A 71,733-nucleotide genomic window follows, 5' to 3' on the forward strand; every position below is an offset into this window, starting at 1 on the left:
TAGGGGATATGACTAAATACTACAAAAATAACCAGTAAGGAAAATACGGAATAGCACACTTACTTAATGGGGTACTAATATTCAGATCCGCAATTGCTGGGGAACCCTGGATGCAGCGAGAATTTAGAGTGCCCTTCCTCGCAAACCGGAAATCCTACGCGATGCGTCCATCCGTAGGTGAGGCATCCAACATCGCTGCAAGCAGGTCCAGCCTCCAAATCAACAGGCCAAAATAACTGGCAATTTTCTTTGAGCGGAAACATCTGATTTCATCCTCCTGTTGGGTTCCACCCAGAGCCTGGCCACCACTCAAGGGGGAAAACCAAGGGAGTTTCTAATAAGGTTAAACACTTGAGGTCTTACTTCTTAATATTGCTAAACAAAGAAAGTTGAATACACACATTCTTATAGCATTTCATCCTTATTAATAACTACATTTTGTCTAAGCTACATCTTTCACTAGTGACTAGTAAGCCTATATATTTCATCAAGGAGTTGCAATTACTGTTAGCATTTTCTCTTAAAAGAGTTGGCAACTGTAGTGTGATTAAGGACCGAGATAGTGTATTTTGTCCTATTGCAGCAGCAAGCATTACCCATCCATTCTGCTTAAATGATCAGTTGAAGAGATGGCGAACTGTTGGCTGTTACGGAGGCTTCCAAATAAGCAACCCACCACCAATTTAAAAAAATAAATAGATTTATTTTTTCCATAAAACCACCAGTCAGCTCTCTGTAGATTACAGATCCGGATGTCCACAAGAGGAGAACAGAATAACTTTCTGGGGTTTGACAGTAACCCGAAATACTTTACAAAGCCCCACTCCCCGGGGGTTTAACGACAACCCCAAATGAAAACTTCACTTCCTAGGGTTTAACGGGAACCCGAAACGTAAAACAAAGCCTCACACCCCAGGGGTTTAACGACAACCCCAAACGAAAACTTCACTTCGTGGGTTTAACGAGAACCCAAAACGAAAAACAAAGCTTCACAGCCTAGGGTTTAACGAGAACCCAAAACGCTCTATCACTCACTTAGAAAGTGAGGGCTCTCAACCTCGAGGACCTGCTCAGGGCAGCGTCCCGACCCAAAGTACCTCGAGGAGTTTCCTTGGGCAGCGTCCTGACCCAAGGGGAGAGTCCTCTGACCGCAGCGTGCAGCTCCAGGGGACGAGCTCAAAATGGCTCCCCCAGGGGAGTCCATTTATACCCAGGCCGAATCTGACCTGTAGTCAATAGCGGCTCCCATTGGTCAAAGGTCTCAGCTACCGCGAGACCCTGAAAACAAAGACAGCCAAAAGCTGCCACGTTTCAACAGCCAGGAAGCTCTGTTTTCACTGGGTGGATGCACCTGCCACATTGGCACAGGGGCACCCACAGCACCCACAGCTGGCTCCTGAGTGTCCACCAAAAGCTGCCTCTCACACCTCGGGTGTGATTGCACACAGCTTGCTGGTATCCACCGGGACTGTAACCTGTGAAAACACAAGCATAACCTCTTCCCCAGGTTATTAAAGGATATGGTCCTTCCCAGTTAGCACTTTCCAGGACTTGAGCCTTGCCCTGGACTTCTTGTTGATCTGGTGATGCAATATTGACGGCACCTATTTTAACGTTCCAAATGCAGCAAAGCGAGTGACGTCAGATTGCCATAATTCTGAGGAGGTGAGTCCCCGAGGGTTGACACCACTAGCTGTTGAAGAGAGGGAGTCCTCTGGTATTCAGGGCAAGTCGCAATGATGTCTTCAGCCTGACGCCTTGATAAAGAAAACTGGTTTTGTATTGCCCTGGCATTTTGGTGGAAAAATGGCATGTTAAAGCCGCACTTGCTGTGTTTCTGAGATGGCATTAGTTGCACGGTGGAGATCTTGTTGCGCTTTCTCTGTAAGTACTCTGGGTGATGTGAGTGAAGGATCTCTTTGCAAAATATAAAGCAAGCTATGCAGATCATCATTAGTTAGGCCCAACAACAGCTGTATCGAATTTATAGTTCGTAACAGTTTCTGTAAATCATTTAAAGTCTTAACATCAGTTTTAAGTTTAACCTGTTGTGGGACAATGGTCTGTTCACAAATTCTCCACCCCAGGTACTGCCACGGTGATGATCGCTGTACCTTTTCAGGTGCTATTTGTCACCCCATTTGAGATACTGAGTCTTTGGGTAAAGCAAGAGGCTTTTCCATGATCTCCTGTGTTTCTGCTGCTATAAGGATGTCATCCATATAATGATAGATAACAGCCTGGGGGACCTGCATTGTGGGAGTATTCTTTATGCCTTATGGTAAAACAACCCAGTGGTACCGTGTTGCAGGTTCACTAACATTAATACTGGGAACAAAAAAGGGAAATTTAGATGCATCATCCAGATGCAAGGGAATGGAGAAAAAGTCAATCTTTCAGATCAATTATTACAAGATGCAGGTTAGGGGAATCAATGTGTTGGAGATCATGTAAAAGTCACCATTTACCATTTTTCTTTAAAATAACAAGGACTGGTGGTAGGTACCATATGTCCTGCAGTTAACTGTTCATGTATTAAATCCTTAAGGTGGCACAACTTTTCCATTGGCAAGGGCCACTGACCCACCCACACAGGTGATTCTGTTTTCCAGGTTAGTTTCAGGGTGGGTTTAGGGGTGGGCTGTGCTGCAGTGGTGATTAAGACAAATTTGATCCAATTTGAGTTCCCCATTGAGCCATACAGTCACGACCCCATGATGTAATAGGGGTTTCCAATATAAATGGATGAATATTTGCTACCCGGTTTTCTGGGCCCCTTACATGAATGAGATCTTTGCTTTGAAATGTTTCAGCATGACCACCAACCCCATAAAGCACTCGAGTTACCCGAGCTAACAGCCAATCTGCTCGCAGACATTACAGTCACATCCGCACCAGTATGTAAAATGCCTGTCAGTTCAACAGATTCTTCTGCTTTGGTGAGGGCACATTTTATCAGAGGTCGACTTTGTCTCCCTGTCTGAGCTGAAAATACTTGAGGAGTACCTGCTGATCCAAATCCTGAGTCACCCAGCCTCTCGGCATACTATTAGGGGGAGCTGTAGTAAAATAAACAAGCTGAGTCATTTTTGACCCTTTTGTTACTAAACATGTGTCTATGACCCCTGGTAAAACGAACAACCCCTGTAAGGTTGTAGATGATTTTTATGACAATACCCTTCTCAGATAGATGGTACAAAGGTGCACTCTCCGCACAGAGTACGCACCTAAATTCAAGACAACAATTAACACAGAATTACTGCCTCCTGCTAGAGGAGATATTTCACCTGTGACACTTCAAACACTGAGCCCGAACAAACAGGCAGCACCGATGACCCAGTGGGCACTAGGACGCTCTGTCAGAGAACTCCGCACTCCGCAGCTGCCGCTGGGCTGCGTCTCACACACGGAAAACAATCACACAAAGAGGCCTCTTACACTTATTGCTCACACAACATAAAATGATAAACGCTGCAAACATCAAAACACTGTTAAGAATATATAAAGCCATTGCTTATTGATTATGTGGTCTCGGCAGACAAGGGGCGCTGCATTCCAGCGTCAGCACCTTCTGTAAAAACTGCCGCTTCTGGCGTTGGGGGGCGGCCGAGAGCGCGGTGCCGGGCTCGGCCGCAGGCGGTAAGAGACTGAAGACTTTCTTAGTTTTCTCATTAGCATTATCATAAGCAAGCATAGCAAGAAATTTAACTTTCATTTCATCATTTACGTCAGGATTACCATTAATAGCAGCATGTAGTCTATCAATAAATTTTGGACAGGGCTCCGTGGGTCCCTGTCTTATTCCTGTAAATGCTGGTGCCGCCTTTTCATCATGTACAGCTAAAACCGGTTTTAGGGCTAATTCTTGGGCTAAGCGTTAACACTTCCGGTTGAAACCCTGCTTGCCAATCCGGGTTGGCAAAAGGGCCTGTGCCCATCAGCATCTGAGCTTGCACCCCATGTAGAGGATCTCCTTGCTGATGGGGCGTGGCTGCCGCAGCCTCGCAGGCCACTTGCCAACGTTGGAAAAATTGCAATTGTTGGGAAGCTGTTAGTAAGGTTTGTATAATCATGCGCACGTCATACGGAGTGAATAAATGTGCTGTAAGAATCTGCTGAATTACTGAATTAGTATATGGTGATTTTAACCCATATTGTGTTACGGCTAATTTGGCCTCCTTAATCACTTTCCAGTCTCAGGCCTCCCACTCCTTGCCTTGTGGGGTTACTGTTACCGGGAACGCCATTGGTCCCAGCTCGTTAAACTGCCCCTCAATTATCGCATCCCGAGTAACTCCCCGCCATCGATGTGCCGGATTACCATTACCACCCGCGCCTCCCAGTGCCCCCCCTCCCATTTGAGCCGACGATGGCAGCGGCCCGATCGCCACCGTTTCCCCCTGACCGCCCCCCCCAGTGTCGGGAAAGAAGGGGTTAATCGGAAGAGGGGGCGGCGGCGGTGCCGGAGGAATAGGCTGAGCCGCTTGCTGCATTCGGATCTCAAGTTGCTCTAGTTTTCTCGTTAGTTCTTGCAGGTGCTGATCTTGTAAAACCATAACGAGATTGTTCCTGCACCAACCGGGGTGTCGGGGGCGAGGACGGGGGCAGGGCTGGGTCGGCGCCTTCCTCCAGCGAGGCGGCGGCGGCGGTTCGGGCGGGGCGCTCCAGTGATTGATCTTTTGGGCTTGAGGGAGGGGAGTCGATCTGGAGTAAATCTGTTGATTTTTGCTCTTGCCTTCCCTGCCGCACGGGTGCTGCGCGTGCAGCGTCCCCGTCCCTCCTTTTAGGAGCCGCCTTGGGGAACAGGGATCCCGCGAACGTCCCAGCAGTGGCGGAATCCTGAGCGCCAGCGCGTTCGGCCTCTGCTGACCAGGCAGCGAAAGCGGAGGCGGGGGTCTGCCGTTCTGCTTTCAGTTCTGTCAGAGTGTCTAGGACCAATCTCCACACGGTGGAGAGTTTCCCACTGTCTTGAGAGCCTGAGCTAATGTCGTCCTGCAGTGCCGCGCCGATCTTTTCCCAAGTAGCTGCTTCAAAGGCTGAGCTCACTGACGGGATTAGTTCGTGCTGCCGAGCCCACAACAGCACCCTCCTCAGGTTCCCCTTGTAATAAAACATATATGGTATTGATACCGTAAAAGTCGGTCGGAGAAGAACTCTCTAAAACTCAGAAGTCAGAGTGTTAGAAAGCAGGCATTCTTTATTTCAGCGCTGGGTGCATGGGGGATCTCTCCACCAAACATGCACACCTTAAGCCAGTGAAACCCCGACTTAAATGCAGGTATCTCATACATATCCACGAGGTCTTACAATACAAACATACATATTCATAATGATGTGTAAATAGTCCTAGAATTTTCTGTATTAACAGTCTCTTCCGTCTTGTCTGAGACATGAGATTGATGTCATCCGCTTATCAACATTGTCATGCTTTCCTCCATCTTATCGAAACGTGACATGATGCACATCCTTGAGCGGTGCCATCTTCCTTGGTTCTCGGTTTGATGTGTGATGCATATCCTTGAATGGGGAGTCATCCTTTGGGTTGCAAATCACAGGTGTCCCTCATCTGCCGGGGGTGTGTGTGTGTGTGTGTGTGTGTGTGTGTGTGTTGCAGATGTCCTCCATCTCCAGGTGTCAGAGGCCCCAGTCCTTTGTCCTTGTTTTACAATTCAGAAATGCCTTGCTTTTACAGCTCAGAGATGCCTTGCTTTTACAGCTTAAAGGAATTTTAGTTTAAAGTACAATTTAAGTTTACTATAGCTAACTATTTTACAGTTATGCTTAACTTTCTTATTATACATATATCAGTATTTGTTATTCAAATCTCAAGGGGAAAAAGACATCCACCTCCCCCCGCAACTCCCCGGGGCTGGGGAGCTCACCCCCCCGGGGCACCGTTGCCTTCGGGGTGGGGGCAGCTGAACTCCTCCCGCTGCTGGCTCCAGCTGGGAGAGGGCTTGTTGCCGGGGCGCCACCGGCCCGACCGGAGCAGCGTGCCCAAGCCGAGCCCTGGAGCAGTGTCGCGGAGCTTGGCCCAGCATAAGGGGCTGGGGGGGGGGGGGGGCGCAGAGCTGCCCCCTCCCCAGCTGGGAGGGCCCGTCCCGAGCACCCAGCTGCCCCGGGGGGGGTTGGGGCTGGGGCAGGGGACACCGAGCGGCCCTAGTGAGGCTCCGTAATGCCAAATTAGCCTTTAGGTTTCTGCTCAGAGACAGGCGGCAGTAAACTGTCTCGAGGGGGCTCTGTGCTGAGCCCCCCCCTTCTAACCCACTCATACTTGTAACCACGTTCTGTTACTACCAAATTGTGTTGTACCTAAACTATGTTGTGGCCGAATAGTTTTGTAATTCTCTTATGTAAATAAGAAATAAGATATATGTATATAGTTTCTATTGTTAAAATCAGTTGTTAGAAGGGAGCTAAAATGGCCCCCATCTTCAAGCCACTACAAAAATACCTGTGCTGAGTCATCCCCCCTTCTCTGATGGAAACCTGAGAAAAGCCCGCGAAAACGGGAGAAAAGCCCGGGAAACTTGTTTACAACTTTGCAGACCCCTCAGGGTACGCCCATCATGAATATGGATGAAGCCTACACTATAAAGGGACTCAGTTCTGTCCTGTAAGGTGTGTGTCCTGGTAGAGCAGAGACTCCCAGCACACCCAGCGCTGTTTTGCTCACTCGCCGCTGCTAATAAAATTTTATTCATCACTAAAAATTGAGAAGTGGTTATTTCCCACTAAATTACAATTAATCGATAACACCCTGACAAGATGATCCTCTCTTAGAGAGTATACGTTGGATGAGCTTAACCACTGCCGCTTCTTCTTTGCTTAGCGCGGACCTCATCTCCTCCGCAGCTGCTCACCTGATCAGGGCGAGATTCCCGACGATTGCGCGCGTGTCTTCCCAGGCGCCGGGGCAGCGCCTGCTACGGCTGATACTGCCCCCTCTGGGCCGTCTTCTCCTGCTCGGGAGGGCACCGACGGGAGGGTCCCGATTCCTCAGTATTCAAGTCCCACATAGTTACAATAAGGCTCCTTCACATCCCTGTTTGGGCGCCACTTGCTGGCGCGGAAGTCTCGGACACAACTTAGACGACCAATGTGATCAAGTTGATGCCCCTTTATTAAAGGCTACACAGCAGTTTATACTCTATCACAAGCTTCACGCGCCGCTATCTTATTGCTAATAGGCTAAAGCTACTTGTTCACGCGCCCTTCTGCCCTCTATGATTGGTCCCGGTGTGGTGTCCACGCGCTGCTCACCCTCCAGGTAGACCCCCTGTTTTTGACATTCCAACATCTTTATCTCTTAGGCAGGAATGTAGTTTATAAGGCCATCTCGGCCTTGTTTTTGTCCTTGAACACGGCTGCAGCTTGTTGTTACATTCAGGCCCCTTCGTCTGGATCTCTCACAACATGTCCGTTGTTCTCCAGCAATGCCACAAAAACGTGGGATTTCAGAATGAAAAGTAGGATTTGAAGCCTAACAATGGTCGTTTGGAGCATAAAGATGCCTCTTTCAACCCTGGACTCGAAGGTTGGGAATCTTAACATGAGTGTTTGCACCCTAACAGCGAGGGCTTGTGCACCAAAAAGGAGGGTTTGTACCCTAAAAAGGAGGGTTTGCAGAGTACAGAGCAGGCTTTCAACCCTAGACTCAAAGCTTTGGACTCTTAACCAAGTCTTTGGGACCTAACATTGAGGCTCGTGCCCTAAAGGAGAAGTTTGGAGCATAAAAAGGAGGGATTTTACAGTAAGAAGAAGGATTTACAGCATAAAAAAGAGCGTTTGGGCCCTAAAAATGAGGGTTTGTCCAATCAACGGGAGGGTTTGGATTATAAAAGGAGGAATTCAACCACAGAATCAAAGCTTTGGACTCTAAAAAGGAAGCTTTGGGACCCCAAAACGAGGCTTTGTGCCCTAAATGAGATGTCTGGAACATAAAAGTGAGGGATTTTACAGTCACAAGGACGTATTGACCCCTACAAAGGAGGATTCGCGGCCAAAAAATGAGGCATTGCGCCCTAAAAATGAGGCCTTGTACCTTCTAAATGACGGTTTGAAGCAGAACAGGGAGGCTTTCAACCCTGGAACCAACGTTCCGGACTCTAAAAAGGAAGCGTTGGGACCTAAAATTGAGGCTTTGTGCCCTTCATGTAGGGTTTGGAGCATAATAACGTGGGATTTCAGAATGAAAAGTAGGATTTGAAGCCTAACAACGGTGGTTTGCAGCATAAAGATGCGGCTTTCAACCCTGGACTCGAAGCTTGGGAATCTTAACATGAGTGTTTGCACCCTAACAGTAAGGGCTTCTGCATCAAAAAGGAGGGTTTGTACCCTAAAAAGGAGGGTTTGCAGAGTACAAAGCAGGCTTTCAACCCTAGACTCAAAGCTTTGGACTCTTAACCAAGTCTTTGGGACCTAACATTGAGGCTCGTGCCCTAAAGGAGACGTTTGGAGCATAAAAAGGAGGGATTTTACAGTAAGAAGAAGGATTTACAGCATAAAAAAGAGCATTTGGGCCCTAAAAATGAGGGTTTGTCCAATCAACGGGAGGGTTTGGATTATAAAAGGAGGAATTCAAGCACAGAATCAAAGCTTTGGACTCTAAAAAGGAAGATTTGGGACCCCAAAACGAGGCTTTGTGCCCTAAATGAGATGTCTGGAACATAAAAGTGAGGGATTTTACAGTAACAAGGACGTATTGACCCCTACAAAGGAGGATTCGCGGCCAAAAAATGAGGCATTGCGCCCTAAAAATGAGGCTTTGTACCTTCTAAATGACGGTTTGAAGCAGAACAGGGAGGCTTTCAACCCTGGAACCAACATTCCGGACTCTAAAAAGGAAGCGTTGGGACCTAAAATTGAGGCTTTGTGCCCTTCATGTAGGGTTTGGAGCATAAAAAGGTGGGATTTCAGAATGAAAAGTAGGATTTGAAGCCTAACAATGGTCGTTTGGAGCATAAAGATGCCTCTTTCAACCCTGGACTCGAAGGTTGGGAATCTTAACATGAGTGTTTGCACCCTAACAGCGAGGGCTTGTGCACCAAAAAGGAGGGTTTGTACCCTAAAAAGGAGGGTTTGCAGAGTACAGAGCAGGCTTTCAACCCTAGACTCAAAGCTTTGGACTCTTAACCAAGTCTTTGGGACCTAACATTGAGGCTCGTGCCCTAAAGGAGAAGTTTGGAGCATAAAAAGGAGGGATTTTACAGTAAGAAGAAGGATTTACAGCATAAAAAAGAGCGTTTGGGCCCTAAAAATGAGGGTTTGTCCAATCAACGGGAGGGTTTGGATTATAAAAGGAGGAATTCAACCACAGAATCAAAGCTTTGGACTCTAAAAAGGAAGATTTGGGACCCCAAAACGAGGCTTTGTGCCCTAAATGAGATGTCTGGAACATAAAAGTGAGGGATTTTACAGTCACAAGGACGTATTGACCCCTACAAAGGAGGATTCGCGGCCAAAAAATGAGGCATTGCGCCCTAAAAATGAGGCCTTGTACCTTCTAAATGACGGTTTGAAGCAGAACAGGGAGGCTTTCAACCCTGGAACCAACGTTCCGGACTCTAAAAAGGAAGCGTTGGGACCTAAAATTGAGGCTTTGTGCCCTTCATGTAGGGTTTGGAGCATAATAACGTGGGATTTCAGAATGAAAAGTAGGATTTGAAGCCTAACAACGGTGGTTTGGAGCATAAAGATGCAGCTTTCAACCCTGGACTCGAAGCTTGGGAATCTTAACATGAGTGTTTGCACCCTAACAGTGAGGCCTTGTGCACCAAAAAGGAGGGTTTGTACCCTAAAAAGGAGGGTTTGCAGAGTACAAAGCAGGCTTTCAACCCTAGACTCAAAGCTTTGGACTCTTAACCAAGTCTTTGGGACCTAACATTGAGGCTCGTGCCCTAAAGGAGACGTTTGGAGCATAAAAAGGAGGGATTTTACAGTAAGAAGAAGGATTTACAGCATAAAAAAGAGCGTTTGGGCCCTAAAAATGAGGGTTTGTCCAATCAACGGGAGGGTTTGGATTATAAAAGGAGGAATTCAACCACAGAATCAAAGCTTTGGACTCTAAAAAGGAAGCTTTGTGACCACAAAACGAGGCTTTGTGCCCTAAATGAGATGTCTGGAACATAAAAGTGAGGGATTTTACAGTAACAAGGACGTATTGACCCCTAAAAAGGAGGATTCGCGGCCAAAAAATGAGGCATTGCGCCCTAAAAATGAGGCCTTGTACCTTCTAAATGACGGTTTGAAGCAGAACAGGGAGGCTTTCAACCCTGGAACCAACGTTCCGGACTCTAAAAAGGAAGCGTTGGGACCTAAAATTGAGGCTTTGTGCCCTTCATGTAGGGTTTGGAGCATAATAACGTGGGATTTCAGAATGAAAAGTAGGATTTGAAGCCTAATAACGGTGGTTTGCAGCATAAAGATGCGGCTTTCAACCCTGGATTCGAAGCTTGGGAATCTTAACATGAGTGTTTGCACCCTAACAGTAAGGGCTTCTGCATCAAAAAGGAGGGTTTGTACCCTAAAAAGGAGGGTTTGCAGAGTACAAAGCAGGCTTTCAACCCTAGACTCAAAGCTTTGGACTCTTAACCAAGTCTTTGGGACCTAACATTGAGGCTCGTGCCCTAAAGGAGACGTTTGGAGCATAAAAAGGAGGGATTTTACAGTAAGAAGAAGGATTTACAGCATAAAAAAGAGCATTTGGGCCCTAAAAATGAGGGTTTGTCCAATCAACGTGAGGGTTTGGATTATAAAAGGAGGAATTCAACCACAGAATCAAAGCTTTGGACTCTAAAAAGGAAGCTTTGGGACCCCAAAACGAGGCTTTGTGCCCTAAATGAGATGTCTGGAACATAAAAGTGAGGGATTTTACAGTAACAAGGACGTATTGACCCCTACAAAGGAGGATTCGCGGCCAAAAAATGAGGCATTGCGCCCTAAAAATGAGGCCTTGTACCTTCTAAATGACGGTTTGAAGCAGAACAGGGAGGCTTTCAACCCTGGAACCAACGTTCCGGACTCTAAAAAGGAAGCGTTGGGACCTAAAATTGAGGCTTTGTGCCCTTCATGTAGGGTTTGGAGCATAATAACGTGGGATTTCAGAATGAAAAGTAGGATTTGAAGCCTAACAACGGTGGTTTGGAGCATAAAGATGCAGCTTTCAACCCTGGACTCGAAGCTTGGGAATCTTAACATGAGTGTTTGCACCCTAACAGTGAGGCCTTGTGCACCAAAAAGGAGGGTTTGTACCCTAAAAAGGAGGGTTTGCAGAGTACAAAGCAGGCTTTCAACCCTAGACTCAAAGCTTTGGACTCTTAACCAAGTCTTTGGGACCTAACATTGAGGCTCGTGCCCTAAAGGAGACGTTTGGAGCATAAAAAGGAGGGATTTTACAGTAAGAAGAAGGATTTACAGCATAGAAATGAGCGTTTGGGCCCTAAAAATGAGGGTTTGTCCAATCAACGGGAGGGTTTGGATTATAAAAGGAGGAATTCAACCACAGAATCAAAGCTTTGGACTCTAAAAAGGAAGCTTTGGGACCACAAAACGAGGCTTTGTGCCCTAAATGAGATGTCTGGAACATAAAAGTGAGGGATTTTACAGTAACAAGGACGTATTGACCCCTAAAAAGGAGGATTCGCGGCCAAAAAATGAGGCATTGCGCCCTAAAAATGAGGCCTTGTACCTTCTAAATGACGGTTTGAAGCAGAACAGGGAGGCTTTCAACCCTGGAACCAACGTTCCGGACTCTAAAAAGGAAGCGTTGGGACCTAAAATTGAGGCTTTGTGCCCTTCATGTAGGGTTTGGAGCATAATAACGTGGGATTTCAGAATGAAAAGTAGGATTTGAAGCCTAATAACGGTGGTTTGCAGCATAAAGATGCGGCTTTCAACCCTGGACTCGAAGCTTGGGAATCTTAACATGAGTGTTTGCACCCTAACAGCGAGGGCTTGTGCACCAAAAAGGAGGGTTTGTACCCTAAAAAGGAGGGTTTGCAGAGTACAAAGCAGGCTTTCAACCCTAGACTCAAAGCTTTGGACTCTTAACCAAGTCTTTGGGACCTAACATTGAGGCTCGTGCCCTAAAGGAGACGTTTGGAGCATAAAAAGGAGGGATTTTACAGTAAGAAGAAGGATTTACAGCATAAAAAAGAGCGTTTGGGCCCTAAAAATGAGGGTTTGTCCAATCAACGGGAGGGTTTGGATTATAAAAGGAGGAATTCAACCACAGAATCAAAGCTTTGGACTCTAAAAAGGAAGCTTTGTGACCACAAAACGAGGCTTTGTGCCCTAAATGAGATGTCTGGAACATAAAAGTGAGGGATTTTACAGTAACAAGGACGTATTGACCCCTAAAAAGGAGGATTCGCGGCCAAAAAATGAGGCATTGCGCCCTAACAATGAGGCCTGTGTACCTTCTAAATGACGGTTTGAAGCAGAACAGGGAGGCTTTCAACCCTGGAACCAACGTTCCAGACTCTAAAAAGGAAGCGTTGGGACCTAAAATTGAGGCTTTGTGCTCTTCATGTAGGGTTTGGATCATAATAACGTGGGATTTCAGAATGAAAAGTAGGATTTGAAGCCTAACAACGGTGGTTTGCAGCATAAAGATGCGGCTTTCAACCCTGGACTCGAAGCTTGGGAATCTTAACATGAGTGTTTGCACCCTAACAGCGAGGGCTTGTGCACCAAAAAGGAGGGTTTGTACCCTAAAAAGGAGGGTTTGCAGAGTACAAAGCAGGCTTTCAACCCTAGACTCAAAGCTTTGGACTCTTAACCAAGTCTTTGGGACCTAACATTGAGGCTCGTGCCCTAAAGGAGACGTTTGGAGCATAAAAAGGAGGGATTTTACAGTAAGAAGAAGGATTTACAGCATAGAAATGAGCGTTTGGGCCCTAAAAATGAGGGTTTGTCCAATCAACGGGAGGGTTTGGATTATAAAAGGAGGAATTCAACCACAGAATCAAAGCTTTGGACTCTAAAAAGGAAGCTTTGGGACCACAAAACGAGGCTTTGTGCCCTAAATGAGATGTCTGGAACATAAAAGTGAGGGATTTTACAGTAACAAGGACGTATTGACCCCTAAAAAGGAGGATTCGCGGCCAAAAAATGAGGCATTGCGCCCTAAAAATGAAGCCTTGTACCTTCTAAATGACGGTTTGAAGCAGAACAGGGAGGCTTTCAACCCTGGAACCAACGTTCCGGACTCTAAAAAGGAAGCGTTGGGACCTAAAATTGAGGCTTTGTGCCCTTCATGTAGGGTTTGGAGCATAATAACGTGGGATTTCAGAATGAAAAGTAGGATTTGAAGCCTAATAACGGTGGTTTGCAGCATAAAGATGCGGCTTTCAACCCTGGACTCGAAGCTTGGGAATCTTAACATGAGTGTTTGCACCCTAACAGCGAGGGCTTGTGCACCAAAAAGGAGGGTTTGTACCCTAAAAAGGAGGGTTTGCAGAGTACAAAGCAGGCTTTCAACCCTAGACTCAAAGCTTTGGACTCTTAACCAAGTCTTTGGGACCTAACATTGAGGCTCGTGCCCTAAAGGAGACGTTTGGAGCATAAAAAGGAGGGATTTTACAGTAAGAAGAAGGATTTACAGCATAAAAAAGAGCGTTTGGGCCCTAAAAATGAGGGCTTGTCCAATCAACGGGAGGGTTTGGATTATAAAAGGAGGAATTCAACCACAGAATCAAAGCTTTGGACTCTAAAAAGGAAGATTTGGGACCACAAAACGAGGCTTTGTGCCCTAAATGAGATGTCTGGAACATAAAAGTGAGGGATTTTACAGTAACAAGGACGTATTGACCCCTAAAAAGGAGGATTCGCGGCCAAAAAATGAGGCATTGCGCCCTAAAAATGAGGCCTTGTACCTTCTAAATGACGGTTTGAAGCAGAACAAGGAGGCTTTCAACCCTGGAACCAACGTTCCGGACTCTAAAAAGGAAGCGTTGGGACCTAAAATTGAGGCTTTGTGCCCTTCATGTAGGGTTTGGAGCATAATAACGTGGGATTTCAGAATGAAAAGTAGGATTTGAAGCCTAATAACGGTGGTTTGCAGCATAAAGATGCGGCTTTCAACCCTGGATTCGAAGCTTGGGAATCTTAACATGAGTGTTTGCACCCTAACAGTGAGGCCTTGTGCACCAAAAAGGAGGGTTTGTACCCTAAAAAGGAGGGTTTGCAGAGTACAAAGCAGGCTTTCAACCCTAGACTCAAAGCTTTGGACTCTTAACCAAGTCTTTGGGACCTAACATTGAGGCTCGTGCCCTAAAGGAGACGTTTGGAGCATAAAAAGGAGGGATTTTACAGTAAGAAGAAGGATTTACAGCATAAAAAAGAGCATTTGGGCCCTAAAAATGAGGGTTTGTCCAATCAACGGGAGGGTTTGGATTATAAAAGGAGGAATTCAAGCACAGAATCAAAGCTTTGGACTCTAAAAAGGAAGCTTTGGGACCACAAAACGAGGCTTTGTGCCCTAAATGAGATGTCTGGAACATAAAAGTGAGGGATTTTACAGTAACAAGGACGTATTGACCCCTACAAAGGAGGATTCGCGGCCAAAAAATGAGGCATTGCGCCCTAAAAATGAGGCTTTGTACCTTCTAAATGACGGTTTGAAGCAGAACAGGGAGGCTTTCAACCCTGGAACCAACATTCCGGACTCTAAAAAGGAAGCGTTGGGACCTAAAATTGAGGCTTTGTGCCCTTCATGTAGGGTTTGGAGCATAAAAAGGTGGGATTTCAGAATGAAAAGTAGGATTTGAAGCCTAACAATGGTCGTTTGGAGCATAAAGATGCCTCTTTCAACCCTGGACTCGAAGGTTGGGAATCTTAACATGAGTGTTTGCACCCTAACAGCGAGGGCTTGTGCACCAAAAAGGAGGGTTTGTACCCTAAAAAGGAGGGTTTGCAGAGTACAGAGCAGGCTTTCAACCCTAGACTCAAAGCTTTGGACTCTTAACCAAGTCTTTGGGACCTAACATTGAGGCTCGTGCCCTAAAGGAGAAGTTTGGAGCATAAAAAGGAGGGATTTTACAGTAAGAAGAAGGATTTACAGCATAAAAAAGAGCGTTTGGGCCCTAAAAATGAGGGTTTGTCCAATCAACGGGAGGGTTTGGATTATAAAAGGAGGAATTCAACCACAGAATCAAAGCTTTGGACTCTAAAAAGGAAGATTTGGGACCCCAAAACGAGGCTTTGTGCCCTAAATGAGATGTCTGGAACATAAAAGTGAGGGATTTTACAGTCACAAGGACGTATTGACCCCTACAAAGGAGGATTCGCGGCCAAAAAATGAGGCATTGCGCCCTAAAAATGAGGCCTTGTACCTTCTAAATGACGGTTTGAAGCAGAACAGGGAGGCTTTCAACCCTGGAACCAACGTTCCGGACTCTAAAAAGGAAGCGTTGGGACCTAAAATTGAGGCTTTGTGCCCTTCATGTAGGGTTTGGAGCATAATAACGTGGGATTTCAGAATGAAAAGTAGGATTTGAAGCCTAACAACGGTGGTTTGGAGCATAAAGATGCAGCTTTCAACCCTGGACTCGAAGCTTGGGAATCTTAACATGAGTGTTTGCACCCTAACAGTGAGGCCTTGTGCACCAAAAAGGAGGGTTTGTACCCTAAAAAGGAGGGTTTGCAGAGTACAAAGCAGGCTTTCAACCCTAGACTCAAAGCTTTGGACTCTTAACCAAGTCTTTGGGACCTAACATTGAGGCTCGTGCCCTAAAGGAGACGTTTGGAGCATAAAAAGGAGGGATTTTACAGTAAGAAGAAGGATTTACAGCATAAAAAAGAGCGTTTGGGCCCTAAAAATGAGGGTTTGTCCAATCAACGGGAGGGTTTGGATTATAAAAGGAGGAATTCAACCACAGAATCAAAGCTTTGGACTCTAAAAAGGAAGCTTTGTGACCACAAAACGAGGCTTTGTGCCCTAAATGAGATGTCTGGAACATAAAAGTGAGGGATTTTACAGTAACAAGGACGTATTGACCCCTAAAAAGGAGGATTCGCGGCCAAAAAATGAGGCATTGCGCCCTAAAAATGAGGCCTTGTACCTTCTAAATGACGGTTTGAAGCAGAACAGGGAGGCTTTCAACCCTGGAACCAACGTTCCGGACTCTAAAAAGGAAGCGTTGGGACCTAAAATTGAGGCTTTGTGCCCTTCATGTAGGGTTTGGAGCATAATAACGTGGGATTTCAGAATGAAAAGTAGGATTTGAAGCCTAATAACGGTGGTTTGCAGCATAAAGATGCGGCTTTCAACCCTGGATTCGAAGCTTGGGAATCTTAACATGAGTGTTTGCACCCTAACAGTAAGGGCTTCTGCATCAAAAAGGAGGGTTTGTACCCTAAAAAGGAGGGTTTGCAGAGTACAAAGCAGGCTTTCAACCCTAGACTCAAAGCTTTGGACTCTTAACCAAGTCTTTGGGACCTAACATTGAGGCTCGTGCCCTAAAGGAGACGTTTGGAGCATAAAAAGGAGGGATTTTACAGTAAGAAGAAGGATTTACAGCATAAAAAAGAGCATTTGGGCCCTAAAAATGAGGGTTTGTCCAATCAACGTGAGGGTTTGGATTATAAAAGGAGGAATTCAAGCACAGAATCAAAGCTTTGGACTCTAAAAAGGAAGCTTTGGGACCCCAAAACGAGGCTTTGTGCCCTAAATGAGATGTCTGGAACATAAAAGTGAGGGATTTTACAGTAACAAGGACGTATTGACCCCTACAAAGGAGGATTCGCGGCCAAAAAATGAGGCATTGCGCCCTAAAAATGAGGCCTTGTACCTTCTAAATGACGGTTTGAAGCAGAACAGGGAGGCTTTCAACCCTGGAACCAACGTTCCGGACTCTAAAAAGGAAGCGTTGGGACCTAAAATTGAGGCTTTGTGCCCTTCATGTAGGGTTTGGAGCATAATAACGTGGGATTTCAGAATGAAAAGTAGGATTTGAAGCCTAACAACGGTGGTTTGGAGCATAAAGATGCAGCTTTCAACCCTGGACTCGAAGCTTGGGAATCTTAACATGAGTGTTTGCACCCTAACAGTGAGGCCTTGTGCACCAAAAAGGAGGGTTTGTACCCTAAAAAGGAGGGTTTGCAGAGTACAAAGCAGGCTTTCAACCCTAGACTCAAAGCTTTGGACTCTTAACCAAGTCTTTGGGACCTAACATTGAGGCTCGTGCCCTAAAGGAGACGTTTGGAGCATAAAAAGGAGGGATTTTACAGTAAGAAGAAGGATTTACAGCATAGAAATGAGCGTTTGGGCCCTAAAAATGAGGGTTTGTCCAATCAACGGGAGGGTTTGGATTATAAAAGGAGGAATTCAACCACAGAATCAAAGCTTTGGACTCTAAAAAGGAAGCTTTGGGACCACAAAACGAGGCTTTGTGCCCTAAATGAGATGTCTGGAACATAAAAGTGAGGGATTTTACAGTAACAAGGACGTATTGACCCCTAAAAAGGAGGATTCGCGGCCAAAAAATGAGGCATTGCGCCCTAAAAATGAGGCCTTGTACCTTCTAAATGACGGTTTGAAGCAGAACAGGGAGGCTTTCAACCCTGGAACCAACGTTCCGGACTCTAAAAAGGAAGCGTTGGGACCTAAAATTGAGGCTTTGTGCCCTTCATGTAGGGTTTGGAGCATAATAACGTGGGATTTCAGAATGAAAAGTAGGATTTGAAGCCTAATAACGGTGGTTTGCAGCATAAAGATGCGGCTTTCAACCCTGGACTCGAAGCTTGGGAATCTTAACATGAGTGTTTGCACCCTAACAGCGAGGGCTTGTGCACCAAAAAGGAGGGTTTGTACCCTAAAAAGGAGGGTTTGCAGAGTACAAAGCAGGCTTTCAACCCTAGACTCAAAGCTTTGGACTCTTAACCAAGTCTTTGGGACCTAACATTGAGGCTCGTGCCCTAAAGGAGACGTTTGGAGCATAAAAAGGAGGGATTTTACAGTAAGAAGAAGGATTTACAGCATAAAAAAGAGCGTTTGGGCCCTAAAAATGAGGGTTTGTCCAATCAACGGGAGGGTTTGGATTATAAAAGGAGGAATTCAACCACAGAATCAAAGCTTTGGACTCTAAAAAGGAAGCTTTGTGACCACAAAACGAGGCTTTGTGCCCTAAATGAGATGTCTGGAACATAAAAGTGAGGGATTTTACAGTAACAAGGACGTATTGACCCCTAAAAAGGAGGATTCGCGGCCAAAAAATGAGGCATTGCGCCCTAACAATGAGGCCTGTGTACCTTCTAAATGACGGTTTGAAGCAGAACAGGGAGGCTTTCAACCCTGGAACCAACGTTCCAGACTCTAAAAAGGAAGCGTTGGGACCTAAAATTGAGGCTTTGTGCCCTTCATGTAGGGTTTGGATCATAATAACGTGGGATTTCAGAATGAAAAGTAGGATTTGAAGCCTAACAACGGTGGTTTGCAGCATAAAGATGCGGCTTTCAACCCTGGACTCGAAGCTTGGGAATCTTAACATGAGTGTTTGCACCCTAACAGCGAGGGCTTGTGCACCAAAAAGGAGGGTTTGTACCCTAAAAAGGAGGGTTTGCAGAGTACAAAGCAGGCTTTCAACCCTAGACTCAAAGCTTTGGACTCTTAACCAAGTCTTTGGGACCTAACATTGAGGCTCGTGCCCTAAAGGAGACGTTTGGAGCATAAAAAGGAGGGATTTTACAGTAAGAAGAAGGATTTACAGCATAGAAATGAGCGTTTGGGCCCTAAAAATGAGGGTTTGTCCAATCAACGGGAGGGTTTGGATTATAAAAGGAGGAATTCAACCACAGAATCAAAGCTTTGGACTCTAAAAAGGAAGCTTTGGGACCACAAAACGAGGCTTTGTGCCCTAAATGAGATGTCTGGAACATAAAAGTGAGGGATTTTACAGTAACAAGGACGTATTGACCCCTAAAAAGGAGGATTCGCGGCCAAAAAATGAGGCATTGCGCCCTAAAAATGAAGCCTTGTACCTTCTAAATGACGGTTTGAAGCAGAACAGGGAGGCTTTCAACCCTGGAACCAACGTTCCAGACTCTAAAAAGGAAGCGTTGGGACCTAAAATTGAGGCTTTGTGCCCTTCATGTAGGGTTTGGATCATAATAACGTGGGATTTCAGAATGAAAAGTAGGATTTGAAGCCTAACAACGGTGGTTTGCAGCATAAAGATGCGGCTTTCAACCCTGGACTCGAAGCTTGGGAATCTTAACATGAGTGTTTGCACCCTAACAGCGAGGGCTTGTGCACCAAAAAGGAGGGTTTGTACCCTAAAAAGGAGGGTTTGCAGAGTACAAAGCAGGCTTTCAACCCTAGACTCAAAGCTTTGGACTCTTAACCAAGTCTTTGGGACCTAACATTGAGGCTCGTGCCCTAAAGGAGACGTTTGGAGCATAAAAAGGAGGGATTTTACAGTAAGAAGAAGGATTTACAGCATAAAAAAGAGCATTTGGGCCCTAAAAATGAGGGTTTGTCCAATCAACGTGAGGGTTTGGATTATAAAAGGAGGAATTCAAGCACAGAATCAAAGCTTTGGACTCTAAAAAGGAAGCTTTGGGACCCCAAAACGAGGCTTTGTGCCCTAAATGAGATGTCTGGAACATAAAAGTGAGGGATTTTACAGTAACAAGGACGTATTGACCCCTAAAAAGGAGGATTCGCGGCCAAAAAATGAGGCATTGCGCCCTAAAAATGAGGCCTTGTACCTTCTAAATGACGGTTTGAAGCAGAACAAGGAGGCTTTCAACCCTGGAACCAACGTTCCGGACTCTAAAAAGGAAGCGTTGGGACCTAAAATTGAGGCTTTGTGCCCTTCATGTAGGGTTTGGAGCATAATAACGTGGGATTTCAGAATGAAAAGTAGGATTTGAAGCCTAATAACGGTGGTTTGCAGCATAAAGATGCGGCTTTCAACCCTGGATTCGAAGCTTGGGAATCTTAACATGAGTGTTTGCACCCTAACAGTGAGGCCTTGTGCACCAAAAAGGAGGGTTTGTACCCTAAAAAGGAGGGTTTGCAGAGTACAAAGCAGGCTTTCAACCCTAGACTCAAAGCTTTGGACTCTTAACCAAGTCTTTGGGACCTAACATTGAGGCTCGTGCCCTAAAGGAGACGTTTGGAGCATAAAAAGGAGGGATTTTACAGTAAGAAGAAGGATTTACAGCATAAAAAAGAGCATTTTGGGCCCTAAAAATGAGGGCTTGTCCAATCAACGGGAGGGTTTGGATTATAAAAGGAGGAATTCAACCACAGAATCAAAGCTTTGGACTCTAAAAAGGAAGATTTGGGACCACAAAACGAGGCTTTGTGCCCTAAATGAGATGTCTGGAACATAAAAGTGAGGGATTTTACAGTAACAAGGACGTATTGACCCCTACAAAGGAGGATTCGCGGCCAAAAAATGAGGCATTGCGCCCTAAAAATGAGGCCTTGTACCTTCTAAATGACGGTTTGAAGCAGAACAGGGAGGCTTTCAACCCTGGAACCAACGTTCCGGACTCTAAAAAGGAAGCGTTGGGACCTAAAATTGAGGCTTTGTGCCCTTCATGTAGGGTTTGGAGCATAATAACGTGGGATTTCAGAATGAAAAGTAGGATTTGAAGCCTAACAACGGTGGTTTGCAGCATAAAGATGCGGCTTTCAACCCTGGACTCGAAGCTTGGGAATCTTAACATGAGTGTTTGCACCCTAACAGCGAGGCCTTGTGCACCAAAAAGGAGGGTTTGTACCCTAAAAAGGAGGGTTTGCAGAGTACAAAGCAGGCTTTCAACCCTAGACTCAAAGCTTTGGACTCTTAACCAAGTCTTTGGGACCTAACATTGAGGCTCGTGCCCTAAAGGAGACGTTTGGAGCATAAAAAGGAGGGATTTTACAGTAAGAAGAAGGATTTACAGCATAAAAAAGAGCATTTGGGCCCTAAAAATGAGGGTTTGTCCAATCAACGGGAGGGTTTGGATTATAAAAGGAGGAATTCAACCACAGAATCAAAGCTTTGGACTCTAAAAAGGAAGCTTTGGGACCACAAAACGAGGCTTTCTGCCCTAAATGAGATGTCTGGAACATAAAAGTGAGGGATTTTACAGTAACAAGGACGTATTGACCCCTAAAAAGGAGGATTCGTGGCCAAAAAATGAGGCATTGCGCCCTAACAATGAGGCCTGTGTACCTTCTAAATGACGGTTTGAAGCAGAACAGGGAGGCTTTCAACCCTGGAACCAACGTTCCGGACTCTAAAAAGGAAGCGTTGGGACCTAAAATTGAGGCTTTGTGCCCTTCATGTAGGGTTTGGAGCATAAAAACGTGGGATTTCAGAATGAAAAGTAGGATTTGAAGCCTAACAACGGTGGTTTGCAGCATAAAGATGCGGCTTTCAACCCTGGACTCGAAGCTTGGGAATCTTAACATGACTGTTTGCACCCTAACAGCGAGGGCTTGTGCACCAAAGAGGAGGGTTTGTACCCTAAAAAGGAGGGTTTGCAGAGTACAAAGCAGGCTTTCAACCCTAGACTCAAAGCTTTGGACTCTTAACCAAGTCTTTGGGACCTAACATTGAGGCTCGTGCCCTAAAGGAGACGTTTGGAGCATAAAAAGGAGGGATTTTACAGTAAGAAGAAGGATTTACAGCATAAAAAAGAGCGTTTGGGCCCTAAAAATGAGGGTTTGTCCAATCAACGTGAGGGTTTGGATTATAAAAGGAGGAATTCAACCACAGAATCAAAGCTTTGGACTCTAAAAAGGAAGCTTTGGGACCACAAAACGAGGCTTTGTGCCCTAAATGAGATGTCTGGAACATAAAAGTGAGGGATTTTACAGTAACAAGGACGTATTGACCCCTAAAAAGGAGGATTCGTGGCCAAAAAATGAGGCATTGCGCCCTAACAATGAGGCCTGTGTACCTTCTAAATGACGGTTTGAAGCAGAACAGGGAGGCTTTCAACCCTGGAACCAACGTTCCAGACTCTAAAAAGGAAGCGTTGGGACCTAAAATTGAGGCTTTGTGCCCTTCATGTAGGGTTTGGAGCATAAAAACGTGGGATTTCAGAATGAAAAGTAGGATTTGAAGCCTAACAACGGTGGTTTGCAGCATAAAGATGCGGCTTTCAACCCTGGACTCGAAGCTTGGGAATCTTAACATGAGTGTTTGCACCCTAACAGCGAGGGCTTGTGCACCAAAAAGGAGGGTTTGTACCCTAAAAAGGAGGGTTTGCAGAGTACAAAGCAGGCTTTCAACCCTAGACTCAAAGCTTTGGACTCTTAACCAAGTCTTTGGGACCTAACATTGAGGCTCGTGCCCTAAAGGAGACGTTTGGAGCATAAAAAGGAGGGATTTTACAGTAAGAAGAAGGATTTACAGCATAAAAAAGAGCATTTGGGCCCTAAAAATGAGGGTTTGTCCAATCAACGGGAGGGTTTGGATTATAAAAGGAGGAATTCAACCACAGAATCAAAGCTTTGGACTCTAAAAAGGAAGCTTTGGGACCACAAAACGAGGCTTTGTGCCCTAAATGAGATGTCTGGAACATAAAAGTGAGGGATTTTACAGTAACAAGGACGTATTGACCCCTACAAAGGAGGATTCGCGGCCAAAAAATGAGGCATTGCGCCCTAAAAATGAGGCCTTGTACCTTCTAAATGACGGTTTGAAGCAGAACAGGGAGGCTTTCAACCCTGGAACCAACGTTCCGGACTCTAAAAAGGAAGCGTTGGGACCTAAAATTGAGGCTTTGTGCCCTTCATGTAGGGTTTGGAGCATAATAACGTGGGATTTCAGAATGAAAAGTAGGATTTGAAGCCTAACAACGGTGGTTTGCAGCATAAAGATGCGGCTTTCAACCCTGGACTCGAAGCTTGGGAATCTTAACATGAGTGTTTGCACCCTAACAGCGAGGGCTTGTGCACCAAAAAGGAGGGTTTGTACCCTAAAAAGGAGGGTTTGCAGAGTACAAAGCAGGCTTTCAACCCTAGACTCAAAGCTTTGGACTCTTAACCAAGTCTTTGGGACCTAACATTGAGGCTCGTGCCCTAAAGGAGACGTTTGGAGCATAAAAAGGAGGGATTTTACAGTAAGAAGAAGGATTTACAGCATAAAAAAGAGCGTTTGGGCCCTAAAAATGAGGGTTTGTCCAATCAACGGGAGGGTTTGGATTATAAAAGGAGGAATTCAACCACAGAATCAAAGCTTTGGACTCTAAAAAGGAAGCTTTGGGACCACAAAACGAGGCTTTGTGCCCTAAATGAGATGTCTGGAACATAAAAGTGAGGGATTTTACAGTAACAAGGACGTATTGACCCCTACAAAGGAGGATTCGCGGCCAAAAAATGAGGCATCGCGCCCTAAAAATGAGGCCTTGTACCTTCTAAATGACGGTTTGAAGCAGAACAGGGAGGCTTTCAACCCTGGAACCAACGTTCCAGACTCTAAAAAGGAAGCGTTGGGACCTAAAATTGAGGCTTTGTGCCCTTCATGTAGGGTTTGGAGCATAAAAACGTGGGATTTCAGAATGAAAAGTAGGATTTGAAGCCTAACAACGGTGGTTTGCAGCATAAAGATGCGGCTTTCAACCCTGGACTCGAAGCTTGGGAATCTTAACATGAGTGTTTGCACCCTAACAGCGAGGGCTTGTGCACCAAAAAGGAGGGTTTGTACCCTAAAAAGGAGGGTTTGCAGAGTACAAAGCAGGCTTTCAACCCTAGACTCAAAGCTTTGGACTCTTAACCAAGTCTTTGGGACCTAACATTGAGGCTCGTGCCCTAAAGGAGACGTTTGGAGCATAAAAAGGAGGGATTTTACAGTAAGAAGAAGGATTTACAGCATAAAAAAGAGCGTTTGGGCCCTAAAAATGAGGGTTTGTCCAATCAACGGGAGGGTTTGGATTATAAAAGGAGGAATTCAACCACAGAATCAAAGCTTTGGACTCTAAAAAGGAAGCTTTGGGACCACAAAACGAGGCTTTGTGCCCTAAATGAGATGTCTGGAACATAAAAGTGAGGGATTTTACAGTAACAAGGACGTATTGACCCCTACAAAGGAGGATTCGCGGCCAAAAAATGAGGCATCGCGCCCTAAAAATGAGGCCTTGTACCTTCTAAATGACGGTTTGAAGCAGAACAGGGAGGCTTTCAACCCTGGAACCAACGTTCCAGACTCTAAAAAGGAAGCGTTGGGACCTAAAATTGAGGCTTTGTGCCCTTCATGTAGGGTTTGGAGCATAAAAACGTGGGATTTCAGAATGAAAAGTAGGATTTGAAGCCTAACAACGGTGGTTTGCAGCATAAAGATGCGGCTTTCAACCCTGGACTCGAAGCTTGGGAATCTTAACATGAGTGTTTGCACCCTAACAGCGAGGGCTTGTGCACCAAAAAGGAGGGTTTGTACCCTAAAAAGGAGGGTTTGCAGAGTACAAAGCAGGCTTTCAACCCTAGACTCAAAGCTTTGGACTCTTAACCAAGTCTTTGGGACCTAACATTGAGGCTCGTGCCCTAAAGGAGACGTTTGGAGCATAAAAAGGAGGGATTTTACAGTAAGAAGAAGGATTTACAGCATAAAAAAGAGCGTTTGGGCCCTAAAAATGAGGGTTTGTCCAATCAACGGGAGGGTTTGGATTATAAAAGGAGGAATTCAACCACAGAATCAAAGCTTTGGACTCTAAAAAGGAAGCTTTGGGACCCCAAAACGAGGCTTTGTGCCCTAAATGAGATGTCTGGAACATAAAAGTGAGGGATTTTACAGTAACAAGGACGTATTGACCCCTACAAAGGAGGATTCGCGGCCAAAAAATGAGGCATTGCGCCCTAACAATGAGGCCTGTGTACCTTCTAAATGACGGTTTGAAGCAGAACAGGGAGGCTTTCAACCCTGGAACCAACGTTCCAGACTCTAAAAAGGAAGCGTTGGGACCTAAAATTGAGGCTTTGTGCCCTTCATGTAGGGTTTGGAGCATAAAAAGGTGGGATTTCAGAATGAAAAGTAGGATTTGAAGCCTAACAACGGTGGTTTGCAGCATAAAGATGCGGCTTTCAACCCTGGACTCGAAGCTTGGGAATCTTAACATGAGTGTTTGCACCCTAACAGCGAGGGCTTGTGCACCAAAAAGGAGGGTTTGTACCCTAAAAAGGAGGGTTTGCAGAGTACAAAGCAGGCTTTCAACCCTAGACTCAAAGCTTTGGACTCTTAACCAAGTCTTTGGGACCTAACATTGAGGCTCGTGCCCTAAAGGAGACGTTTGGAGCATAAAAAGGAGGGATTTTACAGTAAGAAGAAGGATTTACAGCATAAAAAAGAGCGTTTGGGCCCTAAAAATGAGGGTTTGTCCAATCAACGTGAGGGTTTGGATTATAAAAGGAGGAATTCAACCACAGAATCAAAGCTTTGGACTCTAAAAAGGAAGCTTTGGGACCCCAAAACGAGGCTTTGTGCCCTAAATGAGATGTCTGGAACATAAAAGTGAGGGATTTTACAGTAACAAGGACGTATTGACCCCTAAAAAGGAGGATTCGCGGCCAAAAAATGAGGCATTGCGCCCTAACAATGAGGCCTGTGTACCTTCTAAATGACGGTTTGAAGCAGAACAGGGAGGCTTTCAACCCTGGAACCAACGTTCCAGACTCTAAAAAGGAAGCGTTGGGACCTAAAATTGAGGCTTTGTGCCCTTCATGTAGGGTTTGGAGCATAAAAACGTGGGATTTCAGAATGAAAAGTAGGATTTGAAGCCTAACAACGGTGGTTTGCAGCATAAAGATGCGGCTTTCAACCCTGGACTCGAAGCTTGGGAATCTTAACATGAGTGTTTGCACCCTAACAGCGAGGGCTTGTGCACCAAAAAGGAGGGTTTGTACCCTAAAAAGGAGGGTTTGCAGAGTACAAAGCAGGCTTTCAACCCTAGACTCAAAGCTTTGGACTCTTAACCAAGTCTTTGGGACCTAACATTGAGGCTCGTGCCCTAAAGGAGACGTTTGGAGCATAAAAAGGAGGGATTTTACAGTAAGAAGAAGGATTTACAGCATAAAAAAGAGCATTTGGGCCCTAAAAATGAGGGTTTGTCCAATCAACGGGAGGGTTTGGATTATAAAAGGAGGAATTCAACCACAGAATCAAAGCTTTGGACTCTAAAAAGGAAGCTTTGGGACCACAAAACGAGGCTTTGTGCCCTAAATGAGATGTCTGGAACATAAAAGTGAGGGATTTTACAGTAACAAGGACGTATTGACCCCTACAAAGGAGGATTCGCGGCCAAAAAATGAGGCATTGCGCCCTAAAAATGAGGCCTTGTACCTTCTAAATGACGGTTTGAAGCAGAACAGGGAGGCTTTCAACCCTGGAACCAACGTTCCGGACTCTAAAAAGGAAGCGTTGGGACCTAAAATTGAGGCTTTGTGCCCTTCATGTAGGGTTTGGAGCATAATAACGTGGGATTTCAGAATGAAAAGTAGGATTTGAAGCCTAACAACGGTGGTTTGCAGCATAAAGATGCGGCTTTCAACCCTGGACTCGAAGCTTGGGAATCTTAACATGAGTGTTTGCACCCTAACAGCGAGGGCTTGTGCACCAAAAAGGAGGGTTTGTACCCTAAAAAGGAGGGTTTGCAGAGTACAAAGCAGGCTTTCAACCCTAGACTCAAAGCTTTGGACTCTTAACCAAGTCTTTGGGACCTAACATTGAGGCTCGTGCCCTAAAGGAGACGTTTGGAGCATAAAAAGGAGGGATTTTACAGTAAGAAGAAGGATTTACAGCATAAAAAAGAGCATTTGGGCCCTAAAAATGAGGGTTTGTCCAATCAACGGGAGGGTTTGGATTATAAAAGGAGGAATTCAACCACAGAATCAAAGCTTTGGACTCTAAAAAGGAAGCTTTGGGACCACAAAACGAGGCTTTGTGCCCTAAATGAGATGTCTGGAACATAAAAGTGAGGGATTTTACAGTAACAAGGACGTATTGACCCCTACAAAGGAGGATTCGCGGCCAAAAAATGAGGCATTGCGCCCTAAAAATGAGGCCTTGTACCTTCTAAATGACGGTTTGAAGCAGAACAGGGAGGCTTTCAACCCTGGAACCAACGTTCCGGACTCTAAAAAGGAAGCGTTGGGACCTAAAATTGAGGCTTTGTGCCCTTCATGTAGGGTTTGGAGCATAATAACGTGGGATTTCAGAATGAAAAGTAGGATTTGAAGCCTAACAACGGTGGTTTGCAGCATAAAGATGCGGCTTTCAACCCTGGACTCGAAGCTTGGGAATCTTAACATGAGTGTTTGCACCCTAACAGCGAGGGCTTGTGCACCAAAAAGGAGGGTTTGTACCCTAAAAAGGAGGGTTTGCAGAGTACAAAGCAGGCTTTCAACCCTAGACTCAAAGCTTTGGACTCTTAACCAAGTCTTTGGGACCTAACATTGAGGCTCGTGCCCTAAAGGAGACGTTTGGAGCATAAAAAGGAGGGATTTTACAGTAAGAAGAAGGATTTACAGCATAAAAAAGAGCGTTTGGGCCCTAAAAATGAGGGTTTGTCCAATCAACGGGAGGGTTTGGATTATAAAAGGAGGAATTCAACCACAGAATCAAAGCTTTGGACTCTAAAAAGGAAGCTTTGGGACCACAAAACGAGGCTTTGTGCCCTAAATGAGATGTCTGGAACATAAAAGTGAGGGATTTTACAGTAACAAGGACGTATTGACCCCTACAAAGGAGGATTCGCGGCCAAAAAATGAGGCATCGCGCCCTAAAAATGAGGCCTTGTACCTTCTAAATGACGGTTTGAAGCAGAACAGGGAGGCTTTCAACCCTGGAACCAACGTTCCAGACTCTAAAAAGGAAGCGTTGGGACCTAAAATTGAGGCTTTGTGCCCTTCATGTAGGGTTTGGAGCATAAAAACGTGGGATTTCAGAATGAAAAGTAGGATTTGAAGCCTAACAACGGTGGTTTGCAGCATAAAGATGCGGCTTTCAACCCTGGACTCGAAGCTTGGGAATCTTAACATGAGTGTTTGCACCCTAACAGCGAGGGCTTGTGCACCAAAAAGGAGGGTTTGTACCCTAAAAAGGAGGGTTTGCAGAGTACAAAGCAGGCTTTCAACCCTAGACTCAAAGCTTTGGACTCTTAACCAAGTCTTTGGGACCTAACATTGAGGCTCGTGCCCTAAAGGAGACGTTTGGAGCATAAAAAGGAGGGATTTTACAGTAAGAAGAAGGATTTACAGCATAAAAAAGAGCGTTTGGGCCCTAAAAATGAGGGTTTGTCCAATCAACGGGAGGGTTTGGATTATAAAAGGAGGAATTCAACCACAGAATCAAAGCTTTGGACTCTAAAAAGGAAGCTTTGGGACCCCAAAACGAGGCTTTGTGCCCTAAATGAGATGTCTGGAACATAAAAGTGAGGGATTTTACAGTAACAAGGACGTATTGACCCCTACAAAGGAGGATTCGCGGCCAAAAAATGAGGCATTGCGCCCTAACAATGAGGCCTGTGTACCTTCTAAATGACGGTTTGAAGCAGAACAGGGAGGCTTTCAACCCTGGAACCAACGTTCCAGACTCTAAAAAGGAAGCGTTGGGACCTAAAATTGAGGCTTTGTGCCCTTCATGTAGGGTTTGGAGCATAAAAAGGTGGGATTTCAGAATGAAAAGTAGGATTTGAAGCCTAACAACGGTGGTTTGCAGCATAAAGATGCGGCTTTCAACCCTGGACTCGAAGCTTGGGAATCTTAACATGAGTGTTTGCACCCTAACAGCGAGGGCTTGTGCACCAAAAAGGAGGGTTTGTACCCTAAAAAGGAGGGTTTGCAGAGTACAAAGCAGGCTTTCAACCCTAGACTCAAAGCTTTGGACTCTTAACCAAGTCTTTGGGACCTAACATTGAGGCTCGTGCCCTAAAGGAGACGTTTGGAGCATAAAAAGGAGGGATTTTACAGTAAGAAGAAGGATTTACAGCATAAAAAAGAGCGTTTGGGCCCTAAAAATGAGGGTTTGTCCAATCAACGTGAGGGTTTGGATTATAAAAGGAGGAATTCAACCACAGAATCAAAGCTTTGGACTCTAAAAAGGAAGCTTTGGGACCACAAAACGAGGCTTTGTGCCCTAAATGAGATGTCTGGAACATAAAAGTGAGGGATTTTACAGTAACAAGGACGTATTGACCCCTAAAAAGGAGGATTCGCGGCCAAAAAATGAGGCATTGCGCCCTAACAATGAGGCCTGTGTACCTTCTAAATGACGGTTTGAAGCAGAACAGGGAGGCTTTCAACCCTGGAACCAACGTTCCAGACTCTAAAAAGGAAGCGTTGGGACCTAAAATTGAGGCTTTGTGCCCTTCATGTAGGGTTTGGAGCATAAAAACGTGGGATTTCAGAATGAAAAGTAGGAATTGAAGCCTAACAACGGTGGTTTGCAGCATAAAGATGCCGCTTTCAACCCTGGACTCGAAGCTTGGGAATCTTAACATGAGTGTTTGCACCCTAACAGCGAGGGCTTGTGCACCAAAAAGGAGGGTTTGTACCCTAAAAAGGAGGGTTTGCAGAGTACAAAGCAGGCTTTCAACCCTAGACTCAAAGCTTTGGACTCTTAACCAAGTCTTTGGGACCTAACATTGAGGCTCGTGCCCTAAAGGAGACGTTTGGAGCATAAAAAGGAGGGATTTTACAGTAAGAAGAAGGATTTACAGCATAAAAAAGAGCATTTGGGCCCTAAAAATGAGGGTTTGTCCAATCAACGGGAGGGTTTGGATTATAAAAGGAGGAATTCAACCACAGAATCAAAGCTTTGGACTCTAAAAAGGAAGCTTTGGGACCACAAAACGAGGCTTTGTGCCCTAAATGAGATGTCTGGAACATAAAAGTGAGGGATTTTACAGTAACAAGGACGTATTGACCCCTAAAAAGGAGGATTCGCGGCCAAAAAATGAGGCATTGCGCCCTAACAATGAGGCCTGTGTACCTTCTAAATGACGGTTTGAAGCAGAACAGGGAGGCTTTCAACCCTGGAACCAACGTTCCAGACTCTAAAAAGGAAGCGTTGGGACCTAAAATTGAGGCTTTGTGCCCTTCATGTAGGGTTTGGAGCATAAAAACGTGGGATTTCAGAATGAAAAGTAGGATTTGAAGCCTAACAACGGTGGTTTGCAGCATAAAGATGCGGCTTTCAACCCTGGACTCGAAGCTTGGGAATCTTAACATGAGTGTTTGCACCCTAACAGCGAGGGCTTGTGCACCAAAAAGGAGGGTTTGTACCCTAAAAAGGAGGGTTTGCAGAGTACAAAGCAGGCTTTCAACCCTAGACTCAAAGCTTTGGACTCTTAACCAAGTCTTTGGGACCTAACATTGAGGCTCGTGCCCTAAAGGAGACGTTTGGAGCATAAAAAGGAGGGATTTTACAGTAAGAAGAAGGATTTACAGCATAAAAAAGAGCATTTGGGCCCTAAAAATGAGGGTTTGTCCAATCAACGGGAGGGTTTGGATTATAAAAGGAGGAATTCAACCACAGAATCAAAGCTTTGGACTCTAAAAAGGAAGCTTTGGGACCACAAAACGAGGCTTTGTGCCCTAAATGAGATGTCTGGAACATAAAAGTGAGGGATTTTACAGTAACAAGGACGTATTGACCCCTACAAAGGAGGATTCGCGGCCAAAAAATGAGGCATTGCGCCCTAAAAATGAGGCCTTGTACCTTCTAAATGACGGTTTGAAGCAGAACAGGGAGGCTTTCAACCCTGGAACCAACGTTCCGGACTCTAAAAAGGAAGCGTTGGGACCTAAAATTGAGGCTTTGTGCCCTTCATGTAGGGTTTGGAGCATAATAACGTGGGATTTCAGAATGAAAAGTAGGATTTGAAGCCTAACAACGGTGGTTTGCAGCATAAAGATGCGGCTTTCAACCCTGGACTCGAAGCTTGGGAATCTTAACATGAGTGTTTGCACCCTAACAGCGAGGGCTTGTGCACCAAAAAGGAGGGTTTGTACCCTAAAAAGGAGGGTTTGCAGAGTACAAAGCAGGCTTTCAACCCTAGACTCAAAGCTTTGGACTCTTAACCAAGTCTTTGGGACCTAACATTGAGGCTCGTGCCCTAAAGGAGACGTTTGGAGCATAAAAAGGAGGGATTTTACAGTAAGAAGAAGGATTTACAGCATAAAAAAGAGCATTTGGGCCCTAAAAATGAGGGTTTGTCCAATCAACGGGAGGGTTTGGATTATAAAAGGAGGAATTCAACCACAGAATCAAAGCTTTGGACTCTAAAAAGGAAGCTTTGGGACCACAAAACGAGGCTTTGTGCCCTAAATGAGATGTCTGGAACATAAAAGTGAGGGATTTTACAGTAACAAGGACGTATTGACCCCTACAAAGGAGGATTCGCGGCCAAAAAATGAGGCATTGCGCCCTAAAAATGAGGCCTTGTACCTTCTAAATGACGGTTTGAAGCAGAACAGGGAGGCTTTCAACCCTGGAACCAACGTTCCGGACTCTAAAAAGGAAGCGTTGGGACCTAAAATTGAGGCTTTGTGCCCTTCATGTAGGGTTTGGAGCATAATAACGTGGGATTTCAGAATGAAAAGTAGGATTTGAAGCCTAACAACGGTGGTTTGCAGCATAAAGATGCGGCTTTCAACCCTGGACTCGAAGCTTGGGAATCTTAACATGAGTGTTTGCACCCTAACAGCGAGGGCTTGTGCACCAAAAAGGAGGGTTTGTACCCTAAAAAGGAGGGTTTGCAGAGTACAAAGCAGGCTTTCAACCCTAGACTCAAAGCTTTGGACTCTTAACCAAGTCTTTGGGACCTAACATTGAGGCTCGTGCCCTAAAGGAGACGTTTGGAGCATAAAAAGGAGGGATTTTACAGTAAGAAGAAGGATTTACAGCATAAAAAAGAGCGTTTGGGCCCTAAAAATGAGGGTTTGTCCAATCAACGGGAGGGTTTGGATTATAAAAGGAGGAATTCAACCACAGAATCAAAGCTTTGGACTCTAAAAAGGAAGCTTTGGGACCACAAAACGAGGCTTTGTGCCCTAAATGAGATGTCTGGAACATAAAAGTGAGGGATTTTACAGTAACAAGGACGTATTGACCCCTACAAAGGAGGATTCGCGGCCAAAAAATGAGGCATCGCGCCCTAAAAATGAGGCCTTGTACCTTCTAAATGACGGTTTGAAGCAGAACAGGGAGGCTTTCAACCCTGGAACCAACGTTCCAGACTCTAAAAAGGAAGCGTTGGGACCTAAAATTGAGGCTTTGTGCCCTTCATGTAGGGTTTGGAGCATAAAAACGTGGGATTTCAGAATGAAAAGTAGGATTTGAAGCCTAACAACGGTGGTTTGCAGCATAAAGATGCGGCTTTCAACCCTGGACTCGAAGCTTGGGAATCTTAACATGAGTGTTTGCACCCTAACAGCGAGGGCTTGTGCACCAAAAAGGAGGGTTTGTACCCTAAAAAGGAGGGTTTGCAGAGTACAAAGCAGGCTTTCAACCCTAGACTCAAAGCTTTGGACTCTTAACCAAGTCTTTGGGACCTAACATTGAGGCTCGTGCCCTAAAGGAGACGTTTGGAGCATAAAAAGGAGGGATTTTACAGTAAGAAGAAGGATTTACAGCATAAAAAAGAGCGTTTGGGCCCTAAAAATGAGGGTTTGTCCAATCAACGGGAGGGTTTGGATTATAAAAGGAGGAATTCAACCACAGAATCAAAGCTTTGGACTCTAAAAAGGAAGCTTTGGGACCCCAAAACGAGGCTTTGTGCCCTAAATGAGATGTCTGGAACATAAAAGTGAGGGATTTTACAGTAACAAGGACGTATTGACCCCTACAAAGGAGGATTCGCGGCCAAAAAATGAGGCATTGCGCCCTAACAATGAGGCCTGTGTACCTTCTAAATGACGGTTTGAAGCAGAACAGGGAGGCTTTCAACCCTGGAACCAACGTTCCAGACTCTAAAAAGGAAGCGTTGGGACCTAAAATTGAGGCTTTGTGCCCTTCATGTAGGGTTTGGAGCATAAAAAGGTGGGATTTCAGAATGAAAAGTAGGATTTGAAGCCTAACAACGGTGGTTTGCAGCATAAAGATGCGGCTTTCAACCCTGGACTCGAAGCTTGGGAATCTTAACATGAGTGTTTGCACCCTAACAGCGAGGGCTTGTGCACCAAAAAGGAGGGTTTGTACCCTAAAAAGGAGGGTTTGCAGAGTACAAAGCAGGCTTTCAACCCTAGACTCAAAGCTTTGGACTCTTAACCAAGTCTTTGGGACCTAACATTGAGGCTCGTGCCCTAAAGGAGACGTTTGGAGCATAAAAAGGAGGGATTTTACAGTAAGAAGAAGGATTTACAGCATAAAAAAGAGCGTTTGGGCCCTAAAAATGAGGGTTTGTCCAATCAACGTGAGGGTTTGGATTATAAAAGGAGGAATTCAACCACAGAATCAAAGCTTTGGACTCTAAAAAGGAAGCTTTGGGACCACAAAACGAGGCTTTGTGCCCTAAATGAGATGTCTGGAACATAAAAGTGAGGGATTTTACAGTAACAAGGACGTATTGACCCCTAAAAAGGAGGATTCGCGGCCAAAAAATGAGGCATTGCGCCCTAACAATGAGGCCTGTGTACCTTCTAAATGACGGTTTGAAGCAGAACAGGGAGGCTTTCAACCCTGGAACCAACGTTCCAGACTCTAAAAAGGAAGCGTTGGGACCTAAAATTGAGGCTTTGTGCCCTTCATGTAGGGTTTGGAGCATAAAAACGTGGGATTTCAGAATGAAAAGTAGGAATTGAAGCCTAACAACGGTGGTTTGCAGCATAAAGATGCCGCTTTCAACCCTGGACTCGAAGCTTGGGAATCTTAACATGAGTGTTTGCACCCTAACAGCGAGGGCTTGTGCACCAAAAAGGAGGGTTTGTACCCTAAAAAGGAGGGTTTGCAGAGTACAAAGCAGGCTTTCAACCCTAGACTCAAAGCTTTGGACTCTTAACCAAGTCTTTGGGACCTAACATTGAGGCTCGTGCCCTAAAGGAGACGTTTGGAGCATAAAAAGGAGGGATTTTACAGTAAGAAGAAGGATTTACAGCATAAAAAAGAGCATTTGGGCCCTAAAAATGAGGGTTTGTCCAATCAACGGGAGGGTTTGGATTATAAAAGGAGGAATTCAACCACAGAATCAAAGCTTTGGACTCTAAAAAGGAAGCTTTGGGACCACAAAACGAGGCTTTGTGCCCTAAATGAGATGTCTGGAACATAAAAGTGAGGGATTTTACAGTAACAAGGACGTATTGACCCCTAAAAAGGAGGATTCGCGGCCAAAAAATGAGGCATTGCGCCCTAACAATGAGGCCTGTGTACCTTCTAAATGACGGTTTGAAGCAGAACAGGGAGGCTTTCAACCCTGGAACCAACGTTCCAGACTCTAAAAAGGAAGCGTTGGGACCTAAAATTGAGGCTTTGTGCCCTTCATGTAGGGTTTGGAGCATAAAAAGGTGGGATTTCAGAATGAAAAGTAGGATTTGAAGCCTAACAACGGTGGTTTGCAGCATAAAGATGCGGCTTTCAACCCTGGACTCGAAGCTTGGGAATCTTAACATGAGTGTTTGCACCCTAACAGCGAGGGCTTGTGCACCAAAAAGGAGGGTTTGTACCCTAAAAAGGAGGGTTTGCAGAGTACAAAGCAGGCTTTCAACCCTAGACTCAAAGCTTTGGACTCTTAACCAAGTCTTTGGGACCTAACATTGAGGCTCGTGCCCTAAAGGAGACGTTTGGAGCATAAAAAGGAGGGATTTTACAGTAAGAAGAAGGATTTACAGCATAAAAAAGAGCGTTTGGGCCCTAAAAATGAGGGTTTGTCCAATCAACGTGAGGGTTTGGATTATAAAAGGAGGAATTCAACCACAGAATCAAAGCTTTGGACTCTAAAAAGGAAGCTTTGGGACCACAAAACGAGGCTTTGTGCCCTAAATGAGATGTCTGGAACATAAAAGTGAGGGATTTTACAGTAACAAGGACGTATTGACCCCTAAAAAGGAGGATTCGCGGCCAAAAAATGAGGCATTGCGCCCTAACAATGAGGCCTGTGTACCTTCTAAATGACGGTTTGAAGCAGAACAGGGAGGCTTTCAACCCTGGAACCAACGTTCCAGACTCTAAAAAGGAAGCGTTGGGACCTAAAATTGAGGCTTTGTGCCCTTCATGTAGGGTTTGGAGCATAAAAACGTGGGATTTCAGAATGAAAAGTAGGAATTGAAGCCTAACAACGGTGGTTTGCAGCATAAAGATGCCGCTTTCAACCCTGGACTCGAAGCTTGGGAATCTTAACATGAGTGTTTGCACCCTAACAGCGAGGGCTTGTGCACCAAAAAGGAGGGTTTGTACCCTAAAAAGGAGGGTTTGCAGAGTACAAAGCAGGCTTTCAACCCTAGACTCAAAGCTTTGGACTCTTAACCAAGTCTTTGGGACCTAACATTGAGGCTCGTGCCCTAAAGGAGACGTTTGGAGCATAAAAAGGAGGGATTTTACAGTAAGAAGAAGGATTTACAGCATAAAAAAGAGCATTTGGGCCCTAAAAATGAGGGTTTGTCCAATCAACGGGAGGGTTTGGATTATAAAAGGAGGAATTCAACCACAGAATCAAAGCTTTGGACTCTAAAAAGGAAGCTTTGGGACCACAAAACGAGGCTTTGTGCCCTAAATGAGATGTCTGGAACATAAAAGTGAGGGATTTTACAGTAACAAGGACGTATTGACCCCTACAAAGGAGGATTCGCGGCCAAAAAATGAGGCATTGCGCCCTAACAATGAGGCCTGTGTACCTTCTAAATGACGGTTTGAAGCAGAACAGGGAGGCTTTCAACCCTGGAACCAACGTTCCAGACTCTAAAAAGGAAGCGTTGGGACCTAAAATTGAGGCTTTGTGCCCTTCATGTAGGGTTTGGAGCATAAAAACGTGGGATTTCAGAATGAAAAGTAGGATTTGAAGCCTAACAACGGTGGTTTGCAGCATAAAGATGCGGCTTTCAACCCTGGACTCGAAGCTTGGGAATCTTAACATGAGTGTTTGCACCCTAACAGCGAGGGCTTGTGCACCAAAAAGGAGGGTTTGTACCCTAAAAAGGAGGGTTTGCAGAGTACAAAGCAGGCTTTCAACCCTAGACTCAAAGCTTTGGACTCTTAACCAAGTCTTTGGGACCTAACATTGAGGCTCGTGCCCTAAAGGAGACGTTTGGAGCATAAAAAGGAGGGATTTTACAGTAAGAAGAAGGATTTACAGCATAAAAAAGAGCATTTGGGCCCTAAAAATGAGGGTTTGTCCAATCAACGGGAGGGTTTGGATTATAAAAGGAGGAATTCAACCACAGAATCAAAGCTTTGGACTCTAAAAAGGAAGCTTTGGGACCACAAAACGAGGCTTTGTGCCCTAAATGAGATGTCTGGAACATAAAAGTGAGGGATTTTACAGTAACAAGGACGTATTGACCCCTACAAAGGAGGATTCGCGGCCAAAAAATGAGGCATTGCGCCCTAAAAATGAGGCCTTGTACCTTCTAAATGACGGTTTGAAGCAGAACAGGGAGGCTTTCAACCCTGGAACCAACGTTCCGGACTCTAAAAAGGAAGCGTTGGGACCTAAAATTGAGGCTTTGTGCCCTTCATGTAGGGTTTGGAGCATAATAACGTGGGATTTCAGAATGAAAAGTAGGATTTGAAGCCTAACAACGGTGGTTTGCAGCATAAAGATGCGGCTTTCAACCCTGGACTCGAAGCTTGGGAATCTTAACATGAGTGTTTGCACCCTAACAGCGAGGGCTTGTGCACCAAAAAGGAGGGTTTGTACCCTAAAAAGGAGGGTTTGCAGAGTACAAAGCAGGCTTTCAACCCTAGACTCAAAGCTTTGGACTCTTAACCAAGTCTTTGGGACCTAACATTGAGGCTCGTGCCCTAAAGGAGACGTTTGGAGCATAAAAAGGAGGGATTTTACAGTAAGAAGAAGGATTTACAGCATAAAAAAGAGCATTTGGGCCCTAAAAATGAGGGTTTGTCCAATCAACGGGAGGGTTTGGATTATAAAAGGAGGAATTCAACCACAGAATCAAAGCTTTGGACTCTAAAAAGGAAGCTTTGGGACCACAAAACGAGGCTTTGTGCCCTAAATGAGATGTCTGGAACATAAAAGTGAGGGATTTTACAGTAACAAGGACGTATTGACCCCTACAAAGGAGGATTCGCGGCCAAAAAATGAGGCATTGCGCCCTAAAAATGAGGCCTTGTACCTTCTAAATGACGGTTTGAAGCAGAACAGGGAGGCTTTCAACCCTGGAACCAACGTTCCGGACTCTAAAAAGGAAGCGTTGGGACCTAAAATTGAGGCTTTGTGCCCTTCATGTAGGGTTTGGAGCATAATAACGTGGGATTTCAGAATGAAAAGTAGGATTTGAAGCCTAACAACGGTGGTTTGCAGCATAAAGATGCGGCTTTCAACCCTGGACTCGAAGCTTGGGAATCTTAACATGAGTGTTTGCACCCTAACAGCGAGGGCTTGTGCACCAAAAAGGAGGGTTTGTACCCTAAAAAGGAGGGTTTGCAGAGTACAAAGCAGGCTTTCAACCCTAGACTCAAAGCTTTGGACTCTTAACCAAGTCTTTGGGACCTAACATTGAGGCTCGTGCCCTAAAGGAGACGTTTGGAGCATAAAAAGGAGGGATTTTACAGTAAGAAGAAGGATTTACAGCATAAAAAAGAGCGTTTGGGCCCTAAAAATGAGGGTTTGTCCAATCAACGGGAGGGTTTGGATTATAAAAGGAGGAATTCAACCACAGAATCAAAGCTTTGGACTCTAAAAAGGAAGCTTTGGGACCACAAAACGAGGCTTTGTGCCCTAAATGAGATGTCTGGAACATAAAAGTGAGGGATTTTACAGTAACAAGGACGTATTGACCCCTACAAAGGAGGATTCGCGGCCAAAAAATGAGGCATCGCGCCCTAAAAATGAGGCCTTGTACCTTCTAAATGACGGTTTGAAGCAGAACAGGGAGGCTTTCAACCCTGGAACCAACGTTCCAGACTCTAAAAAGGAAGCGTTGGGACCTAAAATTGAGGCTTTGTGCCCTTCATGTAGGGTTTGGAGCATAAAAACGTGGGATTTCAGAATGAAAAGTAGGATTTGAAGCCTAACAACGGTGGTTTGCAGCATAAAGATGCGGCTTTCAACCCTGGACTCGAAGCTTGGGAATCTTAACATGAGTGTTTGCACCCTAACAGCGAGGGCTTGTGCACCAAAAAGGAGGGTTTGTACCCTAAAAAGGAGGGTTTGCAGAGTACAAAGCAGGCTTTCAACCCTAGACTCAAAGCTTTGGACTCTTAACCAAGTCTTTGGGACCTAACATTGAGGCTCGTGCCCTAAAGGAGACGTTTGGAGCATAAAAAGGAGGGATTTTACAGTAAGAAGAAGGATTTACAGCATAAAAAAGAGCGTTTGGGCCCTAAAAATGAGGGTTTGTCCAATCAACGGGAGGGTTTGGATTATAAAAGGAGGAATTCAACCACAGAATCAAAGCTTTGGACTCTAAAAAGGAAGCTTTGGGACCCCAAAACGAGGCTTTGTGCCCTAAATGAGATGTCTGGAACATAAAAGTGAGGGATTTTACAGTAACAAGGACGTATTGACCCCTACAAAGGAGGATTCGCGGCCAAAAAATGAGGCATTGCGCCCTAACAATGAGGCCTGTGTACCTTCTAAATGACGGTTTGAAGCAGAACAGGGAGGCTTTCAACCCTGGAACCAACGTTCCAGACTCTAAAAAGGAAGCGTTGGGACCTAAAATTGAGGCTTTGTGCCCTTCATGTAGGGTTTGGAGCATAAAAAGGTGGGATTTCAGAATGAAAAGTAGGATTTGAAGCCTAACAACGGTGGTTTGCAGCATAAAGATGCGGCTTTCAACCCTGGACTCGAAGCTTGGGAATCTTAACATGAGTGTTTGCACCCTAACAGCGAGGGCTTGTGCACCAAAAAGGAGGGTTTGTACCCTAAAAAGGAGGGTTTGCAGAGTACAAAGCAGGCTTTCAACCCTAGACTCAAAGCTTTGGACTCTTAACCAAGTCTTTGGGACCTAACATTGAGGCTCGTGCCCTAAAGGAGACGTTTGGAGCATAAAAAGGAGGGATTTTACAGTAAGAAGAAGGATTTACAGCATAAAAAAGAGCGTTTGGGCCCTAAAAATGAGGGTTTGTCCAATCAACGTGAGGGTTTGGATTATAAAAGGAGGAATTCAACCACAGAATCAAAGCTTTGGACTCTAAAAAGGAAGCTTTGGGACCACAAAACGAGGCTTTGTGCCCTAAATGAGATGTCTGGAACATAAAAGTGAGGGATTTTACAGTAACAAGGACGTATTGACCCCTAAAAAGGAGGATTCGCGGCCAAAAAATGAGGCATTGCGCCCTAACAATGAGGCCTGTGTACCTTCTAAATGACGGTTTGAAGCAGAACAGGGAGGCTTTCAACCCTGGAACCAACGTTCCAGACTCTAAAAAGGAAGCGTTGGGACCTAAAATTGAGGCTTTGTGCCCTTCATGTAGGGTTTGGAGCATAAAAACGTGGGATTTCAGAATGAAAAGTAGGAATTGAAGCCTAACAACGGTGGTTTGCAGCATAAAGATGCCGCTTTCAACCCTGGACTCGAAGCTTGGGAATCTTAACATGAGTGTTTGCACCCTAACAGCGAGGGCTTGTGCACCAAAAAGGAGGGTTTGTACCCTAAAAAGGAGGGTTTGCAGAGTACAAAGCAGGCTTTCAACCCTAGACTCAAAGCTTTGGACTCTTAACCAAGTCTTTGGGACCTAACATTGAGGCTCGTGCCCTAAAGGAGACGTTTGGAGCATAAAAAGGAGGGATTTTACAGTAAGAAGAAGGATTTACAGCATAAAAAAGAGCATTTGGGCCCTAAAAATGAGGGTTTGTCCAATCAACGGGAGGGTTTGGATTATAAAAGGAGGAATTCAACCACAGAATCAAAGCTTTGGACTCTAAAAAGGAAGCTTTGGGACACCAAAACGAGGCTTTGTGCCCTAAATGAGATGTCTGGAACATAAAAGTGAGGGATTTTACAGTAACAAGGACGTATTGACCCCTACAAAGGAGGATTCGCGGCCAAAAAATGAGGCATTGCGCCCTAAAAATGAGGCCTTGTACCTTCTAAATGACGGTTTGAAGCAGAACAGGGAGGCTTTCAACCCTGGAACCAACGTTCCGGACTCTAAAAAGGAAGCGTTGGGACCTAAAATTGAGGCTTTGTGCCCTTCATGTAGGGTTTGGAGCATAATAACGTGGGATTTCAGAATGAAAAGTAGGATTTGAAGCCTAACAACGGTGGTTTGCAGCATAAAGATGCGGCTTTCAACCCTGGACTCGAAGCTTGGGAATCTTAACATGAGTGTTTGCACCCTAACAGCGAGGGCTTGTGCACCAAAAAGGAGGGTTTGTACCCTAAAAAGGAGGGTTTGCAGAGTACAAAGCAGGCTTTCAACCCTAGACTCAAAGCTTTGGACTCTTAACCAAGTCTTTGGGACCTAACATTGAGGCTCGTGCCCTAAAGGAGACGTTTGGAGCATAAAAAGGAGGGATTTTACAGTAAGAAGAAGGATTTACAGCATAAAAAAGAGCATTTGGGCCCTAAAAATGAGGGTTTGTCCAATCAACGGGAGGGTTTGGATTATAAAAGGAGGAATTCAACCACAGAATCAAAGCTTTGGACTCTAAAAAGGAAGCTTTGGGACCACAAAACGAGGCTTTGTGCCCTAAATGAGATGTCTGGAACATAAAAGTGAGGGATTTTACAGTAACAAGGACGTATTGACCCCTACAAAGGAGGATTCGCGGCCAAAAAATGAGGCATTGCGCCCTAAAAATGAGGCCTTGTACCTTCTAAATGACGGTTTGAAGCAGAACAGGGAGGCTTTCAACCCTGGAACCAACGTTCCGGACTCTAAAAAGGAAGCGTTGGGACCTAAAATTGAGGCTTTGTGCCCTTCATGTAGGGTTTGGAGCATAATAACGTGGGATTTCAGAATGAAAAGTAGGATTTGAAGCCTAACAACGGTGGTTTGCAGCATAAAGATGCGGCTTTCAACCCTGGACTCGAAGCTTGGGAATCTTAACATGAGTGTTTGCACCCTAACAGCGAGGGCTTGTGCACCAAAAAGGAGGGTTTGTACCCTAAAAAGGAGGGTTTGCAGAGTACAAAGCAGGCTTTCAACCCTAGACTCAAAGCTTTGGACTCTTAACCAAGTCTTTGGGACCTAACATTGAGGCTCGTGCCCTAAAGGAGACGTTTGGAGCATAAAAAGGAGGGATTTTACAGTAAGAAGAAGGATTTACAGCATAAAAAAGAGCGTTTGGGCCCTAAAAATGAGGGTTTGTCCAATCAACGGGAGGGTTTGGATTATAAAAGGAGGAATTCAACCACAGAATCAAAGCTTTGGACTCTAAAAAGGAAGCTTTGGGACCACAAAACGAGGCTTTGTGCCCTAAATGAGATGTCTGGAACATAAAAGTGAGGGATTTTACAGTAACAAGGACGTATTGACCCCTACAAAGGAGGATTCGCGGCCAAAAAATGAGGCATCGCGCCCTAAAAATGAGGCCTTGTACCTTCTAAATGACGGTTTGAAGCAGAACAGGGAGGCTTTCAACCCTGGAACCAACGTTCCAGACTCTAAAAAGGAAGCGTTGGGACCTAAAATTGAGGCTTTGTGCCCTTCATGTAGGGTTTGGAGCATAAAAACGTGGGATTTCAGAATGAAAAGTAGGATTTGAAGCCTAACAACGGTGGTTTGCAGCATAAAGATGCGGCTTTCAACCCTGGACTCGAAGCTTGGGAATCTTAACATGAGTGTTTGCACCCTAACAGCGAGGGCTTGTGCACCAAAAAGGAGGGTTTGTACCCTAAAAAGGAGGGTTTGCAGAGTACAAAGCAGGCTTTCAACCCTAGACTCAAAGCTTTGGACTCTTAACCAAGTCTTTGGGACCTAACATTGAGGCTCGTGCCCTAAAGGAGACGTTTGGAGCATAAAAAGGAGGGATTTTACAGTAAGAAGAAGGATTTACAGCATAAAAAAGAGCGTTTGGGCCCTAAAAATGAGGGTTTGTCCAATCAACGGGAGGGTTTGGATTATAAAAGGAGGAATTCAACCACAGAATCAAAGCTTTGGACTCTAAAAAGGAAGCTTTGGGACCCCAAAACGAGGCTTTGTGCCCTAAATGAGATGTCTGGAACATAAAAGTGAGGGATTTTACAGTAACAAGGACGTATTGACCCCTACAAAGGAGGATTCGCGGCCAAAAAATGAGGCATTGCGCCCTAACAATGAGGCCTGTGTACCTTCTAAATGACGGTTTGAAGCAGAACAGGGAGGCTTTCAACCCTGGAACCAACGTTCCAGACTCTAAAAAGGAAGCGTTGGGACCTAAAATTGAGGCTTTGTGCCCTTCATGTAGGGTTTGGAGCATAAAAAGGTGGGATTTCAGAATGAAAAGTAGGATTTGAAGCCTAACAACGGTGGTTTGCAGCATAAAGATGCGGCTTTCAACCCTGGACTCGAAGCTTGGGAATCTTAACATGAGTGTTTGCACCCTAACAGCGAGGGCTTGTGCACCAAAAAGGAGGGTTTGTACCCTAAAAAGGAGGGTTTGCAGAGTACAAAGCAGGCTTTCAACCCTAGACTCAAAGCTTTGGACTCTTAACCAAGTCTTTGGGACCTAACATTGAGGCTCGTGCCCTAAAGGAGACGTTTGGAGCATAAAAAGGAGGGATTTTACAGTAAGAAGAAGGATTTACAGCATAAAAAAGAGCGTTTGGGCCCTAAAAATGAGGGTTTGTCCAATCAACGTGAGGGTTTGGATTATAAAAGGAGGAATTCAACCACAGAATCAAAGCTTTGGACTCTAAAAAGGAAGCTTTGGGACCACAAAACGAGGCTTTGTGCCCTAAATGAGATGTCTGGAACATAAAAGTGAGGGATTTTACAGTAACAAGGACGTATTGACCCCTAAAAAGGAGGATTCGCGGCCAAAAAATGAGGCATTGCGCCCTAACAATGAGGCCTGTGTACCTTCTAAATGACGGTTTGAAGCAGAACAGGGAGGCTTTCAACCCTGGAACCAACGTTCCAGACTCTAAAAAGGAAGCGTTGGGACCTAAAATTGAGGCTTTGTGCCCTTCATGTAGGGTTTGGAGCATAAAAACGTGGGATTTCAGAATGAAAAGTAGGAATTGAAGCCTAACAACGGTGGTTTGCAGCATAAAGATGCCGCTTTCAACCCTGGACTCGAAGCTTGGGAATCTTAACATGAGTGTTTGCACCCTAACAGCGAGGGCTTGTGCACCAAAAAGGAGGGTTTGTACCCTAAAAAGGAGGGTTTGCAGAGTACAAAGCAGGCTTTCAACCCTAGACTCAAAGCTTTGGACTCTTAACCAAGTCTTTGGGACCTAACATTGAGGCTCGTGCCCTAAAGGAGACGTTTGGAGCATAAAAAGGAGGGATTTTACAGTAAGAAGAAGGATTTACAGCATAAAAAAGAGCATTTGGGCCCTAAAAATGAGGGTTTGTCCAATCAACGGGAGGGTTTGGATTATAAAAGGAGGAATTCAACCACAGAATCAAAGCTTTGGACTCTAAAAAGGAAGCTTTGGGACCACAAAACGAGGCTTTGTGCCCTAAATGAGATGTCTGGAACATAAAAGTGAGGGATTTTACAGTAACAAGGACGTATTGACCCCTACAAAGGAGGATTCGCGGCCAAAAAATGAGGCATTGCGCCCTAAAAATGAGGCCTTGTACCTTCTAAATGACGGTTTGAAGCAGAACAGGGAGGCTTTCAACCCTGGAACCAACGTTCCGGACTCTAAAAAGGAAGCGTTGGGACCTAAAATTGAGGCTTTGTGCCCTTCATGTAGGGTTTGGAGCATAATAACGTGGGATTTCAGAATGAAAAGTAGGATTTGAAGCCTAACAACGGTGGTTTGCAGCATAAAGATGCGGCTTTCAACCCTGGACTCGAAGCTTGGGAATCTTAACATGAGTGTTTGCACCCTAACAGCGAGGGCTTGTGCACCAAAAAGGAGGGTTTGTACCCTAAAAAGGAGGGTTTGCAGAGTACAAAGCAGGCTTTCAACCCTAGACTCAAAACTTTGGACTCTTAACCAAGTCTTTGGGACCTAACATTGAGGCTCGTGCCCTAAAGGAGACGTTTGGAGCATAAAAAGGAGGGATTTTACAGTAAGAAGAAGGATTTACAGCATAAAAAAGAGCGTTTGGGCCCTAAAAATGAGGGTTTGTCCAATCAACGGGAGGGTTTGGATTATAAAAGGAGGAATTCAACCACAGAATCAAAGCTTTGGACTCTAAAAAGGAAGCTTTGGGACCCCAAAACGAGGCTTTGTGCCCTAAATGAGATGTCTGGAACATAAAAGTGAGGGATTTTACAGTAACAAGGACGTATTGACCCCTAAAAAGGAGGATTCGCGGCCAAAAAATGAGGCATTGCGCCCTAACAATGAGGCCTGTGTACCTTCTAAATGACGGTTTGAAGCAGAACAGGGAGGCTTTCAACCCTGGAACCAACGTTCCAGACTCTAAAAAGGAAGCGTTGGGACCTAAAATTGAGGCTTTGTGCCCTTCATGTAGGGTTTGGAGCATAAAAACGTGGGATTTCAGAATGAAAAGTAGGAATTGAAGCCTAACAACGGTGGTTTGCAGCATAAAGATGCCGCTTTCAACCCTGGACTCGAAGCTTGGGAATCTTAACATGAGTGTTTGCACCCTAACAGCGAGGGCTTGTGCACCAAAAAGGAGGGTTTGTACCCTAAAAAGGAGGGTTTGCAGAGTACAAAGCAGGCTTTCAACCCTAGACTCAAAAGCTTTGGACTCTTAACCAAGTCTTTGGGACCTAACATTGAGGCTCGTGCCCTAAAGGAGACGTTTGGAGCATAAAAAGGAGGGATTTTACAGTAAGAAGAAGGATTTACAGCATAAAAAAGAGCATTTGGGCCCTAAAAATGAGGGTTTGTCCAATCAACGGGAGGGTTTGGATTATAAAAGGAGGAATTCAACCACAGAATCAAAGCTTTGGACTCTAAAAAGGAAGCTTTGGGACCACAAAACGAGGCTTTGTGCCCTAAATGAGATGTCTGGAACATAAAAGTGAGGGATTTTACAGTAACAAGGACGTATTGACCCCTAAAAAGGAGGATTCGCGGCCAAAAAATGAGGCATTGCGCCCTAACAATGAGGCCTGTGTACCTTCTAAATGACGGTTTGAAGCAGAACAGGGAGGCTTTCAACCCTGGAACCAACGTTCCAGACTCTAAAAAGGAAGCGTTGGGACCTAAAATTGAGGCTTTGTGCCCTTCATGTAGGGTTTGGAGCATAAAAACGTGGGATTTCAGAATGAAAAGTAGGATTTGAAGCCTAACAACGGTGGTTTGCAGCATAAAGATGCGGCTTTCAACCCTGGACTCGAAGCTTGGGAATCTTAACATGAGTGTTTGCACCCTAACAGCGAGGGCTTGTGCACCAAAAAGGAGGGTTTGTACCCTAAAAAGGAGGGTTTGCAGAGTACAAAGCAGGCTTTCAACCCTAGACTCAAAGCTTTGGACTCTTAACCAAGTCTTTGGGACCTAACATTGAGGCTCGTGCCCTAAAGGAGACGTTTGGAGCATAAAAAGGAGGGATTTTACAGTAAGAAGAAGGATTTACAGCATAAAAAAGAGCATTTGGGCCCTAAAAATGAGGGTTTGTCCAATCAACGGGAGGGTTTGGATTATAAAAGGAGGAATTCAACCACAGAATCAAAGCTTTGGACTCTAAAAAGGAAGCTTTGGGACCCCAAAACGAGGCTTTGTGCCCTAAATGAGATGTCTGGAACATAAAAGTGAGGGATTTTACAGTAACAAGGACGTATTGACCCCTAAAAAGGAGGATTCGCGGCCAAAAAATGAGGCATTGCGCCCTAACAATGAGGCCTGTGTACCTTCTAAATGACGGTTTGAAGCAGAACAGGGAGGCTTTCAACCCTGGAACCAACGTTCCAGACTCTAAAAAGGAAGCGTTGGGACCTAAAATTGAGGCTTTGTGCCCTTCATGTAGGGTTTGGAGCATAAAAACGTGGGATTTCAGAATGAAAAGTAGGAATTGAAGCCTAACAACGGTGGTTTGCAGCATAAAGATGCCGCTTTCAACCCTGGACTCGAAGCTTGGGAATCTTAACATGAGTGTTTGCACCCTAACAGCGAGGGCTTGTGCACCAAAAAGGAGGGTTTGTACCCTAAAAAGGAGGGTTTGCAGAGTACAAAGCAGGCTTTCAACCCTAGACTCAAAAGCTTTGGACTCTTAACCAAGTCTTTGGGACCTAACATTGAGGCTCGTGCCCTAAAGGAGACGTTTGGAGCATAAAAAGGAGGGATTTTACAGTAAGAAGAAGGATTTACAGCATAAAAAAGAGCATTTGGGCCCTAAAAATGAGGGTTTGTCCAATCAACGGGAGGGTTTGGATTATAAAAGGAGGAATTCAACCACAGAATCAAAGCTTTGGACTCTAAAAAGGAAGCTTTGGGACCCCAAAACGAGGCTTTGTGCCCTAAATGAGATGTCTGGAACATAAAAGTGAGGGATTTTACAGTAACAAGGACGTATTGACCCCTAAAAAGGAGGATTCGCGGCCAAAAAATGAGGCATTGCGCCCTAACAATGAGGCCTGTGTACCTTCTAAATGACGGTTTGAAGCAGAACAGGGAGGCTTTCAACCCTGGAACCAACGTTCCAGACTCTAAAAAGGAAGCGTTGGGACCTAAAATTGAGGCTTTGTGCCCTTCATGTAGGGTTTGGAGCATAAAAACGTGGGATTTCAGAATGAAAAGTAGGATTTGAAGCCTAACAACGGTGGTTTGCAGCATAAAGATGCGGCTTTCAACCCTGGACTCGAAGCTTGGGAATCTTAACATGAGTGTTTGCACCCTAACAGCGAGGGCTTGTGCACCAAAAAGGAGGGTTTGTACCCTAAAAAGGAGGGTTTGCAGAGTACAAAGCAGGCTTTCAACCCTAGACTCAAAGCTTTGGACTCTTAACCAAGTCTTTGGGACCTAACATTGAGGCTCGTGCCCTAAAGGAGACGTTTGGAGCATAAAAAGGAGGGATTTTACAGTAAGAAGAAGGATTTACAGCATAAAAAAGAGCATTTGGGCCCTAAAAATGAGGGTTTGTCCAATCAACGGGAGGGTTTGGATTATAAAAGGAGGAATTCAACCACAGAATCAAAGCTTTGGACTCTAAAAAGGAAGCTTTGGGACCCCAAAACGAGGCTTTGTGCCCTAAATGAGATGTCTGGAACATAAAAGTGAGGGATTTTACAGTAACAAGGACGTATTGACCCCTAAAAAGGAGGATTCGCGGCCAAAAAATGAGGCATTGCGCCCTAACAATGAGGCCTGTGTACCTTCTAAATGACGGTTTGAAGCAGAACAGGGAGGCTTTCAACCCTGGAACCAACGTTCCAGACTCTAAAAAGGAAGCGTTGGGACCTAAAATTGAGGCTTTGTGCCCTTCATGTAGGGTTTGGAGCATAAAAACGTGGGATTTCAGAATGAAAAGTAGGAATTGAAGCCTAACAACGGTGGTTTGCAGCATAAAGATGCCGCTTTCAACCCTGGACTCGAAGCTTGGGAATCTTAACATGAGTGTTTGCACCCTAACAGCGAGGGCTTGTGCACCAAAAAGGAGGGTTTGTACCCTAAAAAGGAGGGTTTGCAGAGTACAAAGCAGGCTTTCAACCCTAGACTCAAAAGCTTTGGACTCTTAACCAAGTCTTTGGGACCTAACATTGAGGCTCGTGCCCTAAAGGAGACGTTTGGAGCATAAAAAGGAGGGATTTTACAGTAAGAAGAAGGATTTACAGCATAAAAAAGAGCATTTGGGCCCTAAAAATGAGGGTTTGTCCAATCAACGGGAGGGTTTGGATTATAAAAGGAGGAATTCAACCACAGAATCAAAGCTTTGGACTCTAAAAAGGAAGCTTTGGGACCCCAAAACGAGGCTTTGTGCCCTAAATGAGATGTCTGGAACATAAAAGTGAGGGATTTTACAGTAACAAGGACGTATTGACCCCTAAAAAGGAGGATTCGCGGCCAAAAAATGAGGCATCGCGCCCTAACAATGAGGCCTGTGTACCTTCTAAATGACGGTTTGAAGCAGAACAGGGAGGCTTTCAACCCTGGAACCAACGTTCCAGACTCTAAAAAGGAAGCGTTGGGACCTAAAATTGAGGCTTTGTGCCCTTCATGTAGGGTTTGGAGCATAAAAACGTGGGATTTCAGAATGAAAAGTAGGATTTGAAGCCTAACAACGGTGGTTTGCAGCATAAAGATGCGGCTTTCAACCCTGGACTCGAAGCTTGGGAATCTTAACATGAGTGTTTGCACCCTAACAGCGAGGGCTTGTGCACCAAAAAGGAGGGTTTGTACCCTAAAAAGGAGGGTTTGCAGAGTACAAAGCAGGCTTTCAACCCTAGACTCAAAGCTTTGGACTCTTAACCAAGTCTTTGGGACCTAACATTGAGGCTCGTGCCCTAAAGGAGACGTTTGGAGCATAAAAAGGAGGGATTTTACAGTAAGAAGAAGGATTTACAGCATAAAAAAGAGCATTTGGGCCCTAAAAATGAGGGTTTGTCCAATCAACGGGAGGGTTTGGATTATAAAAGGAGGAATTCAACCACAGAATCAAAGCTTTGGACTCTAAAAAGGAAGCTTTGGGACCACAAAACGAGGCTTTGTGCCCTAAATGAGATGTCTGGAACATAAAAGTGAGGGATTTTACAGTAACAAGGACGTATTGACCCCTAAAAAGGAGGATTCGCGGCCAAAAAATGAGGCATCGCGCCCTAACAATGAGGCCTGTGTACCTTCTAAATGACGGTTTGAAGCAGAACAGGGAGGCTTTCAACCCTGGAACCAACGTTCCAGACTCTAAAAAGGAAGCGTTGGGACCTAAAATTGAGGCTTTGTGCCCTTCATGTAGGGTTTGGAGCATAAAAACGTGGGATTTCAGAATGAAAAGTAGGATTTGAAGCCTAACAACGGTGGTTTGCAGCATAAAGATGCGGCTTTCAACCCTGGACTCGAAGCTTGGGAATCTTAACATGAGTGTTTGCACCCTAACAGCGAGGGCTTGTGCACCAAAAAGGAGGGTTTGTACCCTAAAAAGGAGGGTTTGCAGAGTACAAAGCAGGCTTTCAACCCTAGACTCAAAGCTTTGGACTCTTAACCAAGTCTTTGGGACCTAACATTGAGGCTCGTGCCCTAAAGGAGACGTTTGGAGCATAAAAAGGAGGGATTTTACAGTAAGAAGAAGGATTTACAGCATAAAAAAGAGCATTTGGGCCCTAAAAATGAGGGTTTGTCCAATCAACGGGAGGGTTTGGATTATAAAAGGAGGAATTCAACCACAGAATCAAAGCTTTGGACTCTAAAAAGGAAGCTTTGGGACCCCAAAACGAGGCTTTGTGCCCTAAATGAGATGTCTGGAACATAAAAGTGAGGGATTTTACAGTAACAAGGACGTATTGACCCCTACAAAGGAGGATTCGCGGCCAAAAAATGAGGCATTGCGCCCTAACAATGAGGCCTGTGTACCTTCTAAATGACGGTTTGAAGCAGAACAGGGAGGCTTTCAACCCTGGAACCAACGTTCCAGACTCTAAAAAGGAAGCGTTGGGACCTAAAATTGAGGCTTTGTGCCCTTCATGTAGGGTTTGGAGCATAAAAACGTGGGATTTCAGAATGAAAAGTAGGAATTGAAGCCTAACAACGGTGGTTTGCAGCATAAAGATGCGGCTTTCAACCCTGGACTCGAAGCTTGGGAATCTTAACATGACTGTTTGCACCCTAACAGCGAGGGCTTGTGCACCAAAAAGGAGGGTTTGTACCCTAAAAAGGAGGGTTTGCAGAGTACAAAGCAGGCTTTCAACCCTAGACTCAAAAGCTTTGGACTCTTAACCAAGTCTTTGGGACCTAACATTGAGGCTCGTGCCCTAAAGGAGACGTTTGGAGCATAAAAAGGAGGGATTTTACAGTAAGAAGAAGGATTTACAGCATGAAAATGAGCGTTTGGGCCCTAAAAATGAGTGTTTGTCCAATCAACGGGAGGGTTTGGATTATAAAAGGAGGAATTCAACCACAGAATCAAAGCTTTGGACTCTAAAAAGGAAGCTTTGGGACCACAAAACGAGGCTTTGTGCCCTAAATGAGATGTCTGGAACATAAAAGTGAGGGATTTTACAGTAACAAGGACGTATTGACCCCTAAAAAGGAGGATTCGCGGCCAAAAAATGAGGCATTGCGCCCTAACAATGAGGCCTGTGTACCTTCTAAATGACGGTTTGAAGCAGAACAGGGAGGCTTTCAACCCTGGAACCAACGTTCCAGACTCTAAAAAGGAAGCGTTGGGACCTAAAATTGAGGCTTTGTGCCCTTCATGTAGGGTTTGGAGCATAAAAACGTGGGATTTCAGAATGAAAAGTAGGATTTGAAGCCTAACAACGGTGGTTTGCAGCATAAAGATGCGGCTTTCAACCCTGGACTCGAAGCTTGGGAATCTTAACATGAGTGTTTGCACCCTAACAGCGAGGGCTTGTGCACCAAAAAGGAGGGTTTGTACCCTAAAAAGGAGGGTTTGCAGAGTACAAAGCAGGCTTTCAACCCTAGACTCAAAGCTTTGGACTCTTAACCAAGTCTTTGGGACCTAACATTGAGGCTCGTGCCCTAAAGGAGACGTTTGGAGCATAAAAAGGAGGGATTTTACAGTAAGAAGAAGGATTTACAGCATAAAAAAGAGCATTTGGGCCCTAAAAATGAGGGTTTGTCCAATCAACGGGAGGGTTTGGATTATAAAAGGAGGAATTCAACCACAGAATCAAAGCTTTGGACTCTAAAAAGGAAGCTTTGGGACCACAAAACGAGGCTTTGTGCCCTAAATGAGATGTCTGGAACATAAAAGTGAGGGATTTTACAGTAACAAGGACGTATTGACCCCTACAAAGGAGGATTCGCGGCCAAAAAATGAGGCATTGCGCCCTAAACATGAGGCCTTGTACCTTCTAAATGACGGTTTGAAGCAGAACAGGGAGGCTTTCAACCCTGGAACCAACGTTCCGGACTCTAAAAAGGAAGCGTTGGGACCTAAAATTGAGGCTTTGTGCCCTTCATGTAGGGTTTGGAGCATAATAACGTGGGATTTCAGAATGAAAAGTAGGATTTGAAGCCTAACAACGGTGGTTTGCAGCATAAAGATGCGGCTTTCAACCCTGGACTCGAAGCTTGGGAATCTTAACATGAGTGTTTGCACCCTAACAGCGAGGGCTTGTGCACCAAAAAGGAGGGTTTGTACCCTAAAAAGGAGGGTTTGCAGAGTACAAAGCAGGCTTTCAACCCTAGACTCAAAACTTTGGACTCTTAACCAAGTCTTTGGGACCTAACATTGAGGCTCGTGCCCTAAAGGAGACGTTTGGAGCATAAAAAGGAGGGATTTTACAGTAAGAAGAAGGATTTACAGCATAAAAAAGAGCGTTTGGGCCCTAAAAATGAGGGTTTGTCCAATCAACGGGAGGGTTTGGATTATAAAAGGAGGAATTCAACCACAGAATCAAAGCTTTGGACTCTAAAAAGGAAGCTTTGGGACCCCAAAACGAGGCTTTGTGCCCTAAATGAGATGTCTGGAACATAAAAGTGAGGGATTTTACAGTAACAAGGACGTATTGACCCCTAAAAAGGAGGATTCGCGGCCAAAAAATGAGGCATTGCGCCCTAACAATGAGGCCTGTGTACCTTCTAAATGACGGTTTGAAGCAGAACAGGGAGGCTTTCAACCCTGGAACCAACGTTCCAGACTCTAAAAAGGAAGCGTTGGGACCTAAAATTGAGGCTTTGTGCCCTTCATGTAGGGTTTGGAGCATAAAAACGTGGGATTTCAGAATGAAAAGTAGGAATTGAAGCCTAACAACGGTGGTTTGCAGCATAAAGATGCCGCTTTCAACCCTGGACTCGAAGCTTGGGAATCTTAACATGAGTGTTTGCACCCTAACAGCGAGGGCTTGTGCACCAAAAAGGAGGGTTTGTACCCTAAAAAGGAGGGTTTGCAGAGTACAAAGCAGGCTTTCAACCCTAGACTCAAAAGCTTTGGACTCTTAACCAAGTCTTTGGGACCTAACATTGAGGCTCGTGCCCTAAAGGAGACGTTTGGAGCATAAAAAGGAGGGATTTTACAGTAAGAAGAAGGATTTACAGCATAAAAAAGAGCATTTGGGCCCTAAAAATGAGGGTTTGTCCAATCAACGGGAGGGTTTGGATTATAAAAGGAGGAATTCAACCACAGAATCAAAGCTTTGGACTCTAAAAAGGAAGCTTTGGGACCACAAAACGAGGCTTTGTGCCCTAAATGAGATGTCTGGAACATAAAAGTGAGGGATTTTACAGTAACAAGGACGTATTGACCCCTAAAAAGGAGGATTCGCGGCCAAAAAATGAGGCATTGCGCCCTAACAATGAGGCCTGTGTACCTTCTAAATGACGGTTTGAAGCAGAACAGGGAGGCTTTCAACCCTGGAACCAACGTTCCAGACTCTAAAAAGGAAGCGTTGGGACCTAAAATTGAGGCTTTGTGCCCTTCATGTAGGGTTTGGAGCATAAAAACGTGGGATTTCAGAATGAAAAGTAGGATTTGAAGCCTAACAACGGTGGTTTGCAGCATAAAGATGCGGCTTTCAACCCTGGACTCGAAGCTTGGGAATCTTAACATGAGTGTTTGCACCCTAACAGCGAGGGCTTGTGCACCAAAAAGGAGGGTTTGTACCCTAAAAAGGAGGGTTTGCAGAGTACAAAGCAGGCTTTCAACCCTAGACTCAAAGCTTTGGACTCTTAACCAAGTCTTTGGGACCTAACATTGAGGCTCGTGCCCTAAAGGAGACGTTTGGAGCATAAAAAGGAGGGATTTTACAGTAAGAAGAAGGATTTACAGCATAAAAAAGAGCATTTGGGCCCTAAAAATGAGGGTTTGTCCAATCAACGGGAGGGTTTGGATTATAAAAGGAGGAATTCAACCACAGAATCAAAGCTTTGGACTCTAAAAAGGAAGCTTTGGGACCACAAAACGAGGCTTTGTGCCCTAAATGAGATGTCTGGAACATAAAAGTGAGGGATTTTACAGTAACAAGGACGTATTGACCCCTACAAAGGAGGATTCGCGGCCAAAAAATGAGGCATTGCGCCCTAAAAATGAGGCCTTGTACCTTCTAAATGACGGTTTGAAGCAGAACAGGGAGGCTTTCAACCCTGGAACCAACGTTCCGGACTCTAAAAAGGAAGCGTTGGGACCTAAAATTGAGGCTTTGTGCCCTTCATGTAGGGTTTGGAGCATAATAACGTGGGATTTCAGAATGAAAAGTAGGATTTGAAGCCTAACAACGGTGGTTTGCAGCATAAAGATGCGGCTTTCAACCCTGGACTCGAAGCTTGGGAACCTTAACATGAGTGTTTGCACCCTAACAGCGAGGGCTTGTGCACCAAAAAGGAGGGTTTGTACCCTAAAAAGGAGGGTTTGCAGAGTACAAAGCAGGCTTTCAACCCTAGACTCAAAACTTTGGACTCTTAACCAAGTCTTTGGGACCTAACATTGAGGCTCGTGCCCTAAAGGAGACGTTTGGAGCATAAAAAGGAGGGATTTTACAGTAAGAAGAAGGATTTACAGCATAAAAAAGAGCGTTTGGGCCCTAAAAATGAGGGTTTGTCCAATCAACGGGAGGGTTTGGATTATAAAAGGAGGAATTCAACCACAGAATCAAAGCTTTGGACTCTAAAAAGGAAGCTTTGGGACCCCAAAACGAGGCTTTGTGCCCTAAATGAGATGTCTGGAACATAAAAGTGAGGGATTTTACAGTAACAAGGACGTATTGACCCCTAAAAAGGAGGATTCGCGGCCAAAAAATGAGGCATTGCGCCCTAACAATGAGGCCTGTGTACCTTCTAAATGACGGTTTGAAGCAGAACAGGGAGGCTTTCAACCCTGGAACCAACGTTCCAGACTCTAAAAAGGAAGCGTTGGGACCTAAAATTGAGGCTTTGTGCCCTTCATGTAGGGTTTGGAGCATAAAAACGTGGGATTTCAGAATGAAAAGTAGGAATTGAAGCCTAACAACGGTGGTTTGCAGCATAAAGATGCCGCTTTCAACCCTGGACTCGAAGCTTGGGAATCTTAACATGAGTGTTTGCACCCTAACAGCGAGGGCTTGTGCACCAAAAAGGAGGGTTTGTACCCTAAAAAGGAGGGTTTGCAGAGTACAAAGCAGGCTTTCAACCCTAGACTCAAAAGCTTTGGACTCTTAACCAAGTCTTTGGGACCTAACATTGAGGCTCGTGCCCTAAAGGAGACGTTTGGAGCATAAAAAGGAGGGATTTTACAGTAAGAAGAAGGATTTACAGCATAAAAAAGAGCATTTGGGCCCTAAAAATGAGGGTTTGTCCAATCAACGGGAGGGTTTGGATTATAAAAGGAGGAATTCAACCACAGAATCAAAGCTTTGGACTCTAAAAAGGAAGCTTTGGGACCACAAAACGAGGCTTTGTGCCCTAAATGAGATGTCTGGAACATAAAAGTGAGGGATTTTACAGTAACAAGGACGTATTGACCCCTAAAAAGGAGGATTCGCGGCCAAAAAATGAGGCATTGCGCCCTAACAATGAGGCCTGTGTACCTTCTAAATGACGGTTTGAAGCAGAACAGGGAGGCTTTCAACCCTGGAACCAACGTTCCAGACTCTAAAAAGGAAGCGTTGGGACCTAAAATTGAGGCTTTGTGCCCTTCATGTAGGGTTTGGAGCATAAAAACGTGGGATTTCAGAATGAAAAGTAGGATTTGAAGCCTAACAACGGTGGTTTGCAGCATAAAGATGCGGCTTTCAACCCTGGACTCGAAGCTTGGGAATCTTAACATGAGTGTTTGCACCCTAACAGCGAGGGCTTGTGCACCAAAAAGGAGGGTTTGTACCCTAAAAAGGAGGGTTTGCAGAGTACAAAGCAGGCTTTCAACCCTAGACTCAAAGCTTTGGACTCTTAACCAAGTCTTTGGGACCTAACATTGAGGCTCGTGCCCTAAAGGAGACGTTTGGAGCATAAAAAGGAGGGATTTTACAGTAAGAAGAAGGATTTACAGCATAAAAAAGAGCATTTGGGCCCTAAAAATGAGGGTTTGTCCAATCAACGGGAGGGTTTGGATTATAAAAGGAGGAATTCAACCACAGAATCAAAGCTTTGGACTCTAAAAAGGAAGCTTTGGGACCACAAAACGAGGCTTTGTGCCCTAAATGAGATGTCTGGAACATAAAAGTGAGGGATTTTACAGTAACAAGGACGTATTGACCCCTACAAAGGAGGATTCGCGGCCAAAAAATGAGGCATTGCGCCCTAAAAATGAGGCCTTGTACCTTCTAAATGACGGTTTGAAGCAGAACAGGGAGGCTTTCAACCCTGGAACCAACGTTCCGGACTCTAAAAAGGAAGCGTTGGGACCTAAAATTGAGGCTTTGTGCCCTTCATGTAGGGTTTGGAGCATAATAACGTGGGATTTCAGAATGAAAAGTAGGATTTGAAGCCTAACAACGGTGGTTTGCAGCATAAAGATGCGGCTTTCAACCCTGGACTCGAAGCTTGGGAATCTTAACATGAGTGTTTGCACCCTAACAGCGAGGGCTTGTGCACCAAAAAGGAGGGTTTGTACCCTAAAAAGGAGGGTTTGCAGAGTACAAAGCAGGCTTTCAACCCTAGACTCAAAGCTTTGGACTCTTAACCAAGTCTTTGGGACCTAACATTGAGGCTCGTGCCCTAAAGGAGACGTTTGGAGCATAAAAAGGAGGGATTTTACAGTAAGAAGAAGGATTTACAGCATAAAAAAGAGCGTTTGGGCCCTAAAAATGAGGGTTTGTCCAATCAACGGGAGGGTTTGGATTATAAAAGGAGGAATTCAACCACAGAATCAAAGCTTTGGACTCTAAAAAGGAAGCTTTGGGACCACAAAACGAGGCTTTGTGCCCTAAATGAGATGTCTGGAACATAAAAGTGAGGGATTTTACAGTAACAAGGACGTATTGACCCCTAAAAAGGAGGATTCGCGGCCAAAAAATGAGGCATTGCGCCCTAACAATGAGGCCTGTGTACCTTCTAAATGACGGTTTGAAGCAGAACAGGGAGGCTTTCAACCCTGGAACCAACGTTCCAGACTCTAAAAAGGAAGCGTTGGGACCTAAAATTGAGGCTTTGTGCCCTTCATGTAGGGTTTGGAGCATAAAAACGTGGGATTTCAGAATGAAAAGTAGGAATTGAAGCCTAACAACGGTGGTTTGCAGCATAAAGATGCCGCTTTCAACCCTGGACTCGAAGCTTGGGAATCTTAACATGAGTGTTTGCACCCTAACAGCGAGGGCTTGTGCACCAAAAAGGAGGGTTTGTACCCTAAAAAGGAGGGTTTGCAGAGTACAAAGCAGGCTTTCAACCCTAGACTCAAAAGCTTTGGACTCTTAACCAAGTCTTTGGGACCTAACATTGAGGCTCGTGCCCTAAAGGAGACGTTTGGAGCATAAAAAGGAGGGATTTTACAGTAAGAAGAAGGATTTACAGCATAAAAAAGAGCATTTGGGCCCTAAAAATGAGGGTTTGTCCAATCAACGGGAGGGTTTGGATTATAAAAGGAGGAATTCAACCACAGAATCAAAGCTTTGGACTCTAAAAAGGAAGCTTTGGGACCACAAAACGAGGCTTTGTGCCCTAAATGAGATGTCTGGAACATAAAAGTGAGGGATTTTACAGTAACAAGGACGTATTGACCCCTAAAAAGGAGGATTCGCGGCCAAAAAATGAGGCATTGCGCCCTAACAATGAGGCCTGTGTACCTTCTAAATGACGGTTTGAAGCAGAACAGGGAGGCTTTCAACCCTGGAACCAACGTTCCAGACTCTAAAAAGGAAGCGTTGGGACCTAAAATTGAGGCTTTGTGCCCTTCATGTAGGGTTTGGAGCATAAAAACGTGGGATTTCAGAATGAAAAGTAGGATTTGAAGCCTAACAACGGTGGTTTGCAGCATAAAGATGCGGCTTTCAACCCTGGACTCGAAGCTTGGGAATCTTAACATGAGTGTTTGCACCCTAACAGCGAGGGCTTGTGCACCAAAAAGGAGGGTTTGTACCCTAAAAAGGAGGGTTTGCAGAGTACAAAGCAGGCTTTCAACCCTAGACTCAAAGCTTTGGACTCTTAACCAAGTCTTTGGGACCTAACATTGAGGCTCGTGCCCTAAAGGAGACGTTTGGAGCATAAAAAGGAGGGATTTTACAGTAAGAAGAAGGATTTACAGCATAAAAAAGAGCATTTGGGCCCTAAAAATGAGGGTTTGTCCAATCAACGGGAGGGTTTGGATTATAAAAGGAGGAATTCAACCACAGAATCAAAGCTTTGGACTCTAAAAAGGAAGCTTTGGGACCCCAAAACGAGGCTTTGTGCCCTAAATGAGATGTCTGGAACATAAAAGTGAGGGATTTTACAGTAACAAGGACGTATTGACCCCTACAAAGGAGGATTCGCGGCCAAAAAATGAGGCATTGCGCCCTAAAAATGAGGCCTTGTACCTTCTAAATGACGGTTTGAAGCAGAACAGGGAGGCTTTCAACCCTGGAACCAACGTTCCAGACTCTAAAAAGGAAGCGTTGGGACCTAAAATTGAGGCTTTGTGCCCTTCATGTAGGGTTTGGAGCATAAAAACGTGGGATTTCAGAATGAAAAGTAGGAATTGAAGCCTAACAACGGTGGTTTGCAGCATAAAGATGCCGCTTTCAACCCTGGACTCGAAGCTTGGGAATCTTAACATGAGTGTTTGCACCCTAACAGCGAGGGCTTGTGCACCAAAAAGGAGGGTTTGTACCCTAAAAAGGAGGGTTTGCAGAGTACAAAGCAGGCTTTCAACCCTAGACTCAAAAGCTTTGGACTCTTAACCAAGTCTTTGGGACCTAACATTGAGGCTCGTGCCCTAAAGGAGACGTTTGGAGCATAAAAAGGAGGGATTTTACAGTAAGAAGAAGGATTTACAGCATAAAAAAGAGCATTTGGGCCCTAAAAATGAGGGTTTGTCCAATCAACGGGAGGGTTTGGATTATAAAAGGAGGAATTCAACCACAGAATCAAAGCTTTGGACTCTAAAAAGGAAGCTTTGGGACCACAAAACGAGGCTTTGTGCCCTAAATGAGATGTCTGGAACATAAAAGTGAGGGATTTTACAGTAACAAGGACGTATTGACCCCTAAAAAGGAGGATTCGCGGCCAAAAAATGAGGCATTGCGCCCTAACAATGAGGCCTGTGTACCTTCTAAATGACGGTTTGAAGCAGAACAGGGAGGCTTTCAACCCTGGAACCAACGTTCCAGACTCTAAAAAGGAAGCGTTGGGACCTAAAATTGAGGCTTTGTGCCCTTCATGTAGGGTTTGGAGCATAAAAACGTGGGATTTCAGAATGAAAAGTAGGATTTGAAACCTAACAACGGTGGTTTGCAGCATAAAGATGCGGCTTTCAACCCTGGACTCGAAGCTTGGGAATCTTAACATGAGTGTTTGCACCCTAAAAGCGAGGCCTTGTGCACCAAAAAGGAGGGTTTGTACCCTAAAAAGGAGGGTTTGCAGAGTACAAAGCAGGCTTTCAACCCTAGACTCAAAGCTTTGGACTCTTAACCAAGTCTTTGGGACCTAACATTGAGGCTCGTGCCCTAAAGGAGACGTTTGGAGCATAAAAAGGAGGGATTTTACAGTAAGAAGAAGGATTTACAGCATAAAAAAGAGCATTTGGGCCCTAAAAATGAGGGTTTGTCCAATCAACGGGAGGGTTTGGATTATAAAAGGAGGAATTCAACCACAGAATCAAAGCTTTGGACTCTAAAAAGGAAGCTTTGGGACCACAAAACGAGGCTTTGTGCCCTAAATGAGATGTCTGGAACATAAAAGTGAGGGATTTTACAGTAACAAGGACGTATTGACCCCTAAAAAGGAGGATTCGCGGCCAAAAAATGAGGCATTGCGCCCTAACAATGAGGCCTGTGTACCTTCTAAATGACGGTTTGAAGCAGAACAGGGAGGCTTTCAACCCTGGAACCAACGTTCCAGACTCTAAAAAGGAAGCGTTGGGACCTAAAATTGAGGCTTTGTGCCCTTCATGTAGGGTTTGGAGCATAAAAACGTGGGATTTCAGAATGAAAAGTAGGATTTGAAGCCTAACAACGGTGGTTTGCAGCATAAAGATGCGGCTTTCAACCCTGGACTCGAAGCTTGGGAATCTTAACATGAGTGTTTGCACCCTAACAGCGAGGGCTTGTGCACCAAAAAGGAGGGTTTGTACCCTAAAAAGGAGGGTTTGCAGAGTACAAAGCAGGCTTTCAACCCTAGACTCAAAGCTTTGGACTCTTAACCAAGTCTTTGGGACCTAACATTGAGGCTCGTGCCCTAAAGGAGACGTTTGGAGCATAAAAAGGAGGGATTTTACAGTAAGAAGAAGGATTTACAGCATAAAAAAGAGCGTTTGGGCCCTAAAAATGAGGGTTTGTCCAATCAACGGGAGGGTTTGGATTATAAAAGGAGGAATTCAACCACAGAATCAAAGCTTTGGACTCTAAAAAGGAAGCTTTGGGACCACAAAACGAGGCTTTGTGCCCTAAATGAGATGTCTGGAACATAAAAGTGAGGGATTTTACAGTAACAAGGACGTATTGACCCCTAAAAAGGAGGATTCGCGGCCAAAAAATGAGGCATTGCGCCCTAACAATGAGGCCTGTGTACCTTCTAAATGACGGTTTGAAGCAGAACAGGGAGGCTTTCAACCCTGGAACCAACGTTCCAGACTCTAAAAAGGAAGCGTTGGGACCTAAAATTGAGGCTTTGTGCCCTTCATGTAGGGTTTGGAGCATAAAAACGTGGGATTTCAGAATGAAAAGTAGGATTTGAAACCTAACAACGGTGGTTTGCAGCATAAAGATGCGGCTTTCAACCCTGGACTCGAAGCTTGGGAATCTTAACATGAGTGTTTGCACCCTAAAAGCGAGGCCTTGTGCACCAAAAAGGAGGGTTTGTACCCTAAAAAGGAGGGTTTGCAGAGTACAAAGCAGGCTTTCAACCCTAGACTCAAAGCTTTGGACTCTTAACCAAGTCTTTGGGACCTAACATTGAGGCTCGTGCCCTAAAGGAGACGTTTGGAGCATAAAAAGGAGGGATTTTACAGTAAGAAGAAGGATTTACAGCATAAAAAAGAGCGTTTGGGCCCTAAAAATGAGGGTTTGTCCAATCAACGGGAGGGTTTGGATTATAAAAGGAGGAATTCAACCACAGAATCAAAGCTTTGGACTCTAAAAAGGAAGCTTTGGGACCACAAAACGAGGCTTTGTGCCCTAAATGAGATGTCTGGAACATAAAAGTGAGGGATTTTACAGTAACAAGGACGTATTGACCCCTAAAAAGGAGGATTCGCGGCCAAAAAATGAGGCATTGCGCCCTAAAAATGAGGCCTTGTACCTTCTAAATGACGGTTTGAAGCAGAACAGGGAGCCTTTCAACCCTGGAACCAACATTCCGGACTCTAAAAAGGAAGCGTTGGGACCTAAAATTGAGGCTTTGTGCCCTTCATGTAGGGTTTGGAGCATAATAACGTGGGATTTCAGAATGAAAAGTAGGATTTGAAGCCTAACAACGGTGGTTTGCAGCATAAAGATGCGGCTTTCAACCCTGGACTCGAAGCTTGGGAATCTTAACATGACTGTTTGCACCCTAACAGCGAGGCCTTGTGCACCAAAAAGGAGGGTTTGTACCCTAAAAAGGAGGGTTTGCAGAGTACAAAGCAGGCTTTCAACCCTAGACTCAAAACTTTGGACTCTTAACCAAGTCTTTGGGACCTAACATTGAGGCTCGTGCCCTAAAGGAGACGTTTGGAGCATAAAAAGGAGGGATTTTACAGTAAGAAGAAGGATTTACAGCATAAAAAAGAGCGTTTGGGCCCTAAAAATGAGGGTTTGTCCAATCAACGGGAGGGTTTGGATTATAAAAGGAGGAATTCAACCACAGAATCAAAGCTTTGGACTCTAAAAAGGAAGCTTTGGGACCCCAAAACGAGGCTTTGTGCCCTAAATGAGATGTCTGGAACATAAAAGTGAGGGATTTTACAGTAACAAGGACGTATTGACCCCTACAAAGGAGGATTCGCGGCCAAAAAATGAGGCATTGCGCCCTAAAAATGAGGCCTTGTACCTTCTAAATGACGGTTTGAAGCAGAACAGGGAGGCTTTCAACCCTGGAACCAACGTTCCAGACTCTAAAAAGGAAGCGTTGGGACCTAAAATTGAGGCTTTGTGCCCTTCATGTAGGGTTTGGAGCATAAAAACGTGGGATTTCAGAATGAAAAGTAGGATTTGAAGCCTAACAACGGTGGTTTGCAGCATAAAGATGCCGCTTTCAACCCTGGACTCGAAGCTTGGGAATCTTAACATGAGTGTTTGCACCCTAACAGCGAGGGCTTGTGCACCAAAAAGGAGGGTTTGTACCCTAAAAAGGAGGGTTTGCAGAGTACAAAGCAGGCTTTCAACCCTAGACTCAAAACTTTGGACTCTTAACCAAGTCTTTGGGACCTAACATTGAGGCTCGTGCCCTAAAGGAGACGTTTGGAGCATAAAAAGGAGGGATTTTACAGTAAGAAGAAGGATTTACAGCATAAAAAAGAGCGTTTGGGCCCTAAAAATGAGGGCTTGTCCAATCAACGGGAGGGTTTGGATTATAAAAGGAGGAATTCAACCACAGAATCAAAGCTTTGGACTCTAAAAAGGAAGCTTTGGGACCACAAAACGAGGCTTTGTGCCCTAAATGAGATGTCTGGAACATAAAAGTGAGGGATTTTACAGTAACAAGGACGTATTGACCCCTAAAAAGGAGGATTCGCGGCCAAAAAATGAGGCATTGCGCCCTAAAAATGAGGCCTTGTACCTTCTAAATGACGGTTTGAAGCAGAACAGGGAGGCTTTCAACCCTGGAACCAACGTTCCGGACTCTAAAAAGGAAGCGTTGGGACCTAAAATTGAGGCTTTGTGCCCTTCATGTAGGGTTTGGAGCATAATAACGTGGGATTTCAGAATGAAAAGTAGGATTTGAAGCCTAACAACGGTGGTTTGCAGCATAAAGATGCGGCTTTCAACCCTGGATTCGAAGCTTGGGAATCTTAACATGAGTGTTTGCACCCTAACAGTGAGGCCTTGTGCACCAAAAAGGAGGGTTTGTACCCTAAAAGGGAGGGTTTGCAGAGTACAAAGCAGGCTTTCAACCCTAGACTCAAAGCTTTGGACTCTTAACCAAGTCTTTGGGACCTAACATTGAGGCTCGTGCCCTAAAGGAGACGTTTGGAGCATAAAAAGGAGGGATTTTACAGTAAGAAGAAGGATTTACAGCATAAAAAAGAGCATTTGGGCCCTAAAAATGAGGGTTTGTCCAATCAACGGGAGGGTTTGGATTATAAAAGGAGGAATTCAACCACAGAATCAAAGCTTTGGACTCTAAAAAGGAAGCTTTGGGACCCCAAAACGAGGCTTTGTGCCCTAAATGAGATGTCTGGAACATAAAAGTGAGGGATTTTACAGTAACAAGGACGTATTGACCCCTACAAAGGAGGATTCGCGGCCAAAAAATGAGGCATTGCGCCCTAAACATGAGGCCTTGTACCTTCTAAATGACGGTTTGAAGCAGAACAGGGAGGCTTTCAACCCTGGAACCAACGTTCCGGACTCTAAAAAGGAAGCGTTGGGACCTAAAATTGAGGCTTTGTGCCCTTCATGTAGGGTTTGGAGCATAATAACGTGGGATTTCAGAATGAAAAGTAGGATTTGAAGCCTAACAACGGTGGTTTGCAGCATAAAGATGCGGCTTTCAACCCTGGACTCGAAGCTTGGGAATCTTAACATGAGTGTTTGCACCCTAACAGCGAGGCCTTGTGCACCAAAAAGGAGGGTTTGTACCCTAAAAAGGAGGGTTTGCAGAGTACAAAGCAGGCTTTCAACCCTAGACTCAAAGCTTTGGACTCTTAACCAAGTCTTTGGGACCTAACATTGAGGCTCGTGCCCTAAAGGAGACGTTTGGAGCATAAAAAGGAGGGATTTTACAGTAAGAAGAAGGATTTACAGCATAAAAAAGAGCGTTTGGGCCCTAAAAATGAGGGTTTGTCCAATCAACGGGAGGGTTTGGATTATAAAAGGAGGAATTCAACCACAGAATCAAAGCTTTGGACTCTAAAAAGGAAGCTTTGGGACCCCAAAACGAGGCTTTGTGCCCTAAATGAGATGTCTGGAACATAAAAGTGAGGGATTTTACAGTAACAAGGACGTATTGACCCCTACAAAGGAGGATTCGCGGCCAAAAAATGAGGCATTGCGCCCTAAAAATGAGGCCTTGTACCTTCTAAATGACGGTTTGAAGCAGAACAGGGAGGCTTTCAACCCTGGAACCAACGTTCCGGACTCTAAAAAGGAAGCGTTGGGACCTAAAATTGAGGCTTTGTGCCCTTCATGTAGGGTTTGGAGCATAAAAACGTGGGATTTCAGAATGAAAAGTAGGATTTGAAGCCTAACAACGGTGGTTTGCAGCATAAAGATGCGGCTTTCAACCCTGGATTCGAAGCTTGGGAATCTTAACATGAGTGTTTGCACCCTAACAGTGAGGCCTTGTGCACCAAAAAGGAGGGTTTGTACCCTAAAAAGGAGGGTTTGCAGAGTACAAAGCAGGCTTTCAACCCTAGACTCAAAGCTTTGGACTCTTAACCAAGTCTTTGGGACCTAACATTGAGGCTCGTGCCCTAAAGGAGACGTTTGGAGCATAAAAAGGAGGGATTTTACAGTAAGAAGAAGGATTTACAGCATAAAAAAGAGCATTTGGGCCCTAAAAATGAGGGTTTGTCCAATCAACGGGAGGGTTTGGATTATAAAAGGAGGAATTCAACCACAGAATCAAAGCTTTGGACTCTAAAAAGGAAGCTTTGGGACCCCAAAACGAGGCTTTGTGCCCTAAATGAGATGTCTGGAACATAAAAGTGAGGGATTTTACAGTCACAAGGACGTATTGACCCCTAAAAAGGTGGATTCGTGGCCAAAAAATGAGGCATTGCGCCCTAACAATGAGGCCTGTGTACCTTCTAAATGACGGTTTGAAGCAGAACAGGGAGGCTTTCAACCCTGGAACCAACGTTCCAGACTCTAAAAAGGAAGCGTTGGGACCTAAAATTGAGGCTTTGTGCCCTTCATGTAGGGTTTGGAGCATAAAAACGTGGGATTTCAGAATGAAAAGTAGGATTTGAAGCCTAAAAACGGTGGTTTGGAGCATAAAGATGCCTCTTTCAACCCTGGACTCGAAGCTTGGGAATCTTAACATGAGTGTTTGCACCCTAACAGCGAGGCCTTGTGCACCAAAAAGGAGGGTTTGTACCCTAAAAAGGAGGGTTTGCAGAGTACAAAGCAGGCTTTCAACCCTAGACTCAAAGCTTTGGACTCTTAACCAAGTCTTTGGGACCTAACATTGAGGCTCGTGCCCTAAAGGAGACGTTTGGAGCATAAAAAGGAGGGATTTTACAGTAAGAAGAAGGATTTACAGCATAAAAAAGAGCGTTTGGGCCCTAAAAATGAGGGTTTGTCCAATCAACGGGAGGGTTTGGATTATAAAAGGAGGAATTCAACCACAGAATCAAAGCTTTGGACTCTAAAAAGGAAGCTTTGGGACCACAAAACGAGGCTTTGTGCCCTAAATGAGATGTCTGGAACATAAAAGTGAGGGATTTTACAGTAACAAGGACGTATTGACCCCTACAAAGGAGGATTCGCGGCCAAAAAATGAGGCATTGCGCCCTAACAATGAGGCCTGTGTACCTTCTAAATGACGGTTTGAAGCAGAACAGGGAGGCTTTCAACCCTGGAACCAACGTTCCAGACTCTAAAAAGGAAGCGTTGGGACCTAAAATTGAGGCTTTGTGCCCTTCATGTAGGGTTTGGAGCATAAAAACGTGGGATTTCAGAATGAAAAGTAGGATTTGAAGCCTAACAACGGTGGTTTGCAGCATAAAGATGCGGCTTTCAACCCTGGACTCGAAGCTTGGGAATCTTAACATGAGTGTTTGCACCCTAACAGCGAGGCCTTGTGCACCAAAAAGGAGGGTTTGTACCCTAAAAAGGAGGGTTTGCAGAGTACAAAGCAGGCTTTCAACCCTAGACTCAAAGCTTTGGACTCTTAACCAAGTCTTTGGGACCTAACATTGAGGCTCGTGCCCTAAAGGAGACGTTTGGAGCATAAAAAGGAGGGATTTTACAGTAAGAAGAAGGATTTACAGCATAAAAAAGAGCGTTTGGGCCCTAAAAATGAGGGTTTGTCCAATCAACGGGAGGGTTTGGATTATAAAAGGAGGAATTCAACCACAGAATCAAAGCTTTGGACTCTAAAAAGGAAGCTTTGGGACCACAAAACGAGGCTTTGTGCCCTAAATGAGATGTCTGGAACATAAAAGTGAGGGATTTTACAGTAACAAGGACGTATTGACCCCTAAAAAGGAGGATTCGCGGCCAAAAAATGAGGCATTGCGCCCTAACAATGAGGCCTTGTACCTTCTAAATGACGGTTTGAAGCAGAACAGGGAGGCTTTCAACCCTGGAACCAACGTTCCGGACTCTAAAAAGGAAGCGTTGGGACCTAAAATTGAGGCTTTGTGCCCTTCATGTAGGGTTTGGAGCATAATAACGTGGGATTTCAGAATGAAAAGTAGGATTTGAAGCCTAACAACGGTGGTTTGCAGCATAAAGATGCGGCTTTCAACCCTGAATTCGAAGCTTGGGAATCTTAACATGAGTGTTTGCACCCTAACAGTGAGGCCTTGTGCACCAAAAAGGAGGGTTTGTACCCTAAAAGGGAGGGTTTGCAGAGTACAAAGCAGGCTTTCAACCCTAGACTCAAAGCTTTGGACTCTTAACCAAGTCTTTGGGACCTAACATTGAGGCTCGTGCCCTAAAGGAGACGTTTGGAGCATAAAAAGGAGGGATTTTACAGTAAGAAGAAGGATTTACAGCATAAAAAAGAGCATTTGGGCCCTAAAAATGAGGGTTTGTCCAATCAACGGGAGGGTTTGGATTATAAAAGGAGGAATTCAACCACAGAATCAAAGCTTTGGACTCTAAAAAGGAAGCTTTGGGACCCCAAAACGAGGCTTTGTGCCCTAAATGAGATGTCTGGAACATAAAAGTGAGGGATTTTACAGTCACAAGGACGTATTGACCCCTAAAAAGGTGGATTCGTGGCCAAAAAATGAGGCATTGCGCCCTAACAATGAGGCCTGTGTACCTTCTAAATGACGGTTTGAAGCAGAACAGGGAGGCTTTCAACCCTGGAACCAACGTTCCGGACTCTAAAAAGGAAGCGTTGGGACCTAAAATTGAGGCTTTGTGCCCTTCATGTAGGGTTTGGAGCATAAAAACGTGGGATTTCAGAATGAAAAGTAGGATTTGAAGCCTAAAAACGGTGGTTTGGAGCATAAAGATGCCTCTTTCAACCCTGGACTCGAAGCTTGGGAATCTTAACATGAGTGTTTGCACCCTAACAGCGAGGCCTTGTGCACCAAAAAGGAGGGTTTGTACCCTAAAAAGGAGGGTTTGCAGAGTACAAAGCAGGCTTTCAACCCTAGACTCAAAGCTTTGGACTCTTAACCAAGTCTTTGGGACCTAACATTGAGGCTCGTGCCCTAAAGGAGACGTTTGGAGCATAAAAAGGAGGGATTTTACAGTAAGAAGAAGGATTTACAGCATAAAAAAGAGCGTTTGGGCCCTAAAAATGAGGGTTTGTCCAATCAACGGGAGGGTTTGGATTATAAAAGGAGGAATTCAACCACAGAATCAAAGCTTTGGACTCTAAAAAGGAAGCTTTGGGACCACAAAACGAGGCTTTGTGCCCTAAATGAGATGTCTGGAACATAAAAGTGAGGGATTTTACAGTAACAAGGACGTATTGACCCCTACAAAGGAGGATTCGCGGCCAAAAAATGAGGCATTGCGCCCTAAAAATGAGGCCTTGTACCTTCTAAATGACGGTTTGAAGCAGAACAGGGAGGCTTTCAACCCTGGAACCAACGTTCCGGACTCTAAAAAGGAAGCGTTGGGACCTAAAATTGAGGCTTTGTGCCCTTCATGTAGGGTTTGGAGCATAATAACGTGGGATTTCAGAATGAAAAGTAGGATTTGAAGCCTAACAACGGTGGTTTGCAGCATAAAGATGCGGCTTTCAACCCTGGACTCGAAGCTTGGGAATCTTAACATGAGTGTTTGCACCCTAACAGCGAGGCCTTGTGCACCAAAAAGGAGGGTTTGTACCCTAAAAAGGAGGGTTTGCAGAGTACAAAGCAGGCTTTCAACCCTAGACTCAAAGCTTTGGACTCTTAACCAAGTCTTTGGGACCTAACATTGAGGCTCGTGCCCTAAAGGAGACGTTTGGAGCATAAAAAGGAGGGATTTTACAGTAAGAAGAAGGATTTACAGCATAAAAAAGAGCGTTTGGGCCCTAAAAATGAGGGTTTGTCCAATCAACGGGAGGGTTTGGATTATAAAAGGAGGAATTCAACCACAGAATCAAAGCTTTGGACTCTAAAAAGGAAGCTTTGGGACCACAAAACGAGGCTTTGTGCCCTAAATGAGATGTCTGGAACATAAAAGTGAGGGATTTTACAGTAACAAGGACGTATTGACCCCTACAAAGGAGGATTCGCGGCCAAAAAATGAGGCATTGCGCCCTAACAATGAGGCCTGTGTACCTTCTAAATGACGGTTTGAAGCAGAACAGGGAGGCTTTCAACCCTGGAACCAACGTTCCGGACTCTAAAAAGGAAGCGTTGGGACCTAAAATTGAGGCTTTGTGCCCTTCATGTAGGGTTTGGAGCATAAAAACGTGGGATTTCAGAATGAAAAGTAGGATTTGAAGCCTAACAACGGTGGTTTGCAGCATAAAGATGCGGCTTTCAACCCTGGACTCGAAGCTTGGGAATCTTAACATGAGTGTTTGCACCCTAACAGCGAGGGCTTGTGCACCAAAAAGGAGGGTTTGTACCCTAAAAAGGAGGGTTTGCAGAGTACAAAGCAGGCTTTCAACCCTAGACTCAAAGCTTTGGACTCTTAACCAAGTCTTTGGGACCTAACATTGAGGCTCGTGCCCTAAAGGAGACGTTTGGAGCATAAAAAGGAGGGATTTTACAGTAAGAAGAAGGATTTACAGCATAAAAAAGAGCATTTGGGCCCTAAAAATGAGGGTTTGTCCAATCAACGGGAGGGTTTGGATTATAAAAGGAGGAATACAACCACAGAATCAAAGCTTTGGACTCTAAAAAGGAAGCTTTGGGACCACAAAACGAGGCTTTGTGCCCTAAATGAGATGTCTGGAACATAAAAGTGAGGGATTTTACAGTAACAAGGACGTATTGACCCCTAAAAAGGAGGATGCGCGGCAAAAAATGAGGCATTGCGCCCTAAAAATGAGGCCTTGTACCTTCTAAATGACGGTTTGAAGCAGAACAGGGAGGCTTTCAACCCTGGAACCAACGTTCCGGACTCTAAAAAGGAAGCGTTGGGACCTAAAATTGAGGCTTTGTGCCCTTCATGTAGGGTTTGGAGCATAATAACGTGGGATTTCAGAATGAAAAGTAGGATTTGAAGCCTAACAACGGTGGTTTGCAGCATAAAGATGCAGCTTTCAACCCTGGACTCGAAGCTTGGGAATCTTAACATGAGTGTTTGCACCCTAACAGCGAGGCCTTGTGCACCAAAAAGGAGGGTTTGTACCCTAAAAAGGAGGGTTTGCAGAGTACAAAGCAGGCTTTCAACCCTAGACTCAAAACTTTGGACTCTTAACCAAGTCTTTGGGACCTAACATTGAGGCTCGTGCCCTAAAGGAGACGTTTGGAGCATAAAAAGGAGGGATTTTACAGTAAGAAGAAGGATTTACAGCATAAAAAAGAGCGTTTGGGCCCTAAAAATGAGGGTTTGTCCAATCAACGGGAGGGTTTGGATTATAAAAGGAGGAATTCAACCACAGAATCAAAGCTTTGGACTCTAAAAAGGAAGCTTTGGGACCACAAAACGAGGCTTTGTGCCCTAAATGAGATGTCTGGAACATACAAGTGAGGGATTTTACAGTAACAAGGACGTATTGACCCCTACAAAGGAGGATTCGCGGCCAAAAAATGAGGCATTGCGCCCTAAAAATGAGGCCTTGTACCTTCTAAATGACGGTTTGAAGCAGAACAGGGAGGCTTTCAACCCTGGAACCAACGTTCCAGACTCTAAAAAGGAAGCGTTGGGACCTAAAATTGAGGCTTTGTGCCCTTCATGTAGGGTTTGGAGCATAATAACGTGGGATTTCAGAATGAAAAGTAGGATTTGAAGCCTAATAACGGTGGTTTGCAGCATAAAGATGCGGCTTTCAACCCTGGACTCGAAGCTTGGGAATCTTAACATGAGTGTTTGCACCCTAACAGCGAGGCCTTGTGCACCAAAAAGGAGGGTTTGTACCCTAAAAAGGAGGGTTTGCAGAGTACAAAGCAGGCTTTCAACCCTAGACTCAAAGCTTTGGACTCTTAACCAAGTCTTTGGGACCTAACATTGAGGCTCGTGCCCTAAAGGAGACGTTTGGAGCATAAAAAGGAGGGATTTTACAGTAAGAAGAAGGATTTACAGCATAAAAAAGAGCATTTGGGCCCTAAAAATGAGGGTTTGTCCAATCAACGGGAGGGTTTGGATTATAAAAGGAGGAATTCAACCACAGAATCAAAGCTTTGGACTCTAAAAAGGAAGCTTTGGGACCCCAAAACGAGGCTTTGTGCCCTAAATGAGATGTCTGGAACATAAAAGTGAGGGATTTTACAGTCACAAGGACGTATTGACCCCTAAAAAGGTGGATTCGTGGCCAAAAAATGAGGCATTGCGCCCTAACAATGAGGCCTGTGTACCTTCTAAATGACGGTTTGAAGCAGAACAGGGAGGCTTTCAACCCTGGAACCAACGTTCCGGACTCTAAAAAGGAAGCGTTGGGACCTAAAATTGAGGCTTTGTGCCCTTCATGTAGGGTTTGGAGCATAAAAACGTGGGATTTCAGAATGAAAAGTAGGATTTGAAGCCTAACAACGGTGGTTTGCAGCATAAAGATGCGGCTTTCAACCCTGGATTCGAAGCTTGGGAATCTTAACATGAGTGTTTGCACCCTAACAGTGAGGCCTTGTGCACCAAAAAGGAGGGTTTGTACCCTAAAAAGGAGGGTTTGCAGAGTACAAAGCAGGCTTTCAACCCTAGACTCAAAGCTTTGGACTCTTAACCAAGTCTTTGGGACCTAACATTGAGGCTCGTGCCCTAAAGGAGACGTTTGGAGCATAAAAAGGAGGGATTTTACAGTAAGAAGAAGGATTTACAGCATAAAAAAGAGCATTTGGGCCCTAAAAATGAGGGTTTGTCCAATCAACGGGAGGGTTTGGATTATAAAAGGAGGAATTCAACCACAGAATCAAAGCTTTGGACTCTAAAAAGGAAGCTTTGGGACCCCAAAACGAGGCTTTGTGCCCTAAATGAGATGTTTGGAACATAAAAGTGAGGGATTTTACAGTCACAAGGACGTATTGACCCCTAAAAAGGTGGATTCGCGGCCAAAAAATGAGGCATTGCGCCCTAACAATGAGGCCTGTGTACCTTCTAAATGACGGTTTGAAGCAGAACAGGGAGGCTTTCAACCCTGGAACCAACGTTCCGGACTCTAAAAAGGAAGCGTTGGGACCTAAAATTGAGGCTTTGTGCCCTTCATGTAGGGTTTGGAGCATAAAAACGTGGGATTTCAGAATGAAAAGTAGGATTTGAAGCCTAAAAACGGTGGTTTGGAGCATAAAGATGCCTCTTTCAACCCTGGACTCGAAGCTTGGGAATCTTAACATGAGTGTTTGCACCCTAACAGCGAGGCCTTGTGCACCAAAAAGGAGGGTTTGTACCCTAAAAAGGAGGGTTTGCAGAGTACAAAGCAGGCTTTCAACCCTAGACTCAAAGCTTTGGACTCTTAACCAAATCTGTGGGACCTAACATTGAGGCTCGTGCCCTAAAGGAGACGTTTGGAGCATAAAAAGGAGGGATTTTACAGTAAGAGGAAGGATTTACAGCATGAAAATGAGCGTTTGGGCCCTAAAAATGAGGGTTTGTCCAATCAACGGGAGGGTTTGGATTATAAAAGGAGGAATTCAACCACAGAATCAAAGCTTTGGACTCTAAAAAGGAAGCTTTGGGACCCCAAAACGAGGCTTTGTGCCCTAAATGAGATGTCTGGAACATAAAAGTGAGGGATTTTACAGTAACAAGGTCGTATTGACCCCTAAAAAGGAGGATTCGCGGCCAAAAAATGAGGCATTGCGCCCTAAAAATGAGGCCTTGTACCTTCTAAATGACGGTTTGAAGCAGAACAGGGAGGCTTTCAACCCTGGAACCAACGTTCCGGACTCTAAAAAGGAAGCTTTGGGACCCCAAAACGAGGCTTTGTGCCCTAAATGAGATGTCTGGAACATAAAAGTGAGGGATTTTACAGTAAAAAGGACGTATTGACCCCTAAAAAGGAGGATTCGCGGCCAAAAAATGAGGCATTGCGCCCTGAAA

The sequence above is a fragment of the Strix aluco genome, chromosome W (genome assembly GCF_031877795.1).
Source record: "Strix aluco isolate bStrAlu1 chromosome W, bStrAlu1.hap1, whole genome shotgun sequence".
Classification (NCBI taxonomy): domain Eukaryota; kingdom Metazoa; phylum Chordata; class Aves; order Strigiformes; family Strigidae; genus Strix; species Strix aluco.